General features: G+C 41.3%; 1 protein-coding gene and 1 long non-coding RNA gene across 7 annotated transcripts in view; both read right to left on the bottom strand.

Moving 5' to 3' along the window:
• Positions 1-35097: 35097 nt before the first annotated feature.
• LOC135257137 (uncharacterized) lies at positions 35098-39861 on the bottom strand. Its single transcript, XR_010330594.1, has 3 exons — positions 39300-39861; positions 36369-36531; positions 35098-35673 (listed from the first exon to the last, which is right to left on the bottom strand). It is a non-coding gene; the product is annotated as an uncharacterized LOC135257137 (long non-coding RNA).
• A 2904-nt stretch (positions 39862-42765) lies between these two features.
• The window catches only part of LOC135257120 (kinesin-like protein KIF26A), a 49063-nt gene continuing 28026 nt past the window's right edge, over positions 42766-63802 (bottom strand). For 3 of the 6 annotated variants that reach the window (XM_064339559.1, XM_064339560.1, XM_064339562.1), the window contains 8 exons: positions 60191-60385; positions 58236-58329; positions 57334-57596; positions 56481-56658; positions 53748-53907; positions 53302-53464; positions 49819-52741; positions 46194-48025 (listed from right to left, as the gene is read on the bottom strand). In XM_064339559.1, coding sequence (XP_064195629.1) covers positions 47793-48025; positions 49819-52741; positions 53302-53464; positions 53748-53907; positions 56481-56658; positions 57334-57596; positions 58236-58329; positions 60191-60385 — 4209 coding nt within the window. In that variant the 3' untranslated portion in view covers positions 46194-47792. The other 3 variants (XM_064339563.1, XM_064339558.1, XM_064339557.1) reach the window with 3 other exon arrangements.

Below are 63802 nucleotides of genomic sequence, written 5' to 3'. Positions count from 1 at the left end.
AAAAGTAAAAAGACAGGCAAAAAGTCAAAAACCAGGAGATCAGAGATAGCGAAGGTACAAAGGGGCAGGCAAAAGAAAGTCAAAGAAAAGCGAAGGTCGAACCAGATCAAACAAAACCAAAAGGGGCAGGCAAACTCGAAGTCGGGCAAAGGGTGTCGCAGGAATCTCAAAATACAAAGGCTTACAAATAATCGGCACAATGAATCTGATCAACGTTCTGACAAGAAACAAGTGGAAAAAGAACTGACATTTATACACTGGGGAAGATAACAATCAAGGAGGGGTTAAGTGAGTGAGGGCGGAGTAACAAACAACATCCAGGTGAAGAACATTAGATAACTAATTAAATGACAGGGGACTGACAAAACGCGGACTGGAATCACATAGACAACAATGATAACAACGGCCTGGGTTTAGCAGTAAAACACGTGCAGAGAGAGAAGGTGCAGTTAGAGCAAGAGCAGGTGCAGGCAATTGCAGAACTCAGCGTTAGAGCAGGCTAGAAAGAAAAGGGGCGGAGCTACAGCGCAGCATGGAAAAGGGGAGACTGGTTAATGCAGTAGTATAGTGATCTAAACTATCAAAAACCAAAACTTGTGTGTGTTAGTCCATAAGTAATATTCACATTAGATATTAGGAGGTTAAGTACTTTACAACTATAAGTTAGTTAGAGGAATTAGATAGAAATTAGGAAAACTAGAAATAAGTCAGGAAGAAAGCTAAGCTGAGACTGGAAAGAAGGGGGGAAACCACGAAAACCCGAATCCACGAATATTGAAATCAACAAGTACAGGGGAGATGAAGCAGTCAGGGAACACAGACACAGAGACAGCTGGGGAGACAAGGGGACCGGAAAAATGAAAGACACAACAATACTTTTTCAAAGAGGAACAGTGAGTTACAGCATCATTATAGCAATGAACTTAATATATGTATATTATATTAGAATGTTATATATATAGTTTATTGCGGATAGTACATAGTAATGTGTACCTATGTAACAATATATCTACAAATAGGATGTTGGAATTGAAATTGTGTTATTGATCTTATTGTCTCTGGGTGAACGCTGAGAAAGAACGGCTCCCACCCCAATGTTGGAGGCATCAACCTCTACGATGAACTGGGCAGCAGAGTCAGGATGAACAAGGATGGGTGCAGAGGTGAAGTGGTTCTTGAGGGCTCGGAAGGCTGTTTCAGCCTGGGCGTTCCACTGGAATCGGGTCTTAATGGATGTGAGGGCGGTGAGTGGGGCTGCCAGAGAACTGTAATTACGGATGAAACGACGGTAGAAATTGGCGAAGCCCAGGAAACGTTGCAGTTCCCGACGACAGTCTGGCTGAGGCCATTCCACAACCGCCCGGATCTTCTGGGGTCCATCTGAATGCTGCCGGCGGAGATGATGTACCCCAGGAAAGAAGTGGTGTTACAGCTAAACTCACATTTCTCCGCCTTGACGAATAAGCGGTTCTCCAAAAGTCTCTGGAGCACCTTGCGGACCTGGATGATATGTTCCTCCTTAGTTTTGGAAAAGATCAGGATATCATCCAGGTATACGAAAACAAACTTATTTATCCAATCCCTCAGAACATCATTGACCAGTGTCTGGAAAACAGCTGGTGCGTTTGTGAGCCCGAAGGGCATCACCAGATACTCCCAGTGTCCGGTAGGGGTGTTGAAGGCTGTCTTCCATTCGTCGCCCTCTCGAATGCGCACCAGGTGATAGGCGTTGCGCAGGTCCAGCTTGGTGAATATCATGGCTCCTTGCAGGAGTTCGAAGGCGGAAGCCATGAGGGGAAGTGGGTAACGGTTCTTGACCGTAATGTCATTGAGGGCACGGTAGTCGACGCACGGCCGGAGTGAGCCATCCTTCTTCCCACGAAGAAGAATCCGGCCCCGCTGGTGAGGATGAAGGACGGATGATGCCGGCAGTCACGGACTCCTGGAGGTATTTGTTCATTGCTTCCGTCTCCGGCCGAGACAGGGAGAACAATCGACCTCTGGTGGGAGTGGTGCCGGGCTTCAGGTCAATGGCGCAGTCGTAGGGGCGGTGAGGAGGCAGAGAGGTGGCTCGGGATTTGCTGAAGACCTCTTTAAGGTCCAGGTACTCGGGAGGAACCGCCGACAGATCCGTCGGCTTCTCGGGATGAGGTGACTCGGGAACAGAAGAATGGGCCTCTCGCAGACAAGATGCTAAACAGAATGGGCTCCAGCCCAAAATCTTGTGCGAGTTCCATTCCAAGGTGGGGTTGTGCTTCTCAAGCCAGGGGTGCCCGAGAATGATGGGTGAGTGGGGAGATTCAATGATGTGGAGCCGAAGCTCTTCTTGATGGTTACCGGAGAGCCGAACCTTGAGTGGAACGCTGGTGTGGGTGATGTTTGCCAACTTCTGACCATTGAGCGAGTTGGCCACTAGGGGGCATGATACCTTCTCCAAGGGGATTCCCCATCTCTCGGCGGCCCCAGCGTCCAGGAAGTTCTCCTCGGCCCCGGAGTCGATGAGAGCGGTGGTCCCTTTGGTTCGTCCCCCCCACTCAATGGTGACAGGCAGGCAAGTCCGGTGTTTTGAGGAGGATTCAGTCGGAATCATGCCCACTAGTGCTCCTCGATACACTAGCGGGCGTTGTCTTTTAACGGGCAGGCTGCGACATAGTGACCTGGTTTCCCACAGTAGAGGCAGGACCTGGTGTGCATCCTTCTATCCCTCTCCTCCTGGGTCAGGCGAGCACGGTTGACTTGCATGGGTTCCGGGTCCGGCATCATGACTGGAGGAGGTTTGGGGTTGGTAGGGGATGCAGCAGTGGTCCTGGACCTCTCAGTGACTGCTCGGTTGTAGACACCTTGACTGCGAGCCCGTTGGCGCTCCTGGATGCGTGAATCCACACGGATAGCCAGGGCAATGAGATCGTTGAAGTCCTCGGGTAGGTCCCGGGTCAGCAGCTCGTCCTTCACGCGCTCAGACAGGCCATTGAGGAAGGTGTCGTATTGAGCCTTCTTCTCCCAGCCACTGGCGGTAGCCAGAGTACGAAAATCGATGGCGAAGTCCGACACCGTCATACCACCTTGGCGCATGTGCAGGAGTTCTTGCGCCGCATCGTGGCCGTGCTTGGAGCGGTCAAAGACCCGTTTCATCTCTTCTGCGAGCAGCGTGGAGGTCTGCACGCAGGGAAGCCCCTCCTCCCAGGCAGCCGTTCCCCACTTCCTAGCTCGCCCGGTGAGCTGCGTGATTATGTAGGCAACTCGGGCCTGCTCAGTGGGGAAGGTAGCTGGCTGTAGCTGGAAGATCAGCCGGCACTGGATAAGGAATGGGCGGCAGCCACCAGGTTCTCCGTCGTACTTCTCCGGAGGAGGAAGGTGGGGTTCACGAGCACGTGCAGGTGGGATGTCAGGCGTAGCGGGAGCCGCAGGTTGCTGGGGAGCGAAGCCAGGCGAGGAGGCCCGGAGTGCAGATGTCAGCTCTGCCACGCAGGAGGTTAGAGTCTGCAGCTGGTGAGAGACCGACTCCAAGTGGGACTGGTGGCGTCCCAACATGGCTCCCTGCTGCCCAAGTACAAATTGTACCTGGGCAGGGTCCGCTGGGTCCATCCTGGTCAGAACGTACTGTTACGTTCAGAGTAAGGACCCACACGCAGACCAGGGAAATCCAAGAAAACGTTGTCTTTATTCCGTGCGAAGTTCGAAGCCAGGTGATCAGAGATAGTGCGGTACAGAATCGAGTTTCCAGAAGAAAAGTAAAAAGACAGGCAAAAAGTCAAAAACCAGGAGATCAGAGATAGCGAAGGTACAAAGGGGCAGGCAAAAGAGAAGTCAAAGAAAAGCGAAGGTCGAACCAGATCAAACAAAACCAAAAGGGGCAGGCAAACTCGAAGTCGGGCAAAGGGGTGTCGCAGGAATCTCAAAATACAAAGGCTTACAAATAATCGGCACAATGAATCTGATCAACGTTCTGACAAGAAACAAGTGGAAAAGACTGACATTTATACACTGGGGAAGATAACAATCAAGGAGGGGTTAAGTGAGTGAGGGCGGAGTAACAAACAACATCCAGGTGAAGAACATTAGGATAACTAATTAAATGACAGGGGACTGACAAAACGCGGACTGGAATCACATAGACAACAATGATAACAGACGGCCTGGGTTTAGCAGGTAAAACACGTGCAGAGAGAGAGAGGTGCAGTTAGAGCAAGAGACAGGTGCAGGCAATTGCAGAACTCAGCGTTAGAGCAGGCTAGAAAGAAAAGGGGCGGAGCTACAGCGCAGCATGGAAAAGGGGAGACTGGTTAATGTATTAGTATAGTGATCTAAACTATCAAAAACCCAAAACTAGTGTGTGTTAGTCCATTAGTAATATTCACATGTTAGTATATTAGTGAGGTTAGTACTTTACAATCTATAAGTTAGTAGGGATTAGTAGAAATTAGTAAAACTAGAAATCAGCAGGAAGAAAGTAAAGCGAGACTGGAAAGAAGGGGGGAAACCACGAAAACCCGGAACCACCCGAATAGTGAAATCACACAAGTACAGGGGAGTGAAGCAGCTCAGGGAACACAGACACAGAGACAGTACTGGGGAGACAAGTGACCGGAAAACAGACTACAACATACTTTTTCAAAGAGAAACAGTGATTTACAGTATCATTATAGCAAATTGAATTAATATACTGTATATTATATTAGCAATGTTATAATTATTAGTTATTGCTTGAGTATACATATGTAATGTACTTATGTAACAATATATCCTACATAATAGGATGTTGGCATTGAAATTGTGTTATGTATGCATCCTTGATATTTTTGCCACACATGTGATGAGTCACGCAGGAGCTCAGACAGGGTGTCTCCTGTGTGAAATCCAGATGTCAGCGAGTCTATGAATATTTTACCTTCTAATCTTAGAGGACTGTGGAACCTCAGGGCCAACAGCTGCCAGTCTGGTGTCTCCATCGGATGAACCAACATTTCCCAAAGAAATCTGAAAAAAATGTATCCTATCTCTGGTGCACATATAGGGAAAAAATGCTTTATTTGTGTTCATATGTATGAAGGTAAGGAAGGTATATCTGATGTATGAAGGTAAGGGAGGTAAACTTAAAAAAAAAACTTTTTATTTTTACTTTATTTGAATAAAGAGCAGTACAAGATTTTGTACAGCCCCTCTCCACATCTTCCTCCCCTTTCCCCCAAAAAAGGGCCCCCACCCTTTCCAAATCTCATTATAATATTTCATTATACAAAGTCACACGATTAAAGTACTGTAAAAAAAAAAACATTGGAAAAACATTAATAGTCATATAGCTAGACATTTTGTTTGTGGCTTTCAATATGCTGTATCAGAAATGTATTGATATTATTCCAAAACAGTGATCTTCTAAAGCTGTAATGTGGCAATTTTAGCATTGGTAATCCAAGTCTGGTTTCATCATGGTGATATCCTAAAGAGACAACCATTTTTGACTGTGAAGGTCATGTGAGGGTAACCCAAATTGAATAATATTATCTGGATGTTTTCTGAATATTTTTTTTTAGCTGCAGTTAACGGGCAAGCCAGATTTAGCCCTTTCTAGTCATCATCGAAAATAAGAATGGCTAGATCTAAAGGTGTATCTGTTCTGATTAACCCCAAGAGTATGTATTTCATTTTCCTCCAAAGATGTATACTCCTGGAATGTATAATCCCATATTGTGCCCAGAGTCGCATGGTCCTGGGGGCACGGTGGTGCAGTGGGTAGCAGCGTTGCCTCACAACAAGATGTTCGTGGGTTCGAGTTTCAGCTTAGGGCCTTTCTGTGTGGAGTTTGTATGTTCTCCCTGTGTCCGCATGGATTTCCTCCAGGTTTCCTCCCACAGTCCAGTCAAAAGATATGTAGGTAGGCTAATTGCCCATAGGTATGAGCGTGTGTGACTGAATGGTGTGTGTGCCCTGCGATAGATTGGCGGCCTGCACAGGGTATTTTCCTGCATCTCGCCCAATGCACACTGGGATAGGCTCCAGCACCCCCTGCAACCTTGCTCAGGATAAGCATGTATACATAATGGATGGATGGATGATATGGTCCTTTGTAAGTGGAATTAAATATGTCCTAAATGACTGATTTGGGTTTTTGGAGGAACTAAAAAATGTTTTCCAATATGGCTTCCCGGGCGAATGCCTCATTTCCAAGACCAAATACAACAGACGTAATACCTTATTACCAGCACATTGAATAGGAATGTCAGCAACTACAATACAAATATGTGATTCTATTTGGGTGATAATAGACATGGACTCCACCGTCTTGATTTTAAATTAAACTTTTCAAATTTTCCTTTCCTTTTGACTGTGGTGTGAAAAAGATGGCTCTGTAATTAGTGGGTTTGTGTCATAAAATAAATAATAATGGAAATAAAATTGGCCATTGTCCTTAAGGTGTGTATATGGAAATCCAAAAAAGACCAGTTTCTGGCTAGTTGCTGGTGTTTCAAGAGGACTGTGACTTCTGGACTGAAACTGAAATGGAAACTGTAAGCAATTAAAATGCATTAAATTCACTGGAAGGATACTGGATGGATAATAAATGACACATTTAACAGTTAAAACATACAAACAGAATAAAACCATCATGAATAAGTATTTTTTGTGGCCAAAATGGTGAAAACTTTCCTCGCAGGCCTGTTTGCATTGTGCGTCCGCTGACATGCTTTACATAGCAAGTGTAACAAACTTCTAATTTCTTCCTTCTTCATGAAATAGTCCTTTTGTCAGTGTCCTTTGATACACATGCTTCGGAAGATGAAGAAAATGTAAATTTTACTTGGTTGATAATTTAATTTGAAGTTCCCATGCTGACTAAATGTGAAATAAAGTAGCTGTGATTTACATGGTGTGCTCAATAGGGCTGACATGTTATTGCATGCTCTGTTTACCCTTATGAAATGATCACGTGAAAATTTAACATCTTCACATGTGAATGGCTTTTTTTCACATTTAAAGGAAAATATCCACATGTGAAAACAAAACACTACCTGAAATCATGTGACACCACAACATCATTGTGTGAACTACAATTGTCACAAGTGAAAACAAAACATAAGAGCTGAAGCAGCATAGGATACTATCTCCTGCTCTCATCTTATAAGTGGGGTCATTTTTATAGTTTTCTGTATGTTCTTCACACATTTGCGTGTTCACATGTGGTTTTGGACACGTGAGTTTTTGAACACGTGAGTTTTAGTAAGGGTAGTTCTCTCATTAGCAGGCAGAGTACTAATTTCTGACACAGATGGTTATGTGTTAATTAGATTCCAGACTAAGCTTTATCTGTGCAGAAAGTCTATTTATAATTCTTTGCGGTTAAAATGCAAACCTGCTGTACACTGAATCATTCTAACTTCAATTTAATGAAAATAATTGCAGCAGAAACCGGATTTTTGATGTTTCAATGAAATATTGCATGTAATGTATAGCATTCTTTGTAATCAGCAGACAACATCAAGTTACATTACTGTTACTCACAGTTGTAGAGCACCATTTCCAAAAAGTTTAAAGAGCTAATGTTCAGTTTGGTCAGCATAATTTTTGTCCCTGAATGCTGTATATGTGGTATGTTCACTATGCAGGTTAAAATAAATGAATTTTCTTCTGCAGGTTTAATGTGTCTTATCCAACAGTGTCTACAATGCAAAACAAGAGACAGGAGGAAAATGGGCTCATGAGGTTATCATTTTTATAAAAGGAAGGCTTGCGCTGAAATAATAAATGAAGCTCTATAAATGCTCACCCCATTATTCCACCCATTCTTAAGATCTAGTACAAACAATGGGGTTTCTTATTGACCTCTGCACATGCCACATTGCATGCTGGGATTCCAATCTACATAATTTAATTCCGTAATCTTCGAATATAAACCAGCGCCAATGAACTGCAAGTCTGTAACACCAGTCCCTCAAATATGCTCTTGATAAGAGGCCTTCAGAGCACAGATAATTTGCTGTTAACCATATTTAAAAGAATGTAGTTTGCTCCCTCTATTCAGAAAGATCCCAACACAAAACATTCTCACAGTATTGCTGGAAGGTATTGTCAATGTTTTAAATTTCCATTACATTTTCTGTTAGCTGGGATATGGAGACAACTGAAAAGCTCAGATATGTAGGCTGCTGGGTTGTAGTCGTGGCACCCCCAAGCATTTTGCATTTGTACAGTGTAGTTAAGTCATTCAATAACTGACCAAATACTCAAATATAAAAAAACTATCATGCTAATTTATTTCCTCTGCCTTCCAGCCAGAATTGGTGCTTTAAAATGTTTTCCTGGAATGCCGTAAAATCAATTAATGCTCTCAGTGAATATTTCAGACATTTCAAAATGACAGCTTGACTATGGCTATAACTTTGCTATTACTTCAATATATATTATCTAGAAATGTTCAGGAATCATAAGATATTACACTACAACTTCATGTCCTGAAATTACTGCTTGGATTGTTTTATTCCCATTCAGCCATAACACAACTGCTGTGGCATGCTGGCCAAGAATAATCAGATCACAATGCTCAGGAAGATTTGGCACAGACATGCATCTTCCTTCTTAACACAGACATGCACACGATTATGACCATGAACGCAACATCGACAAGAATATTTGTCCAGTTGCTTGATGTTGACTCATTTTATTTAACTTGCTAAAAATGTGTAGTGATGATTTAATTTTATAATCTGCTGCCATGTATTCACACATGGAAACAGTGTCACTAGTCTGTTACCAGATGACATGACATTAATGACATGCCCTCGCAAATTGGCACTAGAATTTTAAATGGGAAATTTTAAATAGTTCTTTAAAAGTTGAGGAAATGATTTACAGCTTCTAACATGTTAACACAGTGTGGGTCATAAGGTTTGACACTCAGCTTGGCTTATTGTGTTAAGAGCATTGAAAGCTGGAAGCTATTGTACAGTATATAACTGTACCTAATGAGACAGACTGTAACGAATGACAACACTGAAAGACAAGCCTTGCATTTTGCATTGTCAATTGAATGAACGCTCTTCCAACCTGGCAATTACGGTAATATTCAGGTAGATGGGGTGGCCAACGCGGATATGACAGGCGTGCTATGGAGGTAAACACGTACCTGACAGATGCACGCTGTTCCTCATTTTATGTGTCGTAATATATTTATGCAGGAATACGTCCTTTTACGCAGGCATGGTAACCACTTCAGAAGCATTAAATGCGTAATTATTCTGGCTTGTTCAACAGTACAGAAGCCCCCTCTCCATACTCTATTCTAGCAGAGAATATTAATTGATTTCATTACAGAAGCCATTTGCACACAATAAAAGATGTCACAGAGGAGCTCACACTTAGCTCTAGCTCTAACTATTTACAGAAATAGTTTTCCCTTGTCCATATTACTTTGAAGTTCAGTTGGTAAAATGAACCTTTAAATTATGAGATTCACTGAGACAGTATAATAACTCTGAGGGAGTTATTATACTGTAAGAACATGCATTAACTGAAACATCACTGCCTAAGGAAGTTAAATATACAAAGGATACAATTTGTATTTACACTGAACATTTTACCTGTCAAGTGTGGAAAGTTGTTAATAATTGACAATTATTTTCAGTTCAGGAGGGCCATAGTGTTTCCAAGTGTATTGTAGCCTGACATTGTCTAGAACAGCATCAGTTCACCCTTTGTCCTTTGCCGTGATTTACATAGATTTTACATTTCCTTCATGCGAACAAGAAAGTGGTGATTGCTAAAACTGCAAAACAGAACAGTCATTGAAGAAGAAGAGGAAGAGGAAGAAGAAGAAAAGGAAGAAGAAGAAGAAAAGAAGAAGAACAAAATACTTGGAATTTCTGACAAAATGTAATGACACAGCTGAATTAATACCTTACGGTCATCAGAATAAATTAATCAATTCGACTTCCTACAATTTTGGACAGTGGCAGCTAGTGGTTTTAAAGCAAGCTGGATTGAGTAAAGTAGCCCCGAATTATCCACTAGATCAGGGCTGGAGTAAGTTGTTCAGACCTCTTGTGATTACAAATTAAGGAAAGCGTCCTCACATCATTCGGTTCTTGAATCAAAGAACTTGGAATAAAAAGTGGATCTGTTAAATAGGCCAGACAGAGCTAATGCTCTTCAATATTAATGCACATTTTCATTGTCTGGAAGAGATGACGAAGGAGCTCAATGAATTTGCTTTCAAGATTTTGGCAACTGGAGACAGTGAATCGCCTGGCTGAAACCCTCTGGCTCAGATGGACATTGCCTGCCCTATTTTTATTACCCTCAGAATAAACATTCTGGGGTTTCATTTAATTACTTAATTGGAAAAAAGACTAAATAAATAAATAAATAAATGAATAAATAAATAAAGGCTGAAAAGTTGTTTATTGGCTTATTTTCAGTTTGCTCACAAAATGATCATTTGGTTATTTGCAATGCTTGCCAGCAGTAATGTATCTATTGTACCCCATTCATTCAAAAAATTTACTTAAGGTAGCTAATTGCCATTCAACTGACCCACTTGAATGTTGCTACTCCCATATTGTCATTTCAAACTAAATCAGGATACCTGATGTAATATGGGTAGATGGTAGACATTGGGCTTTTCAAAAAAAGGTTGAAAATAAGATATATCTTAGGTTATGGTTAGGATCGGGTTGAGGTTGGTTAGGCTTGGATAAGGAAAGAAGGTTTCCTATTCTTTCTCTAGCTGCCTCTAACTATGCAAGTCTCTTAGGAAAAGGGCATTCACACTGGCCATTCAGTTTGTTGAACCCCTTAACAGAAGTTAGGGTTGGTGTTAGGATGTGGTTAGAGTTAGTTAGTGTCAGTTTTTGGGTAAAATATGTCACTTCCATTGACAAGATGTCTTACAGTCCTAATATATGATAAGTGTCATTATCATATATCAGGACTGTGCCTCTTGTCCACAGTCAGATCACACAAGTTAGAAATCCAATTTTCTCTGCCATTCAGAGCTTCCCAAGCTAAATTTATTCTGTGCCAGACCATGACAGACTTGTTGTAATGCGGCTGGGACAGTTGCTACAGCATACCGCTTGTGGCAGTAATGCATTGCATTGCTATGGATACGGTGTGCGCACCTGGCTCTTAGCGACCAGACAACTTCAAATTCAGTCATTGTCCACGGATGACTGGAGTGCTGAGAAGTGAGGGAAAATATGAGCCACTACTAAGATTGAGTGGCATTAAGGCAACTGAAGTACTTGTACTGTTCATACATTGTTTTTTTATTTTTATTTAAAAAAAAATGTTTTTTTATTGTTTTTACCTCAGCGTGTGCTATACCTTTTAGGCCAAAAAATATAGTGACATTCAACCCAGGTGCTCTAAAGTCACACATTCTATGGCGCCATCAAAAACAAGCAACAGTGGTTATGATGAAAACCTGTTCAATCCAACGGAATATTGCAAAAAAAAAACAAAAAAACAAGCTCAGCAGAAGCATTAATACTGGAAGCATATCTATACTGTTTTATTATACGACTGAAACCACTTAACTACATGCCTCCATCTCAGCCTTTGAGGAACTCGCCATTAATTTACACGTGTAATTATGACAGACCCCTGGGGAACGGTTAGCTTGAAAGCTTCACACAAATTAAAATGTAGAATAATTAAAATCCAGGCTGTTACTGTTTACAATGCAGTTTAGAGATTCAATGAAATGCTACAAAAATAAACTGTCATTTGTAGCTAGAAAGAAATTCAACCATCAGGACAAAAAAAAAAGAGGAAAACCGCTAGACTTCTCATTTCTGGGACAGTTATGATTACTTCATAAAGGTATCCCTAAATTCATATCACTAAAACTACTCAAAGACATGACAAAAAAACAAACAACAAAAACAAAACAGTTATAACATACCAATTTCTTGTCATACAGGGATATGAAACTAGGCTTGATTATGATAACATCAATGATGACTGAAATCTCTGTTGTCAGCACGGATAGGGGGTGTGTGAAAATTACCTCAGGCAGTTGAATGGCATCAGGGTGCCTGCTGGCCAGCTTTTCTTTCTTTTTTTTTTGTTTGTTGTCAAATTAAGACATCACGTCCTCCCTGCTCGGTGTTTACATGAGAGGCCTTTAAAATGTATGGGGAATTTGGCAAATGAAGGCTCATGGTGTGATGCGTTTATGAACCTAAATTGAAATGGTGTCTTTCTGTCCAAGCCTTTGCGAATACAGTTTTATGAACGTGGGGACATGCAAAACTCTCTCTTGAATTATGTTCTTAATGATTTACCTTGCATCGTTACTCAAAGACATGCATGTTAGGTGCACTCCCGCAGGTGCCCTTGACCACGGCACTTGCCTCAAAACTGGAGTTGGTTCCCGGGCGCAGCACAAGAGAGGCAACTGCCCACTGCTCCTTAGTAACTAGGATGGGTCAAATGCAGAGGACAAATTACCCCACAGGGTTCACTAAAGTATATCTTCTATCTTCTTCTATAATGAAAGATGTTTCTTAACCTACTGCACACTGTTGAGGGAAACACCTCCGCTTCGTAATCGGTCGAGCGTGATGAATTCTATATATGTTAGATCAAAACAAACTTAACGCCGAAATCAAAGAAGTACTCAAATTTCTTAACCAGTTTATTTTTTTATTATGAGTCTGGAGGAGATCACCTAGAGAGTTGACAGGGATTCCCCATCTCATCAGTGAGCTCATTATACCAAGATGGATCCATACCTTTTATAATGTAAAAACCTTACCTTTTGCTTTCGTCACCACCTTCCCTTCCACGTCCTCAAACTTTCTAACAGATAATTCAGCTACGTCTTCCCACTGTTCTGGTAACCACTGATAAGGTAAACAGTATCAGCCTGTGTACCAGCCTTGAAGGCAGGCACAGCTCACGCAACACTGAGACCATTATATCTTGCACTTTCCAAAGGCCCTCTGCACAGAGTGTAATGAATAAAACGGTATTATAAAACATATATCAATGATGATTATGCCAACATATATCAATAATGATTATGTATGAATGAGTATAAGATAATGATTAAATCTGCACATTCCTCAACACTTCAATGGGCGTGAGACTAAATAAAATAGTGAAGATATACTAATCGTAGCTGAATTGCACTGGTCAGGCCACCCACATGCATTTCATATGCTCTGTCAGGTGGCTCTGTTATTATGCCTTCTGGCAGAAAAACTCACCACCACTGATGCCATAATCACAATTAAAAAGGATACAACACATGAGGAAATATCATTATGATTATCAGAATTATTCTGATGGTATCCTTCTACAATCATGACCTCACTGCTTAGTGTGTTAACTAAACACTGCTTGTTTTACAATAAGTTAGCTGGTTATACAATAAGACTCACTGGCAACTCGAAGACTAAAAACGCCCTTGGTCACACTTTAAAATGAAGTGTTTCTCAAAAAGACTTTATACAGCATATATAATGCCTTAATAAACATGACAGAATGACTTCAGAAATCATACATAAGCAAATGTCACGCTTCATGAAGTGACATAACACCTCATGCAATATGATATACATTGCAGTTCACAACAGACTGCAAATGCAAATACCACACCTAGAATGAACTCCAGGCCTATTGTCAGCTTTCTTTTGGATGAACTAATGATGCAATGACACACATCTGTCCAAGAAACAGCTGTGTAGCCAATTATCCAGTTACTTTCAGCCCCCTAAAATGGAGGGTATAAAAATGGTTGTAATTCCTACATGGATCACCCAGTATGGATGTAAATGCCCTCAATTTAAACTGACAGTCGGCACTTTAATCGCATATTCATTGCTTCATTTCAAATCCAATGTATTAGAGTACTGAGCCAAAACAACAAAAATCATGCCTCGGTCCAACTAGGACTGTCCACTTTGGACTGCACTGTAAATGGCTATATTGCTTCAGAATGCAGTTCCTAGCTTGAACGGTGACCTTTGTCTCCTGACATTGAAATCCCCTCCCCAGATAAAAACAGTGAAAGTCAAAAAGCACAACTCCAATGGAAGATAATTGATTCTTTATTAATGAACAATGGTACAGCACATGCTTCATTTTCCTTAATGACACCCATGGGAAATAAAGTATCTGCCTTGTCATTAAACAACAGTACGATCATATCAATACTACAATAAATAAATATAAAAGCATGGTTCCCTTGAGGCAAAATAGTCCAATGGTATTTTGTGTTTGTACCCAAGAGTAACACAAAGGCAGACATTCACTGGATATACATTCATCTGTCAAGGAATCAGTCTAAACTCACATATTTCTCTTACATAGATAAATACCTTCCTGCAATTATGAGATATGAGACCACTGGCAAGTACAGTCACTCCAATCCACATTAATGCAAAAAGTGCGTTTCTAGAAACCTCCCTCCCCTCCTCCACCCTGCACACCACAGCTTACATTGGAAACTGGGAGTTGATTAAAAATTTGCAGTGTACTGTAATGAAAGGCTTGTCTTGCTGTCCTGTAATGAGAAATCATTTTTTTTAATTCTTGACAAAGCCAAAGGCACCTTATCACCATGGACACACCATGGACACAATTAGACACAATTGTTCGTTTGTGATGCCTTGCATGATTCTTGTTATAACGCAAACCATGAAGAGAGAAGGCTTAGCTTAAAGGGAGGAGAGGGGGTGGGTGCTTTCAACCAGTTAAAAATCACTTGGCTTGTGTGAGGAAAAAAAGCTTTCATTGTCATTCATTGAGAATTGCATTAGTGAAAATAGGAATTTGAAATTTAATATAGCAAATTTGCTTCGAAGTACAACGAGCACTGACCACAGTCCTCTGGGTTTCTGATTCCCTTATAACACACACACACACACAAACACACATTTTTTTAAAACTCTCCTTTTTGTATTTGTTGCTAATCATTTTGTTGCATTTCGTTCACTGTATTTTGTTGTCTCAATACGTGTACTCTGTGCAATGACAATAAAGTTGAATCTAATCTAATCTAATTTGATGAATTCAGATAGATACGCAAAGCTGTTTCACATATATTTCATCCACTTACTCAGTCTGCGGTAGCTACCCTGCCTGAAGAGAAGCGCTCCATTGCTCTTCAATGAATGCCTCATTAGACATAATGAATACTGATAGACCAACTCCAAACACCGTTACATAAAAACCTGTTCCTAACACTGTTGCTTAAAGATGTGCTTATAACACCTTAAATGAAATATGTTCTCAAAAATCTCCAGAGGCTCTATTTGCACTGCACAGTGGCTGTTCTATCACTCTGATTGTGAACAGTTTCAATATAATACTGGCAACCATTCCCTGGGGGAGTTGTTGAGTGACACACAAACTCTGTACTTACTGTAGTTTTGCTTCAGAGCATTGACATGATTTCCATGGCTGTATGGTACAGTATTTATAGATTGACCTGGAAATGGATGCTAATTTACTTCCATCACATTTATGAACACATTTTAAATTTAGCAAAATCTATAGATGTTCCTGTGTGTTTTTATTCACCAAAAATCAAGCTGGACAGCAACATATCCTCTTATTACCACATTTGCAATTAGACAGGGAGTTACGTTGCAATGCAATGTTTGCGTTGCAATGATTGAAATGAGCTGTTGAAAAGAACAATTTTTTCTCTGAACCTTAAATGAACAAGATTATGAAAAGGCCAAAAAGGAAAACAAAAGCAAGATTAGGGCTATGCTGGCCATAGTGTCCATACAGTTATATTACTCTTGCATTGACTCTTGCATTTCAATCTTCATCTGTCCTTTACCACTGAGTTACAAATAAACTTAAATTTGCTTGTGCAGACATGGTATAACTCTGATAATTAACTGTGGTAATTCAAAATGAAAGACAAATGTTAAACAAACTCCAGAGGGCTTGAAAAGACTTCAGCAGTGGGATTGCTTTATGAATACAAATCTCTTTTAATTAAGTAACTCTACAACTGTGACAAATGCATCTTCAGAACTTATTTTTTGAAAAAATGTATAGGCATAACATAATGCTACAATAAAACTGGACATTTCTGCATCTACTACAGTATAAGAAAGAATGTGTTCAAATATTCTTCTCAATTTTCATCACGTAGAGGATTATTAGTAACCATATGCACATCCACATTACTGCTAAGGTACTAAATACAGGATTAGGAGTGCATATAAAGGCTAAGGCTTTCGCTCCTAAATTAGGTTTCACTGGAGTTTTCAATCCAACTGGTGAAGCTTAGGGGCAAAAAATGTTGTGCAAGATATAAATGTACTATGCTCCAGTTTTCAGAAGTTAGATTTCCTAAAAGGAGTAATAAAAAAAATCACATTTTCTAAAGCTGAGTATCCTGTCTCCATTTGTTAAATCGCAAGTCCTATTCCTAAAAAAAACCCCCTAAAATCTAATTAAGCCGTTCCACTGCATTTTGTGCAAAAAGGGAGCCATGCACTGCCACCTAAAGGTGAAAAGTTTAAGCTTGGTTTTGCCTGGAGACTGGCCCTAGAAAACCTGCCTCTACATAAGGAAGTCAGCACCCTGTCTTTTCTCCTCTTCTTGATTGATGGGTAAGTATTTTGTATTCAGATTGATCTAATCCGACTGCTCAAATTAGCGTACTCATATCAAACCCCCCTGCGGTCAAGTTGTGACAGCCTGGACAGTCATATTTTGCTCTTTAGACTAGCATAGCTAGAAGTCCTTTTTATTCTTTCATCTAGTTTCATTTTCTATATTGTTCTTTAGCTTCATATTTGGTGCTTTAGTAGTTCATTCGTAGTAGGCTAGAAGTAGTAGGTACTTTATAGTTTGTTTGTAAGATTTTGTATAGTATGTAAGATTAAGGTAGACTAGTTTTTATAATTGTACATGGCTTTTCCAATTGTAACCTTAGTCTTGTATAACTATAGTGTTTTTCAATTTTTGTATTTCTTTTTAAAATTTCAGCAAGTAGGTTAAGTCTAGCTGTTTTCTCATTTTAGCTGAGATTGTAGGCATGGGTTTCATTTGTTGCATCCGTGGCTGACAGAGGACCACTAAGTTACTCACATTGCTAAGATTGCTTCTGCAATCAAATGTTCAAAGTGAAACCATATGATTATGGTCAGCTTGACTGTATTAGTCAGCTTTTCATGGATCATAATGTAATTGATGAGGGAGTGGTTCGTAGAGTAACGGGGAGTTTGTTTCACCACTGGGGAGTTAGGGTGGAGAAGCTCCGTGGTAGGGACAAGCGAGAACCATTTACCCAGACGGCAGGGGTATTTTCCCCCTCTCTGACTTTGCCTACGTGCCCATGACACATTAACGACTGGATCTATCACTCCTCCCCACAAATATATCTCCTCCCTTCTCTCCCCTCCTCTCTGTGCTCTGTGCTGTGCACTCTCAACCCAATTTGCATCAATGAAAGTGATGTGGGCGGAGACTGGAAGTTTAACCGATCCTTGTTAAATAGGGACGGAGTGTAGCACAGTGGGTAAGGAACTGGGCTTGTAATAAAAAAGTCGCAGGTTCGATTCCCAGGTAGGACACTGCCGTTGTACCCTTGAGCAAGGTACTTCACCGAAATTGCTTCAGTATATATCCAGCTGTATAAATGGATACAATGTAAAAAGTTGTGTAAGTCGCTCTGGATAAGAGCGTCTGCTAAATGCCTGTAATGTAATGTAAATCAGCCTTTATGCCTTTTTCTTTTTAAACTCGGATTCTTCTGTTTCTGTAAGTCTGTCATGTCCAATTTCACTTAAAAGCCCGTCTGATCAACTCAATGTACACTGTCAGCTCTCATACTAAAACAGGTCAGTATGGCCAGAAAGCACTCCATTTTCATGGACAAATGCAATATTGCCTACATTAAACAGTATGGTAACTGGCACTGAGTGCAGTAGATCAGTTTGATAAGGTGGATAAGAGAGAGAGAGAGAGAGAACTAGAGAGAGCTAGAGAGAGAGAGAGAGAGAGAGAGAGAGAGAGAGAGAGAGAGAGTTTGTGTGTGTGTGTGTGTGAGAGAGAGAGAGAGAGAGCCATAGCCCTGGTTATTATGTATTCTTAAAAAGACCAAATGGAAGAAAATCAAGTCAATTACTTAGTCCATCTCAGGAGCATCAGTAACATAATCTGATTCATTTCATTTCTATACTATATTTCTATTGGTTATAGGAAGGTCCTTTTGCCCACTCCCAAAACTGCCCTAAACAAAGGTAATGCATTTGCATGCGGAGGACAACGTAGCATGGCAAATGCTCAGCACATTTGTTTTCCATTACAAGATTTTGCTGCTTCTAATATGGCTGGGAGGCTAAAATTGGAGATGCTGACAGCACGCATCCATATGCTTCACAGCACTGGCGCTCCACGGTCGGCAAAACTACCCCTTGGGGGCAAACAAAATGCAATCTGGAGAAACTGCCTCACTTTCAGGAGTGATTTATTCCCTTTTGGTTTTGATGGTGGAATTCCTTTTTTCAAAGGAACTTAAAATTGAATTTGGAACCGGATGAGGAGGGGAAAGTAATTAAATATTCCAGCCCAGTAATTTCACAGATGAGCCACAAGCATGTATTTTCAAACTGCTTTCATGTCAGGGTCCGCTTGTCTATTGACTGGGATATGGCATATCACTCAAACACAGTGGGGACACTACGATGTATGTGGCAGCAGTTTTACAGTATATAAAACGGATGAAGTACACCCTCCATTTACTCTTCCAGAAAAGTGTTTGTTGTTTCATAAGCCACTTTTGGCCATGTGCCAAAACAAGACAAGAAATTCATTCCGTCCATAAAATGATGAATGCATTCTGTATGGTTAAGTCATTTCCATGAACATAGCAGAAAAATAAAATAACCAAATACTTTAAGCGCATGCACACTGAGTGTCAGAATCACTCACTCGCATGCGCGCATATGCAGGCACAATAAAATACAGACAAACGAATTACAGAATTCAGAACTCATAAACCACATGCAGCTCCCTTATAAGAAAATAAAATGCAGGGAAATGGAATTGTCGGATGCGCCCCACACAAGTAATTCTGCCTTTGACAGTAGGAAGCTTTGACTGTGTGTATGCTTGGTGTTCACCAGTTTATTTTAAAATGCTTATTGACTCTATTCCTAAAACCTATAACCCATAATAAGACACATGTGCAAAGTAGCAATCATACAATAGTGCTGTACAAACCACCCATGTTCTTATATTTTCCGCAACTCTTGAGTACTCTTATTGGAAAATAAACAGAGGCTTGGTTATTGTTTCTGGCTTTGTGTAAAATGCGGGATTGAAGAATGAGACGCCCCAGTACAGAAATAGCGAAAGCCCTGCTCTTTCCAGCGATACGCCGCGTGGCACCGTGCCACCCCACGCCACGCTGTGCCGGCTAAAAGGTGACGACCAGCGGGCGTGTCACCAGTCCGCTCGCGGGCCTTTTATTTCCCCATTATGCCCGGGCTCCCCAGAGCCGGATTCAGACAACAAAGCCGGGTTGGCAGGGTAAATGGATTTCCTGGAGCTCTTTTTTGCATGTGCTCCAGCCTTCTGAATGGCCGAGGTTAAAAAAAGAAAGAAAGCCAAAGGGATTTAAGGCATTAAGTCAAGACGGTGGAAACATCGAAACGTTACATCGGGCCTTCAGAACGCAGCAGGTCTCTGGTACCTGGCACACCAGGCGACCTGGCTTGCTGTTCTAATAACGTCTTCCATTTGAAACTGTAGCAGAGACAGAATGGAAACCAGGTAGTAATACCACTCTGGAACAGATTGCTTGTTTATGTTTTAAAGAACATTTAAAGTAAATATTCAATTAAATAAGAGGCTATTTTATCCAATCTCGCCTCATTTAAATGTTAGATTTGAATCAAATCAAAAGATTGAATTATTGTATTTCATCTATTCAAATCATTTTTAAGTTGAGGGTCAGTTCTGATTAAATATAAATGGGGAAAGTAAGAGGATATCAAGATGTATTGTGAACAAAAAACAAATTAACTAGAATATCTGAGCCACCATTCATTTTCCTCCCAGGTCAGAATCATTGACCATGCAGTTACGGTGAGTGAATTAACACTGACAAAGGACCAGTGAAAGAAATTAAAATAGAGAAACGGAACACAATAGAAAACAGCTGTCATAAATTTCTCAACAGGGAACGGCAATCACTGTGTCTCTGTGGGGCCTAATTCATGTGATCTGTGGCGAAAATGAAAGGTTTATAGGCCAACAAGGTGGAGTATCTCATTAATTGTAAATGAAAACAGTGGATTTTATTAGGCATTAACGAAACATAAAAGTTAATTTAATCCATTTAAGACATTTAGATTAGAGGTCCTACATCTACCTTGATTACATTAGCTCTGTAAAAAGGGAAAAGTTAATTTAAATGTTAATACATAGCTAATTCTTCTAGAGAGTTTACACAGTAGGAAGACCTCTGAGGCCTTGTAAAAACATTGTTTGTAATGAAGATCCAAAGTTACAGCAGACACAATTTATTTTGGGCCAGGTGGAATTTCGATATTAAAGTAGTAGTAAAGTGGTAAAAATAACTTGACAGTGGCCTCCTCATACTATCCCCTGAATACATGAGTGCATAAAAATAATCTGTCCTCAGTTGCAAAACTCACTACAGATTTCCCAAACTACCTCTGGAAACAACATCAGCAGAAGAACTGATCGTCAAGAGTTTCACAAAATGGGTTTTCATGGCAGAGCAGCCATACGCAAGCTTAAGATCACCATGTGCAATGCCAAGCGTTGGCTGGAGTGGTGTAAAGCATACCACCATTGGATTCTAGAGCAATGACAACGTGTTCTCTGGAGTCATGAATCATGCTTCACCATCTGGAAGTCTGACAGAGGAATCCGGGTTTTTGGTGGAATGCATATTGCCAACTGTACAGGCCCAAATAGTGTCAACTGTAAATGGTAAATGGACTGCATTTATATAGCGCTTTTATTCAAAGCACTTTACAATTGATGCCTCTCATTCACCCATTCACACACACCAACAATGAAAGGCTGCCATAGAAGGTACCAGTCAGCTCATTGTGAGCAATTAGGGGTTAGGTGTCTTGCTCAGGGACACTTTGACACGGCCAGGACGGGGGATCGAACCGGCAACCCTCCGACTGCCAGACAACCGCTCTTACTTCCTGAGCTATGTCACCCCCAATGTAAAGTTTGATGGAGGAGGAATAATGATGTGGGGCTGTTTGTCATGGTTTGGGCTAGTTCCTGTGAAGGGAAGTCTTAATTCATCAGCATACACTGACAATCTAGAGAATTGTGGAATCGAATTTTGTGGCATCAGTTTGAGGAAGGCCTTTTTCCTGTTTCAGCATAACAATGCCCCTGTCTACAAAGAAGAATTTGACTGGGCTGCACAGAGCCCTGACCACTACCTTATCAAACACCTTTGGGATGTATTGGAATGCTGACTGCGAGCCAGGCTTTACGCCCATCATCAGTGCCCAACCTCACTAATGCTCTTGTGGCTGAATGGAAGTGAATCCCTGCAGCCATGTTCCAAACCTTCCCAGAAGAGTAGAGGCTGCCACGGACAGAGCAGGGTCCAACTCCATATTAATGCCCGTGGTTTTGGAATGAGATGTTCAACAAGTACAGGCAGCATGGGTGTGATGTTCAGGTGTCCACACACTTTTGGAAATGCAGTGTCTGAGTCAATCCGAAAAGCAGCAGAATTCAATCAAAATGCTTGGGGAACCAGTTTGAATCAATCTAGAACCTACCAAGCTAAATATTGACGAATGCATTTGCAAGAAAGATGTTGACTGAATGGATTCGTCTCTGAAGTGAAAACTAAACCATATTGCAAATTACTTGGTTCAGTCTTGAATATTTATTTATTGTCAATATTGGCTTGCTCCATTTTGAATGCTATGCTCATTTCCTTGGGTGACCTTTAATGATCCTTTTCATGATTCCTGCAAGTAAAAAGCAATAATTACATAGCCATGCTGCTTCAATAGAATGCCCCCCCCCTTTTTTTCATGGTGGAGCTTGAAAAACAATTACCTCCTTGATGTGTGCTGGTGAATATTTGAACAGCCACAGTTATTTGCAGTTATCTCTCTTTGGCACATGATTTGCCATATTTTTTCCATGAAATCGGGAAAGATTTGGCAGGTGCTAGGGGTCTCTGTGATGAACTGGCTAACCCCACCGTGACAGTGAAATCCTGTTATGCAAAAAACAGAATGCATTGTGTGCTCCCAGCACACAGATTTGCCTTTGTGAAAATACATATGTCATGTGATATGAAATCTACAAAATAAAAAGTCATATTCTAGGTTATGTCAAATGGTCTGGTGCTTATTTCCAGAATATTGTACTTGCCAGCGTCGCGTTCCCTTTTGTTAGAAGATGTTAGGCATTCCCTGTACAAAATGAAGCAGTGGATCATTTTTATATTCTTTATTTAACCAGGGAAGGTCCATTGAGAGCATGCTTCTCTTTTTTAAGGATGCCCTGGGAGAAAGACCAGAGAGAACTGTTGCAAGTGGGGAGAGAGAGAACACCCAAGGGCAGTTTTTTTGCTCAAAGGCCCAATGGCAGAGTTATTTCTTTTCATGTAATGACCCAGCTTCATCTCCCCTGATACAAGTCAGTACCCCTATATTCCCACCAGGGGATCAAACCAACAGCTCTACAGTTGCCTGTTGAACACCCGGCGACCTACCACTAGCACGTATGAATCAAATTATGCATTCTCTAAATATTATGCAATAAATTCTGAGCATTATAATTTTAATTTTTTAAAAATGTTCCTATATTTCCCTGTAACAGAGCTAATTGCCCATTGCCACATGAACTTTTAAAATCTTTATTCAGTACAGAATGGTTTTATGGGATGCTGCTTATTTCGGGGAATGAGGCTGCAGATTACACCTGGAGTGTAGCGCATCTCTATAACAAAAAGAATATAACAAAGTTTAGGACTGTTAGTTCATGAAAACTTTAATTGTCAATAGTGTGGCCAGCTACTGTCAGTGTGAGGTCTATAGAGTACCCATATAAACAGTTTGTGCTCTGTTTATGTCACATAACTGTATAAGAAATGTACATGTAAAGAACTGCCTTCTTAAAATGGTGCTTTTTCCATGGCCCATCATTTTTTTGCTGATTGGCCAACATTACATGCCACATGACCGTGGTCATTTTGTTCCTTTTACACAGTGTAATGGCTGCCACTGTAACTCTTAGCTAGCAACAACTGCTAAATTATGCTAAGTTTTATAACTTTGTTAGTTAGCTAGGTTAGCTATCATTAGCGACCAGAGATTTAACAGACAGCACACAATAATAAACCTGTGGATAATACCAGTGAGACACATGCATACTTTGGAAAAGAACATTCGGCAATCCTTCACTTACATAACTCGATTCTTATTCAGCCGCATTACAGTTTGAAAAAAAAAAAAATTTGTTAAGCTTGCATTCGACATATTTATGTTATTATTTCTATTGTGGAAGTCAGTTTTATTATTGATGTTGAGTGGCATCTTTGATGAGAGGCAGTAGTAATAATTCACTTACATTTTAGTGCCGTGCAGAGTTTGAGCCTAGGAATAAAATGCATATTTAATTGAAGTTTATGGGAGAAATGGTTTCATCCACCTACTGCTCAGCATAAAAGGGGGCCTCTGATTGTCATTGGAATTGGTTTGTTGAATGGATATATGTAAGAGCAGCTCAAAAGCCAGGTGATATCTGAATTTAAATGGCTATAATTGCAAAGCCAGAAAGTCAGTTATATTTATACTGTTATTTTTAAGCATTTTTAAAAAAATGTTGTCTTCTGGACTCCACTGTAAATACTGAATACCTTCCCAGTAGCACCAGTCTGTCATTAGTCATGTCTTTGTCTTTTGGCCTCTCAACATCAGCACCTGGCCAGTCCTCTCACATGTCCACTTGTTGACATATATGTTTACAGAAATTAATGAGTTTGGCCCCCATCACAACTATTGAGTATTATGTATTGGACATACCTGTATATAAATATCAATAACCTTGCCTATGCCTGCCATCTTATATGCTTCGAGTTACACAATGTCCACTTAGCTGCACCGTTGCGCATATTTGCCTGAAATGGACGTTCTTTCAGGGTCACCGTCTTGTCTGTTTCTAACCATTTCCAGAGAAACCAAGAAAATCTGTGGCCAGCTTCCTCTCCCCTCCCTCGACTTAACTTCTAATACCCCCTGTTAACTAGGCCTCTTAATTCACACCGTTCCCATTCAGCTCGATTCTATGGAAGACTGATTATAAGAACCACCTATCATCCAGACTGATCATTATCAAATGTAAGAGAACTGCACCGAACAAAGAGACACTTCATTTTTGCCTTACGAATGAATTGAAAAGAGCCCATTCTGTGCTAGTTAAGGATTCACAGTGGACTCTTATGCTATGAGTGGCAAGAAACTCCTAATGGTCTAATCATATGGCCAAAGGGTTCATCATGGAGGAGTTCTGCTAGCTAAATTGCTGACAGAATATTCCAAGTAATACATACTTAGCCACTCCATTTTGAGATCTTTGAGATCTAATTCACGAATCTAGCTATATTTGGCAAGAAAAAAAGTGAATATAAATATACAGAGACATACTGTAATCAACCAAGGCCTAAATAGTGAAAGTATATACATATACTGTAATGGTCATTATATAGATCTTATTGTGATTCTCATCTTTTCCTCTACATATGTTATTATTTCTTTGCTGCGTTGTGCTGCTTAAGTGATTCAGTCTCACTCAAGTTTCCCTTGAAATAAATACATTAACTCATAGAATACTAATAATTGGAACACCATAGCTGTCGCATGTGGAGTTAAAGGACACCTGGGGCTGCCAAGAAAGTTAACTTGAAGCTTGAAATCCAGTCTTGGACAGTCCTTATTTAAATACACTTGGTGCAATCAACAAAATACTTGGCCTGAATTCTGGCTCCTCATAACTGTTTTAAATTGGCTAATGTAGATCTTATTCCCTTACTATAATTTGGGTTTTGTTCCAGTACAGGGAAGCATCATAGAGTACTGCATGTGAACCATCTGCCACTCTTGTGTACTCAGGACAAATTTAATTACAGTGTATGGGGGACATTCGAGAGTTTGGCTGGGGATCATTTCTGAACAAGCTGTGCCACATAGGATGGGAGTGTGTGTGTGTGTGTGTGTGGGGGGGCAGGGTTGGGAGAGGTGTTGAGGGGGCCTCTGATTAGCATGCCAATCACATTGTCAGCAGATTCAGTGGTTCAGGAGCACATATTACAGCAGGGTTCTTATGACAAGCAGCTGTCACTCAATTACACAAGCATCCTCAGGGGACTGGTGTAATTATGTACATATGCGCACATACACACTTGCACAGAAGCACACACACACACACACACACACACACCACTCTCTCACACACCCACACATACATTCATTCATCCACACACAAGCATGAATGTGCACACATGCACATACAAATTCACATGCACACACACACACAGACACACGCAATAACAACACAGACACACATAATATAATGGGACATTTCCACACTCCTAAACTATGCATACATTAAATTAATTGTAGGTAATGACATGCATTCATGGAACTGTGCAACTGAGTGAATGGATTCAAGCTGGGTTTAATTTTGGATTTTATGCAAAATCCTGGTTAATCTGTTCATTGTGGGGCATATATTAATGCAAATTCAATTTCATTTTTGTATATATCTGTTGCCAATGGAAATTGTTTCTCATTGCTTTGTACAACACTGAAAGTGACTTAGCAATGAAATATAACACATAGTTACTGAGATATGGTAGGCTAATATATAGCAGGCTAATATGTAATTGGGCACATCTAAGACAGAAACAGCTGATGAATATGAATAGACACACAGAGACACAATGAAAAATAAATAATTGGCAAGACAGCTAAATACATGATAAAATAGAATAGCAGTCATTTTGATAGCAATCAACAAAACCAAAAATATCCGGAAATATAAAACAAATGAGCTGCAATGGCACTGTTCTGATGAAATAAAAAAATGAAAATAATAAAATAAAATGACAAACTATTTTAGCTTCTCGGGTTCCTCATATGTCTTCAGCTACAACCCTTTTCATGCACTTTTCTAATGTATTCTTCCTTGTACAAGTGACTCTTTTACAGTATACAGTCCACTCGGGACTGCCTATTGGAAGAAACACAAGGATCTGACATCAACTAGTTGTCTGTGGTCAACAAGTGGGTGGAACTAATATGGAGATAAATTGAAGAGTCCTGGCCAAAATAATCTTGCAGGGTGAAGCCACTGTTAGGGTTTCCCAGTTACTGTCAGCTCAAGTGACAGAAGGAAGGAACGGACTTGAACTACTCAGTCTGAAATCCAGCACCCTAAGAAAGACCTGTCTGACCTAGAACCACCTGGTGGCTGCACATTGGCATTGCAGGTACCGCATGATGGTATTCCCAGCATGTCTCATTCCTTTCTGCCTACAACTTTCTTGCCCCACTTTCTGTTCGAGGAGCATTTTTTTTTTTTTTTGGGACACTCAGAGTAGGATTCAGGAGTTGGCATTTTAACCGTGACAGAATGAGTTATGATCACAGTGGGTTTTTTTTTCTTTTTTTTTGCTTTAGCGGCTCTGCCAGACACACACCTGCCCAAGAGAGACCTATGCACCTCGTCCAAAGTCAAAATTATTCTGGAGCTAACAAGGCTGGGGACTGTAGTCCCAGCTCAGTGGACACATAAAACAAAAAAATCCTGTATGTCCACCAGACTTCAACCGTATTAGGCCGTAGTCATCTTCTGTATTTGGGCATTCACTTGGGGCACCCTTTATAAAGTAGCTCATACTTTTCCAGGCATATTTTAACATTTCTACTGACTAGACCTTCCAAGTTAAGGGGATATGGATGCAGTGTGTGCTTCTATGAGATACAAGCCCCCAACCATCAGTCCAAAAACGCTGTGTACCTCTGTAAACAGCCTTACAGCTAAGCTACAATAGCTACTTATCTATCCCATAATCCCTTGTGTTTACCATTCCTAACCCCAACCATAACCTGGCTTTGATTCCAGCTCTGAAGTCGTGGTTCACATCCTTTAGTTCCTGGCTTAACTGTAGCACTGGTGCCTCAAGATGGTGTATGTTCTCCTTTACACCAGGATGATGTGTGTCTCTGCACTGATCTGACAGGAAATCGTGAAACTCGGAAGTATAAGTGAACGAAGAACCACACGAAAGCCAAACGAACAGCTCTTTTTAGTGAATGGTGCCAAAAGATTCTCAACAACACTCGGAATGCCCATCACTACTGATTGGGGATGGTCGTTTCTACCATCATCAGTGGAGAAAAAAACGGAGACGTGAGCAGTGGCTGCCCAAAGAAATGCGGTGGCCTTCTGGTTAGAGGATACTGAACAGAGAGGTCTAGTTGAGGTATATGATGTAATCATACAGGAAGAGCCAGTCTGAAGAGACATATTCACAAAATTGTGAAGCCAACAAGACTGACATTCAAGGGCCAGCCACTAAATCAATAGTAATTATAAAAAATGTAAACACATTGGCACAGCCAGTGTGACACATCGATGGCTCTATAAGCATCAAGGGATCGAGGCTTAACTGAGGGTAGATCTGTCCCGCTGGTGCAGAGGGTCAGAACTTCAGTAAGGCGACATTAGAGCATAATCTATGGTGAGATCACATGGTTATTATCTATCATGTGTTGAATATGTTTCTTCAAAACAACATTTTAATGCCAGTACAGTATTCCATTTAACATCTGATTTTACAAAATACTTTAATGTTGCCAATCTAATAACATTTTCTCTCATTGCAGTTTGTGTACTCTGTTTTTACATCTGATTTACATTGTACTTACTCAAATTTTACGGCATAATGGCATATTCCATTGAAGGGCGTTGAGTGTGAGAAAAGCACTACGTAAGAGATACGTCATTGTGCCATTATGAAATTAAGAAAATTACAGATTGCTGCTTGCTCACAGTCTTTATATGAATATTACCGCACAGTACACCTTGCACGCGGCTTCATTCCGCTAATTATAATCCGTGAAAGAGAACAGACGGTCTCTGGGGGAGATGACCACGCGCTGTCGATCTCAACAGGCGGTGAATGATGAAAGTGGCAGGGCGATGCCTTCATTATCGTGAAATATTAATGTTTATTGGAAGCGAGGCATACGCACGTCCGCAATGCTACACACTCGCCGGCTTTCTGGTCGGAGCTCAAATCCGATAAAGCATTGAGGCATTTATTTGGAGAAAAAAAAAAAAAAATGGGGACATGCATCATTTCCCGGCCATCTTGTGTTTGAACACACTTCCCCTGGGAGAGACCCGAGCGGCCAGTATCCAGCCACCGTGCACTTTGATCTGAGATGATGATGTCATTTCATTTCGAATGGATGCTCCTTAATGGATCATCAATCGTTTCACTTTTCCTGATTGCAGACGTTATGAGATTTAATTAGAAATGGCCCATACAAATAAGTTACACATGTGAAAGCCTAGTAGAAACTAGTAAATTTATTTGTTTATGAAAATATGCTGTACGGATAAGGAAAAAAACAGCAATTATTCTCATTCATTATTTCTTTTTACATTTGGACAAAACCAGTTGTAAATTTGGACATATTCTTAAAAGTTTGTTCTGTTATTTGAATAGCATTACACAAATTAAAACTAAAGCGCTAACTGGTGCATTTTAAAATAAATTTTCATACATTCAAGGTAAATTTTTTCATTTTAGTTATTGAATTTGAATTTGATTTTAAAAATAAGAATGTATATAATGTTTCTAATGGGCTATCATCTGAACTCCCACCATTGAAAGTGTTACAATAACCATGAGGTGAACAAATTACTATTACCTGTTTTAGATGCCTGTGATGTAACCACATATGACTTGCAAACATACAAAGTTTACATGACCTCCTTATCTAGGAAGATGTCTGAATGCTTGCAGAGATGAACAAGATTCAAGGAGAACTTATGTAAATGGTAAATGGACTGCATTTATATAGCGCTTTTATCCAAAGCTCTTTACAATTGAGGCCTCTCATTCACCAGAGCAGTTAGGGGTTAGGTGTCTTGCTCAGGGACACTTCGACACGCCCAGAGTGGAGATCGAACTGGCAGCCCTCCGACTTCCAGACAACTGCTCTTACCTCCTGAGCTATGTCGCCCCTATTATGTACATTGTATATGTTTTATAGGTAGTAGAGAAAACATCAAAATCATCAAAGTATTACCACTACATTAATTTACAAGCACATTTCTTTTACGATTTACTTGAATGTATTCATTAAGTCATTAAAAGCATTGTATTTACTTGATAATATATTTTCTTCTGTAATATGCTTATAAAAGATGATATTGGTAGTACAAACGTAACTGTTTGGATGCTGGTGACATGTAAAGGTTCTCTCTTGTGTCTTTATAACTTCAGCTCTGATGGAGGCCAGAGCTCACAATGCTGTTAGATGAGACATCCCTGATGATGTCGAAGGGGCACTCTCAGTATGTGACCACTCACTATGGAGTTCAGCTGAGTCACTTTCCCTCTGAGAAAATGAATTTCATTGCACGTAACAAACTCCTCTCTGCTGTTCTTGCTGTAGGTGACCATGACTATATGATGTGCCTGCTTTAGCATGATAATGTCTCTGGGCACATGCAGACATGATTTTGTCGAAAATAGTGTGGAAGAACTTGACTGGCCTGCAAAGAGCCCTGACCTCAACCCCATCCAACACCTTTGGGATCAATTGGAAAGCCAACTGTGGGCCAGGCTCAATATCCCTGCAACAATGCTCTAATTGTTGCATAAAGCCTTCCCAGAAGAGTGGAGGTTATTACAGCAGCAAAGGGTGGACCAAATTCATATTAATGCCCATACTTTTGGATGAGATGTTGGATGTCAGCTGTCCACAGACATTCGGCCATATAGTGTATGTATATGGGGACATAGCTTGACAACTACTCACAGAAAATGTGACAATAAATATCAAAATAAATTGATCAAGGGATTATTGGATTAGTCTATTGATTATTATTAAGAGATACATTATTATAGCCAATTTTAATCCTTATTCAAACAAGCAAAGAACAGAAAATGTAGGTTGTATACTTTGCTCTGCATGAATACTGTATTATTATGCTTCCAATGGAGCTATCAGAACTTCTGACAAAGATACATTTTACATATTACTAGCAGCACATAATTCTGTAAACAATTGTCTAATTATTATTCCTCACCCCCTATCTATTCACAACTCCATCACTGCATTAGAGCAGCAATTACAATTGGCGATGTTTTTTTTATGGTAATTCTCTCTGAAAAGGCAACGGATTAGGTAAAATAATCATCTCGATTGTTCAGGATAAATTATTCAATGTGTAATCTGTTAAAGCATTCACCTCAGGCGCATGTGCAGGGAGGGGCATGTGGTGGCACTCAGCCCTAGAGAAATTTTATTGGCCACCAGGGGTGCCACCCTACATACTCTATGAAATGATAGGTTATTAGGTTGTCAATCACAAAAAAGAATGGCTATAGTCTCCATTGTTCCGTTAGTGAGTGCCTCTGTTTAAAAGCAAACATGCAAATATAAACTTTTTTTCACACAAATGAAAAGCAATGCCAAAGTTGACTCTAGTTCTTGAACAAGCCCTTGTTGCATTTCATGTCGTGTTGCTCATTGGATTAATCAATGCAGTGTAGGAACATTGAATACCATGATAAGGCTGCGTGTGCAAATCCCCATGCCATTATATCTTTGAGAAAGATTAACCCTACCTTAACCTACCCTTTAAATTGTTAGGTATTTAAATGGTTAAATCTTTCTGGACGATATGACTTCATCAGTGAGTCAACATAGCCCATGCCAAGTCCTTCTTGACTTTGAGAATGTTTTTAAAACTGATTCATGATCCAGAGAGCCACGTGAACTGATGATGTAGTTTCCATGAACAAGACTAAGCATAAGGGGACATCTATTATTAATCTGAAGGAATTACGAATGAGTGTGCTGTCAATCAAATGACATACATTCAATGCAAACTTAGGCCCACATTTTCTTTTGTTTTCTATTTACAGTTCACATTCAATTCAATTGTGCCTCTATGGCATGAGCTTTGCAAAGAATACAAACAAACGCAAGCATGTATTGTATGTAATTGCTAACTATAAATGAACCCTTTATTCTAAGATGTGCTGATTTCAAAATTTGCATAGGCTGGCCACCCTGTTATTACAGCAATAGCCTACAGAAATATCAAATGACCTCGTTCTATAGCTTCAAAGGCCCAGAATTTTTTTTTTTGTCTGCCGTAGGACTATTTATTCTACTATGCTGAAACGTACGCATTCAATAAAAGTTAAAGTTTTTAAAAATAAAAATTTTCAAAATATTTTTGAACATAATTTCATTGCAGCATGTTTTTGTCAGCCAAGACGTTTTATGTATTATGTTAATATATAAATACAATAAATATAATACAACTTTTTTATTTTATTTTTTTTTCTGTTGGGTCTCAGGAAGTTGAATGCAATCAAGGCCATGGACATCCTTTCTCTGCTGTGCCATCTAAAAACTTTCTAGAGAGTTTTTGGAATGGGTGAAAGAGCCTTTGAGCGAGATTAAACCTTCCTTAAACCAAAAAAAAACAAAAGAGAGAAAAAAAAATCAAATCAGATGTGACTAGTGCTCCTGAAGTGAACCAATGAAGTGACTTCATTTTCCCTCATTTATTTTCTTCTCACTTCTAGAAATGCTTCTCTCTCTCAGGGTGAAGAGCCAGTTGTTCCCTTTGAAAGTATCTCCATTGAACTTCATAACCCGCTGTCCATTAGACTATAGGATTGATTTGAATAAGTACAGGTTACTTCAGGCATGCAGACAATGTCCTTCGCCGCAACGCCGTGGCTTTGTTGTGAACCCCCTCTGCCTGTCAGTTTCGGGAGCTCGAACGGGCCTCAAACATGCACCATGCTGCCTGTTTAGTACAGTGGCCACGGCGTCACCTGTCTCAGAGCATCGAACAATGTGCTTGGTATCCACAATTTACTCGAGAGAGAGAACCTGTGAGTACTCTGAAATGAATTTTATTATTATTATTCTTGCTAAAATAATACAGAGCTGTGAAAACAGGTTAAATCTTTTGGTAACTGGAATTCATTTTAATTTTTCACATAAATACCAAAGGGGATAGAGAGTTTTTATCAATTACCATGAAACATTTTCAAACGACACAGCTTATTACAGTGAGTGAACATTACATGCTATTCATTTTCAGCTTGTTTCTTCACCAGATCCATATACAGTACATTGCGTCTACAGTCCACTCTATAATTTCAGCATTTCAACTAGATGTCAATGACACTATCCCAACATCAATGGTAGAAAACAATCTATACAAATGGTCAATATTGGACTATTAACAAGTTTTTTAAATTTCTTTTTAATTCTACAGGACATACTGTACAGGTGGCAGTGCGGTGTAGTGGTAGGAGAAGCAGATTTATAACCTACAGGTTGTAACCCTGGGCACTGCTATTGTTCCCTTCATGAAGGAAAGGCTTACTTTCAGTTGTGTATCAGGTTGTATTTGCTATCCTGACATCATGAACGGTGTAGTGTAATTTGAGTTTGAACAGACGGTGGTGAAAACCCATCTCCTGGGAATGAGGTCACAGAGCCAGTCTACTTCTAATGTACAGTGTTACTCTCTGTTTGAAGCCTTTATTTGAAACAGGGTATCAGGGTCCAAATAAAAGTAAGGTTCTGAAGTGCTCATGCACACAGTCATGCCACTCTAAGCCTTACACACAGCCCACATGTTTAGAAATGGTTGTCATGTTCCAGGACAGTCAATGGGAAGCACTTTTCTTGCTGTTACCGTGCTGTTGCAGTGTTGTGTGAGCTGGAACAACCAACAAATCAATAAATGCCATTCGCTGTAAATTAAATTACATGGACAGTGATTGATTAGTCATTATCACATATTGCAGAGAGTGTCAAAGAGTTTCTGCACAGCGGAAAATAACTAAAAATAACTGATAAGAGAGTCCACATAAACAGCCATGAGTATAATAAGTATATACAACAATAATATGTAAAACACAAGCAGATAATTTGGGCAGGTAAAATACTTATAGACTGTATTGTATTCTTTGTTGTATTCTGCATTCACCTTTAATAGTGTCCTACCCATCTGTGTTTATTGCATATGCAGTAGTGTATTACGTAAAACACAAATAATAAGTTCTTGCAGAACCTCCAAAAACATGTCCTGCAAGCTACGGGCTGTAGATGTCTCATAACTCAACAACAAGAAAATCACAAAGGCTGTTTCAAAATCCCTGGTGATAAAACCAAAATGACTTGCTTGACTGAAAAATAACGTTGCTGTACTTGGAAATTTCTTTTTTATTGTGTCTCTTTTTTTATTGATAAAAAGTTTATGTGCAGCATAGATAATATACACTCTTATGCAGAGATTGCAGCATTATATTCAACTATTGCATCTTGCTTGAGAAAAAAGCTTGTACATATATATTGACAAAGATTATATACAGTATATATTATGCGTGTCTGTGTGTGTGTGTGTGTGTGCGTGTGTGTGTGTGTGTGTGTGTGTGCATGTGTGTGTGTGTGTGTGCGTGTGTGTGTGTGTGTGTGTGTGTGTGTGCGTGTGTGTGTGTGTGTGTGCGTGTGTGTGTGTGTGTGTGTGTGTGTGCATGTGTGTGTGTGTGTTGTGCGTGTGTGTTGCGTGGTGTGTGTGTGTGTGTGTGTGTGTGTGTGTGTGCATGTGTGTGTGGTTGCGATTGGTGGTGTGTGTGGTGTGTGTGTGTGTGTGTGTGTGTGTGTACGTATATTCCAACAAGAAAGAATTTGTTATGTGTCGGTTTTAAGCTTCTTTGAAAGAAGACTGTTTCTTCACATACTTAATTACATTTGTGGCTAGGTCAGCTGGGGGTTTATGATAAATTCTATTCTGCCATTCTGGCAAATTTTGAGCATTTATTGAATACAGTCTTTGAAGTGTTAATCAGTTGTGTGGTTTTCCATGCAATTATACGAATACCCTTCAATGCTATTTTATTTGTTCTTTCAAACGTGCCAATTGGCAATGTTAGAACAGGAAATTGTTTTATGTTAATATGTCCGTCAAATTGTCCATAAAACTAGTGGATTTATATATAGATCCCAAAATACTGCTTTCAAAGATAAGCACACACACACACAGTTTTTTGGTGAAATCTGAATTGTAGTGGATTTGAAGTCTTCATCATTATTTGAGCTAAATAAATGTGAATTCATTTTATGAAAAATAAATCTGTTCTTCAACAAACAACCTTGTTACTTCTTAATCAGACAATGGCTCATTTGTTGACACATGATCCCAAAGTGAGTGAAGAAGAGGCATATAGATCAAAATTGGATATTGATCTATATGTATATGTGTCAATCCTGTTACATTCCTGCTATATGAAGTCTATATCTCTCAGATACTGTCAGACTTTTGAATCAGATATCAATTTTCCCCAATGCAGCCCTAAATTGTCCCTGACATCCTGCAGTACACTATAAATGATTTCTGTAGTTTTCTCTGTAGTTTTTGAAATATTATTGTATAATGAACAAATCCTTACTGTAGATTTTGTATACAGTATGTAGCTGTAGATCTGCAAAGCATTTGGGTCAAAATTTGATGGAAGCAGAAATGTTCTGCAAATTTATTCTTGCCGTAAATATCAATGTCCTTAAAATTTGGACTAATAGGGGCCAAGCTCCAACCGTCCATAGGCACATATTCTAATTGTCAGATTTTTTCACTATTGCTATTGTTATTAGGAGTCCAAGCAGCAAAGCTTGGAACAAAGCTTTAGAACCATATTTTTCTTGATAGGTTTCTTATTATTATTTTTCTTCACTGACACACAAGGTTGCTTGAGAACCCATTTTCCAAGAGGGCCAAGAACCTATGTAGAAGGGTGACATAAGAAAAAGGAGAACCAACACGCTCAGATGATTTAGTGTCACACTGATTTAATGCTGTAGCCCATTAAAGTTGACACCAGAGTCATAATTTAATCTGTAAATAATATGACATGAAAAATGTTATAGAGCAGGAAATCAATTTACCTAATCATTTTCCTCCTTGTAATGTGGCTGCCAGAAGCGAGATTGATGCCTCAACACTGCCCCCTCTATGTCCACTCTCTGAAATTGAGTACATAGGTCCTCAGGGATATATTTATCCCGTAACAGCTCCTGATACACCCCTGGGTCTTTCAGTACATGCTCAAAAAGCTGCTCAATAAAACTGTCAACATAGCGTTCATTGGTCGGAAGATGTGAAAAAAGTATGTAAGAACTTCATAATTCAAATATTCAAGTACTCTACGAGCAACAGTCAGAGCAAAAATTGTCCCAAGACCAAAACAATTATCAGCGAAGGTAGGACTCATCTTAAGGGGGCCGTACAACATATTCACCACACTTGTTTTTTGGATACAAGATGCTGTGCTGCAGGTGTCCATCCTTTGTGAACGCATGAAGTCTCTTGCTGTTCTCTTTGTAGTACATCACAGCCACTTGCAATCTACAATAAAAATGGGACAATGAATGCAAGCACATGGTTTTTAAGTGGAAAACACAAAAATAGTGTAATAGTGATAGAATGATAACACACCGAATCAACAACCCCAGACAGCAGTATGCAATATTCTTGGGATCAGGCTGCGGAGAGCTTATATTGTGGAGGTCTGGTATTTCAAGCTAATCTTCTCCATGTCTTCCAGAAGCTTTGGGGAGGTGTAGAACAAATTTGGTGATTTAACTGATAATTGATTGATCTTGGATAGTAGTTACCAAATTAAATGAAACAAATATATTTTACATGTTGGATAAGTGAGGTGTTTTAACTGTTGGTGTACTTGCGTTGGGTATTCAGAGTGCCGGACGTCAAACAAGGGTGTTAACATGAAAACTTTTTAATAATGCAAATTAAATGATGACAAATTTGGCAATTAAAAATGAAGGCTATCCAAGCTAGCACAACATAGGATTGGTTGCATTCAGGTCATGAGCTTGATTCTTAGGCATTGCACTGCAATTGTACCCTAGAAGAAAGACCTGAATTTCTTTAGTAAAACTTTAGCTTCCAGAAACTCCAAAGTCTAACTTATAAAAAGCTACTTGTAAACTGGTTGTGCACAGTACTGTTCCATAAGAGGGCATGCACATATAACAATACGATGAAACTGCACAAATTCTGGGCACCACACATACCCTTACCTCTCCTTTCAGGCTTCTTATTGACCTGCGTAGAGATGTTAAGTGCCACTTGATCAGTCTGGCAAGTGGTATCTTTTACTCTGGTCTGGCCCTCCTGGTTCCAGCACTCCATTTCCAAATTGAGGTCATCTGTTTGACTTCCCATGTCCCGGATGATTCAAGGCTATGTTGGGCATACAACATCAACTGTACTTTTTCAATGTTGGCATATTTCTCATCCCTCAACTAACTACAGCAAACATAAAATCGTATTTAGCAACACAGCCTGAACCTGAATTTACAAGGTCTTCTTCTGTGATGGAGTAATGTAAGATATCTTTTGTATTGACAGATTTTTTTGTGTGGATAAATCCAGAGTATAGTAAGTGTGCTTCAGAGTTAGTTATACTGTCAATGGAATACTGCAGAATTTACAGTAAATTTATGGCAGCAATTAGCTTGTAAGTTGCTGTAATGCATTTTCTCTGTATGCTTCCTGCATTTATCATTAAATGTGAGTCATCATTCCTGACACAGATCTGTTAGGGCTATTAGTTACTGTAGACAGATGGAAGAACAGAGTGTACATTGACTGACCACTCCAAAGTTACTTGTGGAAAAGCACAATGCATTATCTCTTCACCCTCTGATGAGAAAACCTAGAAAAACTTAGCATTGTAGTTCCGTGCATTGTCATCTACCGCCATATTCCAGAATTACTTTGCTTAACTAATGTACACACTGCTCTCAATTGGAGCTTCCAGAATTTGGGCTGACAAAGCATGAAAGAGAAGACTGTCTTAGAATAAATGTATAAAAGTTGGGCAACATGAACACCATCACACACATCCCCAAAGAACAGCCATCACACACATCCCCAAAGAATCACCGCTCATTTCTGTTTATCTATGCTCTAAAATCACCTGACGCTGGGCAATCACTGAAGATATTCATGCCTATTGTAATACTCACTAGTTTCCACATTAGATCTCTCTATCTTTATGGATGCATGTACAGTATACAATATATGTAAACATGCATACACAATACATAATGGAATGAAACATATATTCTATGATACATGCTAATATGTATCTGCAGATAGTGTCATTAATTTATAGAAAGCAGGGGTGTCCAATCTTTTCCAAAAAAGGCTGATGTGGCTGCAGGTCTTTATTTTACACCCGATTCTGCTTATCAAGGTCTTAATTGAAGACCACAATTTGTTAATTAGTTAAATCAGGCGTTGTAGTGCTGGGCTAAAACAAAAACTTGCACCCAGATTGGCCCTTTTGGGATAAACCTGGACACTCCTGATATAAAGTATACACATAATGTAGTAATCACACAACATTTTCACAGAAAACATGAGTCATGAATACATTTAGCAACTTTCATTTTCATTAAGTCATAAATAAGCAACTTTGTCGAAGGAGTAGTAGATTTTCCCGGTAGCCAACAAGACGTGCCACAATACAGCTCCTGGTTATTTTACATGGATCCTTTTGCAATGTTACTTAGGTTATAATTAATTTAAGCAATAGCCACACAAATCTAATTACCTGTGACTTCCTACATGAAGAGATTCAGTCATTTTCCCTAATACCCAACCAATTTCATCTTAGCTGTTATGAATACCTACAGTAACCACAATGTGTATATTTGTAGGAGCCAGGAAATACATTTTTCTGGAGGACATTTCAAGGGAAAAACACTTCAAAATCTCATTTGTGGAGCACACTTGATGGACAAAGTAACTCATGAATAAGGTAACATGATCTTGCCCCTCCTCCAGTAAAATAATCCATATCAGCATGTTCAGAAAATGCTGTGAAAAGAGCTTATGACCAAGAGGGTTATATATATTGCATTGCAGTGCACTACTGGTGTATTACAGTGCATTACTAAATTTGTATGATCAGCCATTTTGATCAGGGCAACAAATATTTGAAATGCGAAGCCTAGCAATACAAGACAATACATCTGTTTAAAGTTTTAGCTATATAAATCATGAAACCATGCCTGAAAACAATCAATCATTGGACCACTATGCAACTATTAATGTAACTCTCGTTCCTCTTTTCTTTTTCCTTATCCGTGGAGACATGAGGGACATTATTGCATATAATTTTGTACATTAATGGTATGAGGCTATATTTCTGAGACGTCTGCGATAGATTGGCGGCTTGTCCAGGGTGTATTCCTGCCTCTCACCCAATGCATGCTGGGATAGGCTCCAGCACCCCCCGTGACCCTGCCCAGGATAAGCGGGTATAAATAATGGATGGACGGATGGATGGATGTCTGAGATGTACTAATGACTGTGCATGTCCACATACATCCTGTTTTTTAGTGTTACCTGCCCAGAGACGATATATGGAATTTAGCTTGATTGATAATTCCAGAACAGCTAAGTGGCTGTGCACTGTCCTTGTTGAAAGGTTGAAACGTTGAAAGAAAGAAAGAAAAAATAAAGAAAGAAAGAATGCATACATACACACAAACATATATACATACAGACAGACATACATTTACAGCCCTCCAGCTGTGTTTGCTGTTCAATTATTAGAGGGCATTCAGAAACAGGCTTATGCCTAAAGCACTGCCACTTTGTGGCATAGTCATTCAGGCAAGATGAATTCAAACAGTTAGTGGAAAGCAATGATTTACATTCATGAGCACTCTTGTTAATTGCATTCACTACAGGGCATTTAATTGATTCTGCTAATTGAAAAAATGTCCCTGAGATTCCCTTCTTTGAGTGACATACGTTGCTGCAATTGCAGGAGACAGCATTATGAAAGCCCTTTTAATTGCTAATTTACATTCTGCATTGTATGGGTTTGAGCCGAGCTGCAGCGGTCTCCAGACTGTGGTCACATGATCTACTCCACTGTCGGCTCCTCTGGTTGCCTGGGCATAGCCCAGGGCTGTATCATGACTGCTACTTACCACATGAGCAATGACATCACCCCTATCCTGGTGCCAGAGCCAAAGTCGGCTAAACCTACAAAAACAGAACCGATCGATTGTAATGAGATCAAGGTACAGTTCAGGAGCGGCACCCATCCTCGTTAGCTTCCTCTCGTGAGCCCTGGCCCCTCCCCACCACAAGGCAAAGGCACAAGGGCACAGACGTGTGGGGTGGGGGAGGGGTAAAAACACCAGACATGAAAGAGAGCATGTGTGTGGGGTTTAAATGGCAGCAGGTGTTTCCTGCTTTTTTCAGGTAATTGGCAGCTGTCTGAAATCTCCTAACCCTAATCTTTGTTCGGGAAACCTGATATATTGGGGATAAAACAATTTTATTTCAGCTCAAATCATAGCTCATCTAAAATGCAGTTTCTTCCCAATGAAGCTTTGATACATGTTCTTTATACAGTATTATAATATTGAAAGTAAATTTGAAAAGTCCCGTTCTGTTAAAATAGGTACTCCTTACTAGTCTGAGGTCATGATAATAATTATAAAAGAACAATTAAAACATTCAACCAATTTTAAAATTATCTTTTGAACTTTGTTCCCAATTGCAGTTAATAAGGCCCAAGTTCACTTTAAAATGTTAATCTAACTTTCAAATGAATTTAAACTAAGTACAGAAAGCAGATCCATGAAAACAAAACATCAGACGAGTTGTGGTGGGCCAATCACATAAGGAGTTTTCCTTCTCCTGTTTCTTTGGACCACTGAAAAAAACTTCCTGTACACTGTAGCCTAACATTATGCTATATCACATGAGTATTTTGCTTGACATTTTTTCAATTGAGACTTTTGTGGCCAAAATGGAACAGCAGAGACATTATGAAAGCCTTATAAAAAGCATTATAAAACCCTTTCACTCCAATATACAAACAAACCAATATATTCACATTGTTTACACATAATATGCAAATCAAGTAAAAAAGCCTTAACCTCACAGGTTGTTCTTCCTCCTTTACCACTCATATCTGGGTTCTACACATGTTCCACCTGCTCTGTGGTGGTACCATCTTACATAGATCACATCCTTACTGAACAGTCATTAACTCTCAGGCCCCTAAACTGAATCATCTCTGTATGAACCTGTCATCAAGCTGCAGAAGGCTAATTCATGTCTTTGAAAATGAATTGCTCTGAGTGGATTTGGGAGCTGAGGTTCATGTTTATCGCAATGCCAGTCTGTCGGGCCTAACTTTGGAGGTTAACCTTTTGAACCATAAAATTTTAAATAAAATGCTTGAAGGTATTTTTTTTAATAATAATTGCATGAAGGAGACATATATGGCCACTGAATCTCCCCTCAACCTGATAATTTATTTCCCGCCCCAGCTGGCTGTAATTACTCTAATGGTGACATCTGGCCAAGTTTGTTTTTCCACTTGAATGGCTGAGCATCCAGCTTTCTCCTGTTCTATGAGTGGTAACTGTACCAAAGGACTGAAAAGCAATGTTTCCCAAGCACTTAACAAATCTAATTTATTTTCATTACCACAATGTTGTTTGAAATGATTGTAAAACCAGTGAGAGGTCAAGTTATGAACGTGTGGCAGTTAATTAGCCAGATGTTTTTTCCCTCAACCAGTGAACAATATGTGCTCAGTGCTGAGTATGTTTACTGCCCTTTGTACAAAATAATCTCAAGAAATATCAACTAGATATCAACTAAGGTAAAATAATTGATAAATGAATTAGTAACATGTGTGTGTGTGTGTGTGTGTGTGTGTGTATGTGTGCACGAGGGCATGTTTAAATGACTGAATAAAATTAAATGATTACTGTGAGTAAGCACATAATCATTAAAAAGCACAAGAAAAAGGTAGGGTTAACAAGTGTGTAAAATATCATCCAATGCAATCTCCCCCTCATGATATATTATCTAATTTTTTAATTGATAATGTGATGAAATATGAATGACATTGAATCTGCTTTAAACACACATAAGATTAAATCCAAATATTATAAAAAGAATATATGTTCAGTAATGACACTCTTTCTTGAAGCCACTGTGGAAGTGTGCACATTAAATATAGTGTGAAATATAGATTGCACTATTTGCATGAAAATGACATCCTCACCACTGAATGATAGAGACAGATTATGCCTGCATATAAATATAGATAAAAGCACGGTCCAGAAAACCTGCATACATGCTCCTCTCAATTCCAAACACGCACTGCATTACCATGCCAACTCTTTGACTAGAACAACAGGAAGTCAATTACATTGAAGATTTGATCTTTATTAAAGCTGGCATCCAATTGAGGAGAAGAAGCTTTGCAACTGGAAAAGAACTCCATGCCCTACAGCCTCCAATCAGAGGACAGATCACACTCGCTGCACAGAGGACTGGCTTGATGGCCACCTAGCCCACCATCTGCAGGTGGGAGAGTTGGATTTTTTCAGCCGTGATGTGTGGATGATTTTCAATCATTTCCGCTATTTTTCTTCCGCAGGTGTCCAACTGCACAGCCCCGTATAGAACACTGTACATATGACTTGCCTAAAGTAACTACAGAGGAATATACAGCCAGATAGCTGCGTTGTCGCCATTCTGAGAGGCTGTCCTTTTCAACTTCAATGCTCTCAGAGAGAGTTTAACTACAATTCATTGGCTAACGTATTCACTGACTCCTAACACCATTGCATGTAATGAGCTATGAAGGCTAGCCAGGATGTAAATGTAGAAAAAGTGTCCAGCAGGGACAGCGCCCCCTGTTGATCTGAGGAGCACATTACACAACCTTCCACCTTAAACTTAATCCCAATTTAAGCCCCTGAGTCACAGGTGGTAATGATGGGCGTTTGTCATGTTGGTATAACCTGACAGTATACCTACTGTTGTGAGGTGCATGCCGGGAGAATGTTATGGGGGTGGTCTTATGTCAGCTGATCATGTCGCGGTGACCTATCAGGAAAAGCTAATAAGCAAACGTCACCACACTTCCATCCAAAAACAATGAGGGCCTGAGCAGCATACCACACTGGGAACCCTATCAGAGACTATTAAGCATTACAGTGACACCCCAGCTGCAATGGTGGATTCTCCTACTTACAGAGGCAATAGGAGCGTGGGGCAGGGCTACTTGGTGTCATTAATGTTTTGGTCGGGTCATAGTGGTTTGATGTTGAAGACAAAGTAATAACCAACTTGTTGCTTTTCTTTTGTCAGCTTTTATTTCTTAGCTAAAATTACATTTGTACATGAAGTAAAATCATATAAATGCACTATAGAACACAATATAAAAGTTTTTTTTTCCCTTAAAGGAATATGTTGAGGATTTGTCTTCGGTATGCTGCAGTTAATACTAGCACCATAGAAAATAATATTCACATGAAAACAATCAGAAAAGGCACTTCCAGAAATCTTGACCCAGGATTCAATTTAACCATTATAAATATTTGCCCGGAGACACTTTCTTTAAATACTTGCACAACACCACCAAATGCATAATAATTTAATGAGGACAGAAACCCCCAAATGAGTTTGTACTGTAGCTACATATCCTTTGGGAAGTCACAGAGAAAATGGGGCACTATACAAACAGTCGCCTTCACTTGCATGCAAAAGAAACCTGTTTCCATTGTTTTTTTTTGTCAGGGAAAGTGGTTTCATGTGATTTGTTTAAGCTACATCGATGTAGTCAGTGATGACTCAATCAATTACTAGCTTAGTGTCCATTCCCTTTAGCATTTAATGCACATTTAGGAACAGTCATTTTACATCTTATGACTAAGTTAGGGTTTTTAAAAAGTCGCCCTTACATTTCTGTTGCAAAGAAAGGCAAATAAAGTAATAGAAATTCACTACAATGGAAATGCAGCTATTCAGAGGTGAGCGTAAGATATGTTGCAGTTAAACTGAATCCAGGCCTTGGTTTGTCTTCCGCGGGACTGTGCTAACTGCGCCGCAGGCCATAACGCATGGATGCGGCAGCCTGGCAATGAGACGCATGCTTGTCATCAGCGCTGTGGCAGCTCGTCACGGCTTCTCTGGCGATCACTCAGAGTTCGGCCAGTGTTCGGCCAGTTTGGGCCAGTTTAGGCCAGTTCCCCTGGGGTCCGAGCTCACACCTGCAGCTCCCGGGGTCCGCCGTGCGCCAGGGACGTCGCCTCGACGTCGAAGCAGGTCTCCATCATCACGCGCGACTTGCACAGGTTGACGCAGTACTCCAGCTCGCCGGTCACCTGCGCCAGGGCCTCCAGGTACTCCTGCGACTCCTCGTCCAGGTCCGGTTCAACCTCAACTGGGGAGCAAACAAGTGGAGAAAGGGAGAGGGAAAGAGTTTGAGAGAGAAAGAAGAAAGAGAGCAAGGGATGAAAGAGGAGTCTGAGACAAGTCACCACAGACAAAGAGTAAAATATGAGTATAAGTGGTTGGCTATATGTAAAAATATAATATGAAAGCCTGGAGTATTATTGAATATAGGCTGCATATATCAGACAACATTTCTATTTCTGCTACTTCTACATACCACATTAAGAAAAGGATGTAGAATATATTTATTATATATTATACATGAAATTGCATACACTGCTAAATATTTTCATAAATATATATACAAAGCTATATAATGTGCACAGTCCAGTACTGTTCCTGAAGGAAACTCAAATAGTATTTAGGAAGAAAAACATGTATTTTAACAAACAAGAAAATACATGCGTTTTAGATACATTTATTTTAAAAAAGAGGACAAAGAGCACCCTCAAAAGGGTAACAGATGTATTAAATGGGGGAAAGACACATTGAATTTGTAGCAACCATCCATTTACAGGTAAGGTTTGTGCGTAGCAGAAGGATTATTCAGAACGCCTTAAAAAACCCTACGGAATGTTCACCTGATACAAATAAGAATAGTGAGGTGTTTGGATGAAACAGCCATTGACTCCACTATACACAGCAGTACCACTCTCTTCATGAGGGAAATGTAATTAATATAGCACCGCAGTGTTCATTCCAGGAGTCATGGATGAATAGCAGACGCTGCTGGTCAAGGTTTTGGGAGAAATGGAGGCTTATTGATTTCTCCACATACAGAGTATGTACACAAAGGCAAGGCTTTCACTAACCGACAGATGGGTGCTGCATGAATTCATTTTTCAACATGCGACCTTTTCTTATGAAAGGGGTGTCAAAAGAAAAGGAAAGGTGTTTAATTTCCATATCGGGAGATTGATTTCTCTGCCCACTTCTTACACTTTCTATGCATGAGACGTGACGCTAACATTTATTTTTTCATATAGAAAGTTCCGGTAACACTTTCCATGAAGCCTATGTCCAAGTACATTGCAACATACTTATAATGTCTCATAATATGCTCATAATACAGTATAATTATAGTTATAAACATTCAAAAATAATGCTTTATACCAATAATCATAATACATTTAGACAGAGGCTTCACAAAACTGACATTTTACACATAACACCTAAAACACACAGATCACCCAATTAAAAACAACTACAAATGCAATACAAAATGCTATAAGTGAATTAATTATGGATGTAAACTCCCTAAAATAAAACCTGAATAAAAGAATGCTCACTCTAAAAAGCACGTACATTAAGCCAACAGTAAGAAATGGACACTCTTGTGCATTTCATTGAGTTCAGATGGGAAACAGATAGGTGCTATTAGGAAGGCAAGAGGTTCTGCAGCTAATAGACTGGTATCTCTTTCCTGAAGGAAGGGCTGTAAAGAAAAAGCTGGCTGGATGGTATGAGTCAGTGGACAGTTTCTTAGCTTTCCGTTGGATACGGATGACACATATGGAGGAAACAGAGGGAAGTTTACAGCCAATGATTTTAAGTCCTGTGCATGTAGCTCTCTCTAAATGTTTCTTCTCCTGAGCTGTTGTACAGCCATACCAAAAAGTCATTAAAAAAGTGGGTACACTTTCAACAACAGCCTTATAAATCTCTAACATTGCTTCCTGAGTCACCAGTAAGCCCCATTAGGATTGGAATCAATCACCAATTGGTTTTCTTATGGTACTGCCCACTTCCATAGTTCTGGAACCCTGGATGGGTAAGAAACCAGGTGGGCCTGTGGGAAAAGCAAGCAGAGGGCCCATTCATGGCAGATTGTCTTTAGAGGAAATAACCTCTATAAATAGACTTGAGGAAATAATCATAGGTGCTCAGGAGGTAGACTGATTGTCTGCATCAGGTTACGTTAAACCGCCTGCTGCAAGTTCTAGCAAGACACCAACACTAACCTACCCTAAGCCTGCATAGAGGCATCATTAACGCTGGGTAAAGCTATAAATGCAGTCCATTTACCATTTACCAAATAATCATGTGCTTCGCACTGTCAAAACAACAACAACAAGGGATAGCTCAGTAGCTGAAGAACTACGGCCAACAGGAACAACATCCTCTTTACCAAGCCAAAGCTCCCAAATGAAGTAACACAATCCAGCCTGACAAATGCTGGAGCTAGCTGAAAAAAAGTGAGGGCAAACTGCTAATACAATGTGTCCTACAATATGAAAGCTAATAAAAGAATCCCCTTAAACACAGCCCACCACACGGGAAAAAAATACAATTGGGACAGTAATAAAGATCTAATACGGCTTCAAACTACATGGTTTTTATTAGAGGATCCAAAGGTACTCACACTCTCCTATCCATTTTTGAGGGTCCAGCATCAGCTTGTTTTTGACGTCCTCCAGCTCCCCCTTTAGCTTCTCGTGCTTGACCCGCAGGTCCCGGATCTGCTGCTGCCGCCTCTCCAGCATCTTGAGCCTGGCATTGAAGTACGGCAGGCCCTGCGATGGGAGGACAGAGAGAGGGAGAGAGAGAGAACGGGAGGGCAGAGAGAGAGAGAGAGAGCCTGCATCAGCCGTCGCCACTGCACAGCACCCGTTCATGTGACACGGCGTCTCTACTGAGCCCTCCCGGATGAAAAGACCTGCATCGCTGACACCAAAGCCGGCTTTATACAGGGAGAGATTATGGTAAATTAAATCAGGACTCTAACCTGCAGACTTACCTTCCCCACTTCCTGTCGGATGGATTAATTAGAGCAGAGCTCCAAATAAATCAGCATCCCCGCCACACTCTACCCCCCCCCCCCCCCAATCCCAGCATTTTCTTAATCTACAGGAGACCTGTTTGCAGGAGGATTAAGCATAGACCTAGTCAAGAGGAACACGTTATTGAAAAGTAGAACCATGATGCGGGTTATTCTTGCTCCTATCCTTCTGACAGGGCTTTTCAGTTGCTACTGAAGAACCACAGGCCTTTACCCAGTTCGGCATGTTTGCAAAGTATTACATTTCACATTACTTACTACGGTCGTCCAGACTCCATTGGATTTACATTATAATGCCTCAAACTAATATCCTTTATGGTTTCTGCATGAAGTTCAGTTGCATCTGTCCTACCCATTCTATGTACCTTTCTTAACATCCTGAAATGGCTGCTGGAAACATGACAGAAGAGAAAACGGTAAGAATGAGCTTATGACATGCAGACATACACGCACGGACACGCGCACACACACAGGCATGCAGACACACAGACAAACACACACAGGATATTTATTCCAAATTTCATTATCAAATCAAAAAAATTTATGATGTAGCCTCCACAAGCCCCAATCTGGACTGAATAAAAGGCACAGGAATGGTTAATGACCCATGGAATCAGAAAAGGGAACACCAGAAGGACCACTTCAGAATCGTGGCCAGAACCTTCATTCATCAACTTTTCTCTCCCCACCCAGTCTAGCTCCATGTTTCCTCAAGCCTGCTTGGGTCAGTGCTTTACCATCGGTTAAACCAATTAGCCACAGGCATCACATGACCGCTCTCCTCCCTTCCATTCCTGGCAGGGCCTGCACCGCGATGCTGTAGTATAGCAGGAACTAGGCCAATTAAGAACACTCTCCCACATGGGTGAAAGGTTAATTAGCCAATCAACAACACGTCAGGCATTAACAAGGGACCTGATTAATTGCAGAACCATGAACTTGGGCGTTTCTCCACTGTCAGCCAGCTGTTTTTCAGCTCTGCTTTGTATTCGCAGCCGTGAGCACCGGTGACGAATGAAGCATTAAATCCAGACACAGACTGAGAGATTCTACAGTTAATAAGAACGAAGCAGGTTGAAATACTATATTCATAAGAAGTGACCTGGTCTGATCTCTGCATTAATGAGATTGGGCTGGGTTTTATCATAATATTAATGGGAATTGCGTAGGTTTGAAGATTACATTAAAGAGAACTGTGCTGGTTTTAATATTACATCAACCATGAACAGAACTGAGAACTGCACCAACTGGGTATGCGTACTCCTTAATTTTTTGGGAGTAGTACCAAAAATCATGTTACTATCAGATTGAAAAATCGGAATGTTTCAAATTCTTGTTTCCATGGTTCAGCTCTCAGGCATGAACCCGGAACCGCCGCTGCTGATGATGAAACGACACCATCAAACCAATGGGACGAACACGGGCGCCATTATCATGCGGGATGAAATGGACGACAAAACCGCGTGCTCGCCTCCGCCGCGCCGCCCGGGCACTGCCGCTGCAGGTGGGCCGCGCCATCGATCTCGTACACCTTGATCTCGAAGGGCTCCTTCAGCGGGCCGGGCAGGGGCAGCAGGTCCACCCACTGGCCCGCGGCGCCGGCCTTCCTCCCCGAGGGCGGGGCGTCCGGCAGGGGGGCCGGGATCAGGCGTCTCCGCTGGTAGCCTGGGGGAGGCGGTCACAGCACAAGAAGAAAAACGCAACGACAAAAAAAGACAACAACCCCCCCGTATAAACAAAAAAACTACAAAAACAAAGCAAAACCATCGACAGACCCTTATCACCAGCACAAGTAGCATACTATAGACACTTTACAGAATTAATGTGAGTTTCACGAGTATTTCAGAATTCTGAGAGTAATTCGGAGTAATTTCTAATTCTTAAAAATCTTGTTGATGAATTTTTTGAATGTTCTTACAGAATAACCCTTGATCTTCAATTCCCCAATGCCCTTGTTACTATATAATTGAAGGCTAGGTCTCTTGGTAATGCGTAGGCTACAGGTTCTCAGTCCTGTTCTGTGTTTAAGGTTGACGTCTGTTTTTCATCAAATGAAAATTGCAATGAATAGTATCTGGTTTTTCTGAGGTGAATTTTCTGAAAAAGGATTGAGACATTTCAGAGATCACTGCCCACTTGAGCATACTGTGCATGTTTTATAAATACAGCAACTTCAGACTTTCAGAGCAATCGCTGTCAGTTTCATTGATGCAAGGTATGAAGACATTAAAATTTTTACCATGTAAAGGATTGATATAGTCAGGCTGGCAACTGGGAGGGAGGTATAAAAAAGGGGCGATATAAAAATAATTGAATTCACAAAAGAAATAAGTAATGATAACAATAGGGAATCCGTCTGCTCTTGAGTCAACCTGCCATGTTCCCCCTACTCTTCTCTCTCTCTCACTCTCTCTCTCTCTCTCTCTCTCTCTCTCTCTCTCCATCTATTACGAACTGTGATCCACTCAGACAGACTCCTCAAGGATGTGGATGTGCTGTAATTCCTTTTACAGAGAGAGGGATACAATTTTTTTAGAGCAATCATCATTGATTTGCACACTCACATTTCAGACTCAAATCAGATTCAGCCCGTGCTAAGAAAACCATAGAAGAAATTGAGGCAAAGCCACAACCCAGCGAGCTATTAGAATGCAAACCAGCTAGACAAAGAAAGAAGGACCAGTCAGGGCTAATTTCCCTTGCAGGCACTCCCATAAACCGCTGATTGACCTTTGTGCTCTCAGATGGTCTCAGAGCTGCCCCTCAATCCGGGAGTATTTACAGAATTCGCTCAATGGCTTAAATGAAAGCATTTTATAGACAGGTACTAAAGCTGCTTAGAGCAACCACCTCCATTACCTACGCCATTTCATTTGAGTCTCGATAAGAGTGATGTTCAGGATTAACTCCAGATTATTAGCCCTTTAAAAATAGTGCTTATGTTGTAAATAGAAAGACTTCCCTCTTGGAGCACAGCAAATCATTTTAAGGATTGTGTCAGTTTAACTTAAAATCATTGGGGAATACAGAATAATCTGCTTCGTAAAACCCATGTTATTTTAAATGTTTGTCAATTTGGTTGCACCTTAGGAAAGAGAATACAGAATTGAAGGTTTATTCTAATAGACAAATGTGATGAGTGAGGTTATGAGCTAATGGTGAGAATGCATCCTATGATTTGTCAGCTCCATACCCATATTGATCTTCATTATTTTTGTAGCTGTAGTTAATAAAATAAAATATAAATATATATATGTGTGTGTATGTGTGTGTGTGTATTTGCTTTGATAGCAATGATTTTGAATTCTTTCTCTCTCATTTACCCTGTTAAAATAGTGTCAGGCTTCTGAACATGCAAGACATGACTATTAAAGAACAAAGAATGCCGAACTTCATCTTTGTCAGAGCTGTTTTCATGCTGTGGAGTCCCAGAATTCCCTGCAAACAGCAGCACTCACCATTTGAGCGCTTCTTGGGGGACCTGGGCGTTCGGATTCGGCCCAAGGAGGAGGCGCCGCTCTCGCTCAGGGAATCATGGGCGGACGAGGTGCTGCCCGTGGCCTCGCTGTCGCGGATCATGCTCTCGTAGCCGCTGCTGCCCCCGCTGTGGTAGAAGATGGCGGTGCGGCCCATGGCCGGGGGCAGCTCCCCGCTCAGCACGCTGCTGTTGTCGCTGCAGTGCCCGCTACTGTAGCGCGACGGCATTCTCGGGGCCGTCATCTTGCTGTAAGGCGACGGCGGCACTGTGGTGAGGTGGTCACTGTCGCCGAGGTTTCTTCCCCTCTCCGTGTCCCCTGAGCCCCCGAGGTGCCTGACAGAGCTCCCGGACGCCAGCTCGCTGACCCTGCTGTTGGCGGCACGGATGACTTGCTTAGTACTCATGGCGGCGTCTCTCCCCAATTTGCCATTGCCCTCTGGTGCAGAAAAAGGTGTGCTCTTGCCATTCGGAGGTAGGTTTACATTCCAAGTGAATGGAGCGACACTGCATATGCTAGTGGAACACTGTGGCTGAGAGTTCCCGGAAAACATGCTGTGGGCCTGGTTTCCATTCATAGCCACAGCTGCGGTGACTGTGCTTCCTTGCATGTGCTCTAGCTTGCCAGAGGTTCTGGGTGGGGCAGAAGGAGGTGGGGAAGTAGAAGCAGAGCCTGGAGATCCCTGCTGAGCCCCCGACCTGCCAGACCTGCCCCTGCTACCCAAGCTGGCATCACTGTTTTCTCTGGAAAGCCCCGGTTTGGAGCCCATCGATGTCAGGCTGTCACACCTTTCCAAGGACGTAAGACTTCCATGACTATGTCCAGTACTGCCTTTCTGCTTTCGGGCCTTCTGACTCGATTTTGGTTTGGCTGAGGTGTAGTCAGCCTTAAGGCTAGAAGTTTTGTGGCCACTTGAGTAACCTTTGAATCGCATGTCAAACTCCACTTCCAATACGGATAACTTGGATTCAGTAGACCTTGAGGACAAATTGTTCCTGGACTTCGGATCTAGGTTGTATCTTTGGACAGGTTGGATGGGAGGTGAGCTGCACTGAGGCTTGGAAGATGCGCCATTTAGTCCACTGGTCTTTTTTCTTAAGGACAAAAACTTCAGGCTGCCAGTTGCCAATATACTGTCTTCATTTGGTTTAATGAATGAGGAACTGTGAATAACAGGCATTATGCCAAGTGTGGTCGCCTCTCGTCTGAGCACTGGAACCCTGTGGGAAGCCTCACCTTTGCTATTGTTGGACCTCTCGCATCCGTCTACTACCCTTTTGGGTGAACAATGTCCCTGTTGCTTTGGTGGTCGGGGTACACTGTTGCTATTTCCAACAGGCCTTTTTGTGCTGTTTCTTGAATGCCTGCTGGGGGAATCCATCTCAGCAGCTCTAGGATCGAAGTGTCTGTCAAAGTGCAACCAAGGGTCATCCAGCTTTCCCTTCAGCTTCTGCTGTTCATAGTTGATGTTACTTTGTGCTATAGGCGAGGTAGGTTTGATATTCCTTGGAAGAGTCGAGTAAACATGTGGGTGTGGAAAGGTACCGACAGCATTGACTCTTGTTTTATAATCCCTGGAAGGTGTTTTTGTGGACTCAAGGGTAGGCAAGTACTTGCTAGGGAGAAATTTGCTGGAGGCAGCAGTGGTGCCATCAGTTGTCAAAGTTCTGGTGTCCTTTTTGAAGTAAGATTCCTCACGGGGCATTCCAGGGAAATCTGAGCAGAGGGTGCTCTCTGAACCAATGCCCTTTGTGTGTACCTTCCCCTTTCTCAGTCCTGACACGTCCACCTGAGATGTGTAGGCATCAAACTCGTCATTGATGCTGCTGACAATGGCAACCCGGTGGAACCCAGCAGGCAGAGTCTGAGAAGAGCGGTGGTCACCATGGAAGCGAGTCATGCCTGATGGCATGGAGTTCTCCACAAGCCCTCCAATAGACAGCTCCTCCACCCGGGTGAACACCAGCTCGTCCTCCCCGTTTAGCTCCACAGGCCGCCGCAGGGTGACGGTGGTCATCAGGGCATCCCGGTCGAAGGATCTGCCTCTCGGGGTTGAGCGCAAGGGTCTCATCTCCGAGGGGGCCTCGCTGGGGCTACGGGTTCCTGGGATAGGGGACCTCCTGGGCTCTGCTTTCTGGCTCATTCCCACTGGAGGTGCCCTGCAGGTCGAGCTGTCCTCTGTCAACAGCGGGAGCCTCTGTGACATCACCTGCTCTGTAACGGGATGTGCAGGTTTTGATTGATGTCTTCTGTTCAGAGACGCACTCTTATTAAATGCACCAGAGTAAAAGGCCTTCTGCCGGTCCACACCCATCCCACCAAAACTATCTGGGGTTGGTTCTGGCCACTTATAATGGCCCTTCTCAGACTCTGAGGAGGCGCTGCTGGCCAAGTGGGAGGGTGACATGCAGCTGGAAAGGCATTCGTGAGAATTACTAAGCTTGTAAGAGAGCGTGGGATTTCTGGAGGGAAACTGGGACCGCTCTGTTAGTTTGGCCACCCCACGTCCTGTCCCAGGAGCCAATGGACACCCCCTGCCTCCTTCGTTATCCCCCACACAATCCAGCCACTCCTGTAGCTCTGCAAAGGTGTTGCACTTTATGTGATCCCCATCTCCAGGGTGGCCCTCTTGCACTCGCTTCCTGTTCAGTGAGGGGATGATGGGCACAGAGGTAGGCGGGGCCTCAGTGACACACAACTCACGCTCACAGACAGCTGTTCCTCCCAGTCCCACATAGACAACTGTATCTCTAGGCTGCACTCTGCTGGAAGAGCAGCCTCTGTCACCATAGCGCAAGCTGGGCAGTGATAGGCTAAGAGCTTGAGGATGGGAAAACTTCAGGTCTGATAGCCCTTGACTTTGACTTTCCCAAAGAGTGTCCCCACCAGAGGAGCCTGATGAACACTGTGGACAGAACACATACACACACACATATGAACATATAAATACATACATACACATAAGCACACATTTGTACACACACGCACATGTGTAAGAATATACAAAAATGAACACACATGCACACTCTCCCTTAATTCTCTCAACACAAATCATTGCTTCAATTATAGCTAGCACATTAAAGGAACAGAGATAAGAGTGCAATTAGTAAAAATTCAGTCCCTTTGAACCTATAGGTCAATGTGTTTACAATTTAAAACTGAACAGGAAAAAGGTTCAAATTTCATGCAACTTATAGCAAGACATTCTATTCAAAGCAGAACAGTTAATGATAGGGCCAGATTTCTGCACAATGGCCATTTTTTATACACCCTAGTTTAAAAGAACTATTAAAAACAACTACTCATTTATAAAGGTTTAATTGAACAATCCCATGACTAGCAGCAGAGCGTATTACAAGAAAGAAATTACAAACATTTAAAGTCTGACTAACTGCACAGAATATCATTCGTGGCTGTTTTTATGGAAACACCATCCCTTACACACACACATACACACACACTGACCTTAGATTTCTTCTTCCTCGTACGGTGAATGCGGGAGGCCAGCTGGATGGTGTTTAGTGTCTCAGCATAATTGGTTGCAGAGTCGGAGACATGAGCGATCATGGTGGTTCTGCAGTTGATGTTCCCCAGGGACTCCCTCAGCAGCATCGTAAGCTTGCTGTCCCTGCATCAGCATTACCATATGTAAAAACAGCCCTTGATGTTGATGTGCAAAAGGACAAGATGGTGCACAGCCTTCACAGTGTAATCCTTCATACTCTATACCTGTGTTTAAGAGAGTTTTGTTTGTGTCTGTTTAGAAAAATGACCTAGCCTGGTTTACTTGCAATAAAATGGAACATTCTTAAATGGGGGTTTCTGTATTTGTTTTAAGCAATAATTTTTTTTGGCAGGAAGTTGACTGAAAAGCTAGAGAGACCTTTTTTCTTTCCCTATACAAGACTCACCTGTACGGTACATGCTTGGCGCCACTGGTCAGGGCCAGGATGACATTTCCCAGGATGGGCAGAGTCAGGCAGTGGCCGCCACCCCTGTTGTGGCCCTCACTTGTGATTGGGTCACAGCTCCCCAGGTCAATGAAGTGCAGGCGGCACCTCCCCCCAGACACTGTGGGAGGGGCGGGGAGGACATGTGAATCACATTTTAGCATTAAGTGGTACAGTGCACACAGTGCACACATTAACACTAATTGTCAACATTTAGCATACATGAATACTTTTGCTTACTGTGAAATGTCTTGTTGAGGCAACTGCATGTTGATAGACTGCAGATATGTAATTTGATACTGAATAAAATGATAAAGATTTGCACATGCTCAGATGGAGGTTAGCTGAGCTAAAACATATTAGCATGAATCTCATTGATGAGTATCCTGTTTACAAACAATGGACAGTGCATCAATTACAATTTTGACTATGGATGCAGCTAAGTGGAATTTTTAAAGATCAAAATAGCTAGCTTAAATAGCCCAAAAAAAGATGTCTCTGCACAATCAAAGGAAAAAGCTACTTGTGAGGAAAGAATTGGATGTTCAAGAGTCCAGTAGTTGTCACATATTTTTTCATGATTTACAAGGCAATCATTTTCACGAAACACATTTTTACCAGATGTTGCGATCTGTCAGTGAAAATTGTCAAGTGAAAAATCACTTTTGTGAAACAAGCCTCTGGTTTTTAAATATTTTTGATGGCAAAAATATCAAACAAGGGTTTTGTCCATCCAAACCACCATCTTTGAGTGTTGCCTCTTCCCCATTTCTTTTACTTACATGAGGTGGAGAAAATCAGACAGACCGGGAGAGAAAAGTAAATTCCGCGAGAGAAGCGCATTAATGCAACTCACTGATAGGAGCGCAGACTTTAAAGCAACAATATTCGGGAATCGGCCACAGAACCTGAAACATTCCCGGCATACAGATGCAAGCAAAGCCTTCAACAGCACTCTCGATATAGTGATGCAGACTAGCCTTCAAACTAGCCTTCATCAGCATTCCACTGAAGATGAGTTCAGCCTGATTACGTATTCAGATTTATTCAAATACCACCCGACATCCCCCACCGTTCTGGCACTGGGACTGTAGGGCTAATGACAAAGCTAATGTAAAGGTACTTCAGTGACACATACTGTAGCAGGGTGTCATGTTAAATCTGCTAGTGTTGAAAGAAAGAAAAAAACTACCCTTGTAAATTCTTGTGAAGGTGTTATTTAATTGGTTTTTAATGAACAGCTATAATCCATTTCAAATTGGACCGAGGTCCGCTGAGTCTGAAATGTGAAGACCTGTCAAAGTACAAACTATGTTTTCAGCTACACTGTGTTGATGCCCTTTAATTCAGTATTTTATGAATCATAGCATTTTTTTACATTTTTATTAACATTTCACAGCTGCATATTGTATTGCAAAGGGAAAAAAAGGATCTATCTATAGTTGTGCTGTGACTACAGTGGATCCACATTAGTCTTCCCAACTGATATTGAGAACATGACCTGTATGATATTATGACATCTAACCCTAAAGGCATAGACGTTCACATTTAAACTTGATACATTTAATTTGGAAGAAAATTCATAAAATTACAAAACAGAAAATGTAATTCTCCTGGGATGCCTATATGGGGAAACCCATTTATAAAGATTGGTAAAACCTCAATCAAATGGCATTAGTGGCAGAAATGTGCGATTGTAACCACATTTCCAGATTTACGATGCAAATGGATTTCTCTTATTTGCCTCAATTACCAATATTATGTCTCCACAAGTCACACAGTGGTGGAGATATTTACAATTTACAATTAAGGAGCTGCATTGTAATACATAAATTCCCACTGAGCAAAGGATCCCCCACTCCACAATCAATTAAGACCTTATGGGAGACAGACACAGGCACAATGACTGTACCATATCTAAAGACGTATCCCTTAAAAGTATGCCAATTTTAAACCCTACACCGCTTCCACTGGACCCCCAGCAAAATGCACAGGTTTGGACTCCTGGAATCAGTTATATGCTGGACATGTAAGACTGTAGAGGGGACCTGTTATCTCATTACATTATCTCATGATCTGAGAATGCCAAGTACATCAAACATTTTGGGCAGAGGTACTCAAAAATATAAGAATATTTTTTTGTAGTCATTTTTTTTAAATTAAATGGGTAGGAACTAAAAACATATCAATATAAGGCGTAAAAACCAATATAGGTTTATCACTGGTTAAATCTACTAGTAAAAACTGCTTAATATGAGAAGGTGATTTATACAAATATACAGGATGAAAAAACTGGATGTCCATGTATTGAATGTTTACTCGGTCATATCCATGTATGTACTGTATGTAGTTGGAGGTATCTGATCTATTTAAAAATATAAATATTTCCACTTCTTTTTTTTCTTGTTATGTGGAAGGGAGGGTAAATGCACGTATGTGTTAAATAAAAATGTAAAAATATATTTAAAAAAAAAAATATTCATACTAAGCTATGCACAAACACACACTGCCCCTTGCATGCTCTGTAATGGTGCTGGTAGACATACACATACACACACACACAGGCATGCACACACATACACACACGCAAACAAGCACGCACACACCTACACACACACACACAAATATACATGCACACACACACACATATGCATGCACACACACACACACACACACACACACACTGGCTCTTACGTGTTGCCTGGCTGTGGTCCAGGTGCTGCTGGTACAGATGCAGGGTGAAGAGCATGTGTGAGTGACGCCGCTCCTCCTCCTCACTGTCCCTGCTGGAGCTCCGCGCGGCCAGGGCCTCATCCAGGAGAGAGGCAGCGTGCTCAGGGGAGGGGGCCCCCAGCTCACTCTGGTTACGCAGCTGGGGGAGGAGCGGAGGGAGGGAGAGAGACAGAGAGAGAGAGAGAGGGGGGAGAGAGGGAGAGGGGGGAGGGAGAGACCAAACAGGTGGAGTCAGGGACACAGAAAAAGGGAAAGGGAGAGTGTGGGGATATAGGGGGAGAGAAAGAGAAATAAAGTAAGAGAGTTGCAAGGAGAGAGACAATCAGAACTAGAGAGAGAGAGGGTTATTGAGGCAAGAGAGAATAGGAGATGCAGGTAGAGAAGGCGAATGAGGGAGAGAGACAGATGAAAACAAAGGGAAATAAGAGAGATGAGAGTGTCAGCGGTGAGGATGATGGGAGTGAGGGATAGAGGAGAAGGTCCATTTCTTTTCCATTAGCCCAAGTCTCCTGGGCTAGCAGAGAAAGAGATACGCACAGAGGGATAGGAATTATGAGCCCGGTGTCACACACACACAGAGGCAGGAAGATCGAGGTTGAAGCTCTGATAGAGAGAAAAGGGCCAGGGGTGGCGGTGTAGAGGGACAGTTCACTTTCAGAGAGGGACAGGTCGAGACACCCCATTCATTAAATCCCATTCCACACCGACTCCCCTGGAGAGAGAGACACCGAGATGGAGACGCACTGAGCGCGTGCAGCACTGACCCAATCGCAGGCGGGCAGACAGGCACCTACACCCCGTCCCCTCAGCCTACCTGAGAGCCGCAGATGGGGTCCTCGTGCAGGTAGAGGGCGGGGGTCCGGCCGTCCCGCGGACCGTCCCCGCTGACCCCTCCCAGCAGGTCCCGGAGCGTCTCGTCCCTGCCGCTGATCTCCACGGCCGACACGCCGAGCGAAAAGCGAGCACCCGTCCGCTCCTGACGCTCCTCCACCAGCCGGTAGAGCCAGGAGATGGCACAGGGCACCACGCCCAAGCTTTGGGTGGAGCCGTCGCTGCCCATCATGGTGTAGGTCTTACCTGCAGGGGGTCAGAGAAGGGAATGCAGGTAGATGGTTTAGGGGTGTCCAATGCTATCCGTGATTTCCCAACACTGGGTGCAGATATAACACCGGATTGAAGATCATGATTAGATGATTCACTGAATCAGATGTTTTAGTACTGGGCTAAATCAAAAACTGACACCCACACTGGTCCTTCTTGGATATTACTGGATACTACTGGTTTAGGGAGAGGCTGGCATTATGCATGTTAAGATAAAAACAAAATGTCAAAGAAGGTGAAGACACTACCTAAAGAAAACATTCTGTTGAAATAGGGTGCATGGTCCAGGTATCAGCAGGTGTTTAATTTCCCTGCAGGGTTTGGAGGAATTCCACTTCAGTTCAGTTCATGAAATTAGTTAAAATTCAACTAATTAATTAAAAATGCTTTGATGCTCTATGAGGAGTTTTCAGTTACTGAATTTAATTTCCTAAATTACTTGAACTGAAATGACTCCAACTCTGCTGAGGAAACACATCCTGATACTTCAGCAGACACAGAAGCCTACAGGATGTGTTCCTTTATGCTCTGCCATGTTTACTAAGTGTTTTTGGGCTCTCATGTGCTCAGTGACTTAGTTCCTTACTCAGTAAATGTTTGGTACAGGGTGCTTACCAAGACCAACATGGCCGAAGCAGAAGACGCAGCCGTCTGCACCGTTCACCACCGACTGGAGGACCTCCGCCACCGTCCCGGCGCAAACTTCAGCCTGCAGACACAAAGCACATGGCACCTCAGGCCTGTCCCAGCATGCATTGCAACAGCATGGTTATGTGTGGCAGAGGAGAGGGAGAATATATGATTTAATCTATAATTTATTATTTAATATCTAATTTAATTTAGCAGATGCAATTAAAATGCATTTCACATGGTAAGCAAACACTATTAGAGTTACAGATAGACAAAGTTACAATAAAATAAGTGAGCCATCGTGGCTGAAGACCCAAAAGTTGGGTTTTCAGGAATTTGCAGAAAACAGCCACTGAATCTGCCTTCCTGAATGATCGGGGAAGGTCGTTCCACCATCGAAGGACAAGAGCAGAGAAGAACTGTGACTGCAAGAGGAGGCTGCCAGGTGCTTTAAGCCATGGGATAGCAACTGTAACTGCCAAAATGATGCTGAATGGAGAGGTCGGGTTTGAGAGTTTGGTGTAAGTACCATTCACAGTTTGGTACGCTAGTGATTTGAACTGAAGGCAGAAGACAGAGAGTGGTGTTGTAAAGGTCTGAGGCATGTGTGAATTTAGGCAGGTGGAAGAGAAGGCGGAAAACAGCATACTGTACAAGTTACAGTTGCCTAATGGCACATACTGGAAAGCAGGCTAGCAAGGCATTGCAGTTGTTCAAGACAAAAGATTACAAAGACTTGCACAAGTAACTATGCAGCCTCTTAAGTAAGGCAGGGGCAGAGTCCAGTGTCATCATTATAGCAATTATATGACATGTCATGAGCAAACTGGACCAAGTGATTTTGTGTAGGACCAAGTACCGAACCCAGTGGGACACCAGTCAAGATGAGGTGGGGGGCGACAGATGCCCTCAAAGCCAAGTGGCAGGATTACTCAGCAAGATGAGGCAAGCCATGTAAAGGCAGAGCCCGAGATGCCCATCTCCAAACACCGATGGTTTGAGAGACTATTTAGTCAGATTAGTCCTACACCTGAGGGGAAGTAGCCAGAACTTGGACATGGCACCTTGAGCGGGAACTGTGAACTCCAAAGCAAGCTTCAGCAGACATGTTATGCGCACCTTCTTTCATAATCATAATTCTTACTCTCAGGGACTGGCACTCTCTGATCTGGTGTGATGTAGCAGGCGAAGAACCCCCACTACCAGGTAAACAAGCACAGGCTTTAGTATGAAACAGAACAATGTCAATGAAAATCCCGAGGCATCAAAGGGACTCACCTCGCACCTACCCTGCCTTCCTTTTCTCCCTCCCATAATTTTGATAACAATCTGCTCTCCTCCACTGATATCTCTGACACGCTCATCTCTCTTCCTTTGTTTTCATCTGTCTCTCCCTCATTCTCCTTCTCTTCCTGCATTTTGCCTCGCTACCACTCTCTGTTTCATTCTGATTGTCTCCCTCCCTCTCTTATTTTATTTCCTCCACGTATCCCCACACTCTTCCCTCTCCCTTTCCCTCTCTCTCTCTCTCTCTCTCTCACACACACACACACACACTCTTACACACACACAAAGCGTTTGCACAATGGTGGATGGGCAAGTCAATGCAGCTCCTATTTTCCACTTTCTGTCTGCTTTTTTAAAGCTATTTCACACGATTAGAAAACTTTCCCACTTCAAAATTTTAAGCACTATGCATACACTTACACATGATTATGCTTATCTTCTCTCATGTTCCCCATTTTACAGTTTGATGCTCTCACTGATGAATTACTTGATATTCTGCACCCATTCCCAAGTAGCTCTTAAGGTGTGCATTATATGCTCTGCATTTATTGCAACGATGGACTGAAATTGCAGTGATGATGCTTTTAAAAATAACAGTAATTCCAATAGCAAGTCAGTCTTCTATTAATGTCTTCCTTGCTCCGCTACCCTACCTGTGAGGCATCCTGGGTAAAGACAGTATCGAAGGTGAAGGTTTTAGGGGCGCTGGACCGGGCGTGGTCAGGACCCAGGCGATACGGATCGGACAGGGTCAGCTGCTTTTTTCGGGGGTCCGCCTTCAGGAAGGAAGCGGATTTGGGGCCGTCGTGGGACACGTGGGAGGGACACACCCGCACCATCACCTTCACCTGCAGGAGGGATGAAAGAGAGCATGTGGGAAAATGACCTTATGCGTCTCAGACATGGCAACGTGCCTCAAATCCTGCTTTTTCTATAGCTGCTAGACAGTTGGTTGGCTAGCTCATTTTTAAAAGCCTAATGTTGAATATCAAAGGATTCAGTGCTAAAATGAAAAGGGGAAAATTGTAGAATACTACGAGATAATGGACTAATTTGATGAATTTGGACATTTTTACTCCAAAACACATTTAACAAGTGATTTAACAAGTACATTTATGCCAATAATGCACTTGTTAAATCACTTGCAGAGTACAGTAGAAAACACAACTTTAAAGCACCTCCACAGACAAATGCACAATAAAATCAGCTAATGAAGTCCCCACGCCCCGTAAGTGTTGGTAAACAGGCACAGGAACTCCTATCAGTAAAAGCATAATTGAATTGAATTAACATTTTACTCAATACAAACCAAGAGATCTCTATTGATGCAGCATGGGTAAAATCGGCCAGCTGGAGTCCTTTAGCCACAGTGCTAGATATAAGCCTCCTGGTTGTTGGGCCCAGTGAAATTTGGCAGTGCCCCCCTCCCTCCCCAGCAGAGCAATATCCAGCTGGTGGCACAATCCGAACTGTCTGGGATTTTCCCGACATGATCTGACAATGCGTAGTGACAGCCTGAGAAAACAGCCAAGACTTCCCGCCAAAGAGAAAGACTGTGCATGGCATTTTGGATGCAACAAAGCTGCCATGCCCTCTGCTTGTACTTGACACTGGTGTGTGATGCCTCGTATTGTGTATCAATTAATTAAAAAATAAATGTGCCCTCCAAAACTTCAGTTTTAATTAGTTCGGAGTTACATGCCCTGTGGAATTCACTTCAGGTCTTTGAAGCTGAAAATACAACTTACTCCCTGGATTTAAAGACCAAGGCCTACATTCATACAGTGCCTCAGAGTAGGAGGACCGGGCCTCTTTTCAAAAAAGCGATTTGCGGGGATTTTCACTTGCAGATGACAATATCTCGCAAAAACGTCTTTCACAAAAATCCATTGCTTGTAAATCGCATATAAAAGAGCAACGACTACAGGCCGTTTGTACACGCAAATATTTCCTTGCAAACTCAGTGTTTGTGTTGATTGTGAAGAGACTGAGGCGCACTCCAAAAAAATCTTCTGTGATCACACCCATCCTTCAGCTAACTAAGAAGATTTTCTTGAAAGATATAAAACACTTTAAAGTGTTCTGTTGCAAAATGTAGTACATAGACATTTTTTTTACATTATTAGCTACATTAAGTTTATTTTAAGTATATTTCAAGTATATTCTTAATATGTACTTATATATTACATATTAATACATGAATGGATATTTGTCATAAAATGCCCAGGGAGCACACACAACTACAACGCTACATTTGGAGCAACTCTGATTTGTGTCACTGCTTTGTCACAGGAGACATTACTGACAGATGGCTTCTAGCTGACAGTTGGAAGGTTTAATTTGAATATTACAAATAGCAAAAGGCCTAATGTTACTATAAAGTATAGGCTATATTAGGCCTACCGAGGAGACGTAATAGTACATAAATAAAATAAATAGTTAAAATGATACAATTTGTGATTCTAGTAATTCTAGTTCAGAATGGAGCTAAACAGCTATATTATTTGCATTTTTGAGTCGTTTTTGGAATGCCTTTATTGTGAAATTACAATTTTGTTGCTCATCAGTAAAGCCAGCAACGCTTCCCATTCTATTTTACCTTCACTCACTAGGTCACCCTGAACACAGTGAAAACTTAACACGCCAGAAAATGGGTGCACATCCTGCAGAACACACCAGTGACTGAATGTGCCAAACCCTGAATGCGGGAGACACGTGTGCTCCCTAAATTCCGTCAGAAGCGTTACACCCCAAGATGACCTGCGGTCCCTGTTTCTGAAGGGACACTGGGATCTTACATTGTATTGATTTGATTTGCTTGGCTGATGCCTTTTTTCCATGGTAACATACACTACAATATTTATCTTAAGTATCTCATTCAGCAGGAAAACATCAGAGATTCGCATAGGAACTAGCAAGCTCATTGATTTAACTGCCATAATCTACTGCTGCCCTCCACTTCACCTTTTGAACCAAATACACGGTTGTTTCTCAGAAGCCAGAAGGCAGACGCATAAACTCACAAACTCAGAAAGAACCAGAGCGGTAGCTTATAATCAACCAGGGTTTCCCTCAAAGCCTTCCAGCAGACTCTGCACTGCTAATGAGCCTGTTCCCCTTAGCATGTGTGTGTGAGAATGCGCGTGAATTATGTCAATGTGAGAGACAGTGTGCATGTTTCTGCATGTGTGTTCCCTCATACTGCCTGTTGTGTGTGTGTCTGTGTCTGTAAGTGTCCACGTTTGTGTGTGTGTGTTTGAGATCCCATGCAATGCATGGGAAAGGTAGTGCATTTGACATATGACTTGTCTTTTGTTTTGCTTTAATTGGCTTCCCGACCTGGGTTTACCTTCCCACTGCTGTGATTGACGCAAAAGCGCGATGTGACGCAGGCATTGGCCCGCTTCATTGGGGTCATCCGGGGAAAGAAAGAAAGATCCGCTCACTTTAATTGGTTGAGAAGACTGACCTTTGCTTTCCGGCCCTCCCTCATCACACATGCCAAGATCACAGTGTGCCTTCAACACTACAGCCAAAAATGAACCAGGAGACAGGCCAACAGAGCCTCTCTTATTAAAGAGACTCCCCCTCAGTGTTGACTCTACTGAAGCTGATCAGCTCCAACCACAGCACTACTGAGTGGTACCAGTGGGGGGGGGGGGTGGGGGATTGGGGGTTAGTGGCCCCCCAAATAGGTACTTGAGCTCCCACAAATTACATAAAGTTACATTACCATACCCAGGAACAAAGAAATAACAATTTAACAAGAATTTGTAAAAACATCATACATTAGCAGGGAATTCTGCGATTGCAAAGCCCATCTTCTTGGCACTACATCCTAAGAATCCTGGGGTGTATTTGCACACTTTGTTAAAGGGAGCATATTTAACAGGAAGAATCTCTTGTGACAGAGTAGATGGATGTCAGGCTAGACAGATGCCAGGATTCCATGGAGCAGACAGACTGCACGATGGGAAAATGTTCAAAGATGAGAAAAGCAAATAAAAGCAAAGAAATATGATGTTATTCCAATGCTTCTTGGAAGTATATACATTGACATAATTCATATGAATAAGAAAGTACACCCTCTTTAAATTCTACAGTATCAACAGTAGGCTATACATGAATCTGACCATATGTGACTCAACATACACTTTGTTATTTATTCAAGCAAAAATAAACTATAATAGCTAATAACTTAAAGTATTCTATATCCCATGAGGGCTCCTTCCCTCTTTAACCTTATACTCGCGGTCTATTTCCAT

This window comes from Anguilla rostrata, chromosome 6 (genome assembly GCF_018555375.3).
Source record: "Anguilla rostrata isolate EN2019 chromosome 6, ASM1855537v3, whole genome shotgun sequence".
In the NCBI taxonomy this organism is placed as follows: Eukaryota; Metazoa; Chordata; class Actinopteri; order Anguilliformes; family Anguillidae; genus Anguilla; species Anguilla rostrata.
Note: the sequence above shows the minus strand (reverse complement) of the source record. Positions and strands in the feature narration are given on the sequence as shown.